This window comes from Miscanthus floridulus, chromosome 2 (assembly GCF_019320115.1).
Source record: "Miscanthus floridulus cultivar M001 chromosome 2, ASM1932011v1, whole genome shotgun sequence".
Classification (NCBI taxonomy): domain Eukaryota; kingdom Viridiplantae; phylum Streptophyta; class Magnoliopsida; order Poales; family Poaceae; genus Miscanthus; species Miscanthus floridulus.
Window position 1 is genome coordinate 132,504,969 of NC_089581.1, and position 72,089 is coordinate 132,577,057.

Sequence of the window (72,089 nt, forward strand, 5' to 3'; positions counted from 1 at the left end):
ATGTTTTTTATTTGAACTGTTTAGTGTTTCAAAAATTCATTTCAAGTTTCTAGATTTTGAAATTTAAAATTTAGAACCGTGAAACAACATTGGATGCTGGCATGATCTATACCGAAATTGTACTTCACAACGTGAACTGCAATTCGTAGTTGACAAGTTTATGGTTCGAAGCTATTCGATCCCAAATACGGCTTTGGAGTTCTCAGATTTTGGAAATTTGAATTTTAGAATTTTCAAAAATTGAATTTTAGAGCTTTCAAATAACCTCGGAAGTTGTTATGGCTAGTACCAAAGTTTCGATCGATGCTATGCACGACTTTGTAGTTGACAAGTTTGTTTATCGAAGTCATTTAGAGTCTTAAGTGCTCAAATGCAATTTAAGTTCTTCGGTTTTTGAGATTTAATTTTTAAACAATCTCTAACGAAGACATGCCCTATATTCGAAGCTATTTTTACTTTGATCCAAAACCAAAGGGAAACAAATATTTCTTGTGCAGAATTAAAGCCCGAGGTTTGAAAAGTCTTGATTTGCGGCATTTTTTTTAGTTTTTATCTTTACCAAACCAATATCTCGAAGAAGACAGCAGTTCGTCCCCACCAGCTCGGACGAAGATCTATTCCTCTGCGGAACACGCCTGTGTTCCATACTTCCATGGATGAGAGCCCGTTTCTATCGTCCTCGCGCCGCTTTCACCATTCACTGCAATTGCGCCGGACTGGGCCGACGCTGCGCCCCCGTTCCATCGGATGCGACGGCATAGGGTGGCGAACTGATGATGGTGGACGGTTACATTTCATGGCCCAATAGCGATCACTAGAAAATTTCTTTATTGCTAAATTAATAATTAAAAAGAGGAAGAAAACGAGATAAAAGAAGGTTGACAGCAATGGATTTGTCTCGGGACGGCGAGCATGTTTCTAGCTTTGGAATACCATGATTTTGACTCTGCCGTCTCTGATCCGGTCCTCTTGTGTGATCCAAATAAGATCGCCCCTCGAGTCGAGTGGGTGGGCGGCTACGACTACGAGAATATAACCCGAGTGAAGTTAAATAAAAGCCGTCAGCGAATGTTATTATTTCTTGTGTATGGGAAAAGATTATGCGAGTAGGATGTCGGATGTAGGCATGTATGTGCTTCAGTAACGACCTGTAGCAGCTAACGACGAGTGGAGTGGAGGCATGTGTTTTCTTATAGGAAAAACCAGCATCTTTCCATGATTCTTGCACATTGCCCGCTCCCCAGCACATGCTAAGCACTACTTTTGAATATAAACAGAGCAACATAGCTTAACTTAAAAATTGATGACGTGAACTGCAAAAAAAAAAAAATATGGACGTCGTTTTGGACGAAAGGAAGAGCAGCAAGCATCCAAACGAAACCAGCCAGACCTACGGGCTTCCCAGGAGCCTCTGTGGGCCCTCCGCGACTTCCTCACCTCGCGGCCCCACCTGTCAATCAGTCCCAAAGCCACGGGAATTGAAAATCATAAATTCTAGTACTACGAAAAAAACAGCAGCTAAAAATAATAAAAAATAGAAACGAACTGCCCCTCCTCGCATTTTCTCTCTCCTCCCCACTCCCTCCCTCCCGCTCCTCCTCCGCCGATTCGCCACCCGACCGCCTGCGATCTTCTCCCGCTCCTCCGGTTGGATTCCTCCGCCGCCGCCGCCCGTCCCCGCACCGCTGCGACACCGGGCTCCTCTCCCGACCGCACCGCGCGGGGCGACGTCTCGTGCCCTGTGGCGCCTCGCCGCCGCCAAATGCCCGGCGCGCGCCCCGCTGCCGCCCCGCCCCGCCCCCGCTGCCTCGCTGCGACACGGGTGCGGGGCACGACGTAGGATTCTGACACCGGGGATCTTTGCGCGGGGGGAGTTCTCTGCCCCTTCCCTCCTCCGTGGCCCGTGCCGGTGCCTGTTTTAGGAGGCGGTCTCGCGCGCGCCTCCCGCTCCATCGATCCTGATCGCGCTCCCGCCGATTCCGATGCAATGCGGGCCGCGGGCCGGGGGGGGGGGGGGGGGGGGGGGGGGGGGGGGGTCCTCTTCTGATCGATCTCAGGGGATTCTGAGGTATTGTCCCTGCCCACATTACTGCGTCTATCTTGCCGATCGCCTACAGTCCTACAGAGTGGCCTGCCGTTTGTACCTTTTTACTGATTTATTTGGCCGCATTAGATTAGATTAGATAGTATATATGGTTGCTGAACTCTGCGAATTTAACAGTGAATCATCAACACTTTATTTCTTTGTTCTTTAGGAGCCAGCCTTATCAATGTTTCCTTTTATGCTTTTGAATTTAGCGAAACTTGCCATGTGGACACTGGACTACATGGGTGCTGAACTCTGCGAATTTAACAGTGAATCATCAACACTTTATTTCTTTGTTCTTTAGGTGTCAGCCTTATCATTGTTTCTTTTTATGCTTTTGAATTTAGCGAAACTTGCCATGTGGACACTGGCAGCGACGAAGCCAGGAATCGACGAAGCCAGGGCTGGCTTCCTCTTCTTCTTCCTCCAGCCCCTCCTTGCCTTCTTCTTCCTCCTCGTGGCGGTAGCCCGGGCTAAGCCCGGGCTCCATGTAAATCATGGCCGTAGGGGGGGCTGGAGCACGAGTAGCCCCCCCGCTGGCTTCGTCGCTGGACACTGGACTACTTATCCAGTTTTGGTCGAGTATATTTCATTATTATGTCAGATGGGCGGATGGGGATAGGGCAGTGTATAAATGCATCACGGTTTTGGGATTGTCGACTTGTAAGTTTATCATACAAGTCATTCTATTGTTTGTTGAGGAAATTCGTGCTGCAGATGGAACACAATCATTCTTTCTGGAGCGAGAATTCAAAGGAAAATTGTATATTTGTACAGCGTGCATTGAATTTTTCTGCTTCTTTTTGTCAGTTAGTTTGTTGTAACGAGTGCCTTCATGTCTTTCTAGATTTCTGTCGCAGCAGATGAGGATGCAAGTATGAGGGTTTCTTTGAGGTGGTACAATTTCAGCCACCAATGGAGGACCCAAATAAAACATTTGCTGACGTAGTTAAGCTTTTGACATCATGGCTGCCGCGACGCTCCAACCCAGAAAATGTCTCCAGGGACTTCTGGATGCCCGATCACAGTTGTCGAGTTTGCTATGACTGTGATACGCAATTCACTATATTCAACCGCAGGCATCATTGCCGTCGCTGTGGGCGAATTTTCTGTGGCAAGTGTACTGCAAACTCCATCCCAGTTTCGAGTGGCCCTGACAGAAATGTCGATGAGGGGGACAGGATACGGGTCTGCAACTTCTGCTTCAAGCAATGGGAGCAAGAAAGAGTCACTTCCCTCAAACAGGTACAGCCGGTGCTCAGCCCTTCCCTGTCCGAGGCGAGTTTGTTCAGCACCAAGTCAGCTATCACCATCAATAGTGTTACCACAACGGCTGGCTCTTACTCTACTGGAAATTATCAGCATTTGGGCTGTGTTACCAGCATTAGTCCTCCAAAGTGTTGCCATGACAAGACCTCCCATAATATGCAAGACGCTCATGCTCCTGAGAAATGTCTGTCCACTGTTTCAAACAAAGATGACTCTTCAGTTCAGTTTGGCTACTACACAAACAGGTATTCTGTTTGAAACCTCATATGGTATAATGTTACCCAGTTAAAGTACAATATATCATGATCTGTTTTTGATCATTGTTTTCCTTCAGTAAACGAATTGCATTGTTATTATACTGAGATGTATTGATTTAACCTTTACTTTTTCGTGCTGACAAATTCAAAATGCTTGGCTAATGCTTACCTCGTCATGTAACATTTTAAATCAGGAGTGATGATGAAGATGAAGAATACCCTGCTTACTGCTCTGATAGGCAGGCACAACATCAACAACAGAATGGACAATATTATGGCCCAGATGAGTTTTATGAGCTTGATGCGCCCACACCCTACAATTCAAAAACGTCGCAGACAGTTGAAGAATCTGTGACCTCTAAAGAACTATCCCCGCATGGTCTTGATCAAGGATTTCCTAGCACACCGACCGTTACAAAATCAGACAATGAACCAGAACCAGATAATAGTTCTGAATGTGGTGCTGCGTCATCCATTTATGCTTTAGAAAGTAATGATACAAACCCAGTTGATTTTGAAAAGGATGAACTTTTCTGGCTTCCTCCTGAACCAGAAGATGAAGAAGATGAGATGCAAACTGACTTGTTTGATGATGACGACGACGACGACGAATCTGTAGCTGATGGTGAACGGTGTCGAATTCGATCGTCAAGTAGTTTTGGCAGTGGAGAGTTCCGAAGTAGAGATCGGCCGGGCGAAGAACATAAGAAAGTAATGAAGAATGTCGTTGATGGACATTTTAGGGCTTTGATTTCTCAGCTACTAGAGGTGGAGAATATTTCGTTACATGAAGGTGATGACATGGGCTGGTTGGAGATTGTTACTTCTGTATCATGGGAAGCTGCCAACTTCCTCAGGCCAGACACAAGCCAGGGTGGTGGCATGGATCCTGGTGGATATGTCAAGGTTAAGTGTTTAGCATGTGGGCACCGCAGTGAAAGGTGAATGTTTTTTTTTTCATACCCTGTACTCAGCTAGCTATAAGCCTACAAATGCAAAGCTCACTGATACATCTTAAATACATTAGTAGACATAGAATCGAGCTTGCCCAGCAGTAATCAGATCGTAACAAATTACATAATAGCTTGAATAAAGAGATGAAGCTCATGAAAATAACGTATTCATCTTGACAAATACCTTATGAAGGTAGATTTTGTCCAGCAAACATTGTGGCATGATGTCCCTATGGCATGCACCTACTCTATCACTTCCAAATATAAAAAGGGCGTACCCAGTGCAGAGAGCTCCCGCTCTGTGCGGGGTCTGGGGAAGGGTGTTAGTGGCAAGCCTTACCCTTGCTTGTGCAATGCGAGGAGACCACAACTCGAACCCGGGACCTTCCGGTCACAGACGGTAAGACTCTACCGCTTGCACCAGGCCTGCCCTTCCACTTCCAAATATAAAGCAAAACATTTATAGCTTGGTAATCATAGTCGGTTTCATTGAGCAGGTATTTTCTAACACGTTAAATGACCAACTGTGTAGTATTGTTTATTACAGAATGTATACTTGGTTGGTTCTGAATGCCTCAGGCTGTCAGGTATGTGTCAAGTTGAGCAAAACCCATGAGACCACTAGTATTCATCTTACTTATTTTCTCAAGTTGCCATGAGAAAACTTGTTGGTCCCAGTGTGGGTAAAGAAGCTATGTGGCCATGAGAGGGATGCTTTGGACTAGTCTGCTGCCTGCTGCAGTGCTTCTCCATAGGATAGATTTGGAATTTCTCAGCTCCTATATCCTGAGGATTATTGGCCCAAAGTAATATATATTCCCCATGAGTCTTTAACTACCTTTATCTGGCGCTTTAACTTCTACCGACAACCTAACCTGTATCTGCCCCTGCATGAAGCCTGTACTGTAAATGCTTTCTCCACTTAAGGGTTTACATGCAACTAACACAAATCCTGTTCAAACATTTTAACCATCAAGTAGCTTAATGTTGTTTGCAGTTTGCTTCCATCTAATTGTTCAACAGCTAAAATGTCTTTCTTGTTTGTTTCATACTGCACTGGGCCTTAAAACTCTTTTATGCATTCTTATCTGATACTATATCTTATTTCCTTCAGCACTGTTGTAAAAGGAGTAGTTTGTAAGAAGAATGTCGCACATAGGCGCATGACAACTAGAATAGAGAAGCCCCGTCTCCTACTACTTGCAGGAGCTCTTGAGTACCATCGAGTCACAAATCAGCTGTCAAGTATTGATACATTGCTCCAGCAGGTCCGTGAACTTTTGTGTTTCTGGTACGTGATCTTAGATTTCCTTGATCTTATGTATATGTTTCCACTTGTATACAGGAAACAGATCACCTTAAAATGGCAGTCGCAAAGATTGTAGCTCAAAAACCCAACTTGCTTTTGGTTGAGAATTCAGTTTCTCGATATGCTCAAGATTTGCTTCTAGAAAAGAACATATCATTGGTTTTAAATATCAAGCAGCCCCTCTTGCAGCGTATTGCTCGTTGCACAGGTGCTCAGATAGTTCCTTCTATTGATCTCCTACCATCTCAGAAGCTTGGTTACTGCGAGTTATTTCATGTAGATAAATACGATGAACAGTCTGTTAGCTCGGGTAATGTGTCAAAGAAAATGGTGAAGACCATGATGTTCTTTGAAGGATGCCCAAAACCATTGGGTTGCACTGTAAGTCATACACTACTTTGCTCTTTTTTTCTTGTGGGATAGATGGACACCAAATAATGCCACATTGGTGAACTTAGTAACATACTTGTCTCCTTGTTTTCATACTCTTTCAAACCAAAAGAAGTGCCAAAGTGAATGAAACTTGCCTGTCAAAAGGGCTAGTGCCCTTTATTTTAGCGAGCTAAAGGACCTTTACAATTCCTGCCATCCTCCAGTCTGTCTGCATCAACCAATGAAATGTATATGCTCTGTACTTCTCCACAACTTTATTTTCTTGGCCTATATTATCTGCAGGTTCTGCTAAAGGGTGGTAGCATGGATGAGCTCAAGAAAATTAAGCATGTGGTCCAGTATGGCATTTTTGCAGCATATCACTTGGCGTTGGAAACATCTTTCCTTGCAGATGAAGGTGCAACCCTACCAGAACTTCCATTGAAGTCTCCATTGACTGTAGCCTTGCCAGACAAACTATCTACTGCAGACAGCTCCATTTCGGCAGTGCCAGGCTTCACAATTAATGTTTCAAATAGCCAGCAAACTGATAGTTTTGACCACCTTGGTACCAACTACATCATGTCAACTCAACCAGGTGAAAATGCTGTGGTTGAAGCACCAGTATCCAGTGAATCCTTTACTTCTCAGAATACCTACTCTCATTCTCTTGGACATTGGTGTGCTAATAACAGCAATTTCAACAACGGGACTGGTGATGGAGATGGATTAGTTAAGGTCACTGCAACTTCAACTTCTGTTTCCATATCTTCTGCGTCTACATCTGGTGCACTCACAAACCATACTCCTAGATATTCTAGTGTAGACAAAAAGAGTATGCATTTTGGTGATTATCACGATGGTTCAATGAGATTACATGGTAAGACGGTGACAATGGATCCAACCAGCATATCAAGTTGTTATCACCAGAGCACAGTCAAAGCTAGCACTAATATCAATAGTTCTAATGTCAAGGAGTCATTAGAAGGTTCATATGCTTTGGCTAATGTGAAAACCATCAACAAGAACAATTCTGTGGTAATTCAACCAGTGCTTACTGCTGCTGTACAAAACCAAGAGACCAGTCAAGGAGATGATAGCACATCAAATAAAGATGAAGTTGTGCCTTCTGATCATCAAAGCATCTTAGTCTCATTGTCCACACGTTGTGTATGGAAAGGTACTATTTGTGAGCGTTCCCAGCTGTTACGCATCAAGTATTATGGTAACTTTGACAAGCCTCTTGGAAGGTTTCTGCGGGACTACTTGTTTGATCAGGTCCATCTCCTCCCCTTTTCATTTTTATTTTAGGGGATCCTCCCCTTTGACTTCGTGTCCATTCCTTTTGAAAGAGTTTTATGCTCTTTCCCTTTCTCAATTTGGATAGAATGCCTTTGCAGGGCTATCAGTGTCGTTCCTGTGATAAGCCACCTGAAGCCCATGTCCATTGCTATACTCATCACCAGGGAAGTCTAACCATATCAGTTAGAAAACTTACCGAATTTGTTTTGTCGGGTGAAAGGGATGGGAAAATTTGGATGTGGCACAGATGTCTGAAATGTCCTTGGAGTAATGGGTTTCCTCCAGCAACTCAAAGGATTGTCATGTCTGATGCTGCCTGGGGTTTGTCACTTGGTAAATTTTTGGAGCTTAGCTTTTCAAACCATGCAGCTGCAAGTAGGGTGGCCAGTTGTGGCCATTCTCTGCACAGGGACTGCCTCCGGTTCTATGGGTGAGCAATATTCAGTTGTTTCATACTTTTACATTTAGACTCAAGAAGGAAAAGGTACACATGAGTGCCCATGAAACCCATATCCTTACCGTTACAACAACAACAACAACAACAACAAAGCCTTGAAGTCCCAAACAAGTTGGGGTAGGCTAGAGTTGAAACCCAACAGAAGCAATCAAGGTTCAGGCACGTGAATAGCTGTCTTCCAAGCACTCCTATCTAAGGCTAAGTCTTTGGGTATATTCCATCCTTTCAAGTCTCCTTTTATTGCCTCTACCCAAGTCAACTTCGGTCTTCCTCTGCCTCTCTTCACGTTACTATCCTGACTTAGGATTCCACTACGCATCGGTGCATCTGGAGGTCTCCGTTGCACATGTCCAAACCATCTCAACCGGTGTTGGACAAGCTTTTCTTCAATTGGCGCTACCCCTAATCTCTCACGTATATCATCGTTCCGAACTCGATCCCTTCTTGTATGACCGTAAATCCAACGCAACATACGCATTTCCGTGACACTTAGCTGTTGAATATGTCGTCTTTTCGTAGGCCAACATTCTGCACCATACAACATAGCAGGTCTAATCGCCGTCCTATAAAACTTGCCTTTTAGCTTCTGTGGTACCCTTTTGTCACATAGGACACCAGACGCTTGCCGCCACTTCATCCACCCTGCTTTGATTCTATGGCTAACATCTTCATCAATATCTCCGTTCCTCTGTAGCATTGATCCTAAATATCGAAAGGTATCCTTCCTAGGCACTACTTGACCTTCCAAACTAACATCTTCCTCCTCCCGAGTAGTAGTGCCGAAGTCACATCTCATATACTCAGTTTTAGTTCTACTAAGTCTAAAACCTTTGGACTCCAAAGTCTCCCGCCATAACTCCAGTTTCTGATTCACTCCTGTTCGGCTTTCATCAACTAGCACTACATCGTCCGCGAAAAGCATACACCAAGGAATGTCCCCTTGTATGTCCCTTGTGACCTCATCCATCACTAAAGCAAACAAATAAGGGCTCAAAGCTGATCCTTGATGTAGTCCTATCCTAATCGGGAAGTCATCCGTGTCTCCATCACTTGTTCGAACTCTAGTCACAACATTGCTGTACATGTCCTTAATGAGCCCGACGTACTTCGTTGGGACTTTATGTTTGTCCAACGCCCACCACATAACATTCCTTGGTATTTTATCATAAGCCTTCTCCAAGTCAATAAAAACCATGTGTAGATCCTTCTTCTTCTCCCTATACCGCTCCATAACTTGTCTTATTAAGAAAATGGCTTCCATGGTTGACCTTCCGGGCATGAAACCAAATTGGTTCATAGAGACCCGCGTTATTGCTCTCAAGCGATGCTCGATAACTCTCTCCCATAGCTTCATAGTATGGCTCATCAACTTAATTCCTCGGTAATTTGTACAACTTTGAATATCCCCTTTATTCTTGTAGATCGGTACCAATATACTTCTCCTCCACTCATCAGGCATCTTGTTCGATTGAAAAATATGGTTGAACAGCTTGGTTAACCATACTACAGCTATGTCCCCGAGGCATCTCCACACCTCGATTGGGATACCATCCGGTCCCATCGCCTTACCTCCTTTCATCCTTTTCAACGCCTCTCTGACCTCAGATTCTTGGATTCTCCGCACAAAGCGCCTATTGGTGTCATCAAAAGAGTCATCTAACTGAAAGGTTGTGTCCATATTCTCACCATTGAACAATTTGTCAAAATACTCTTGCCATCGATGTCGGATCTCATCCTCCTTTACCAAGAGATGCTCCCTTTCATCCTTAATGCACTTAACTTGGTTGAAGTCCCGTGTCTTTCTCTCACGAACCCTAGCCATCCTATAAATGTCATTCTCTCCTTCCTTCGTACTCAAATGTTGGTAAAGATCCTCGTACGCTCTACCCTTTGCCACACTTATAGCTCGCTTTGCAGTCTTCTTTGCCACCTTATACTTCTCTATGTTGTCCACACTCCTGTCATGGTACAAGCGTCTATAGCATTCTTTCTTCTCCTTAATAGCCATTTGGACTTCCTCGTTCCACCACCAAGTATCTTTAGCCTCACGTCCCCTTCCTTTGGTTACTCCACACACCTCTGAGGCTACCTTCCGAATGTTGGTTGCCATCTTGTCCCACATATTGTTTATGTCGTCTTCTTCCTTCCAAGAGCCCCCTTTGATAACCCTTTCCCTAAATACATCTGACGTCTCCCCTTACCGTTGGTTGTATATTTATATGTGATTTTGAATTTTCAAAAAAGACATGGGTTAATAAGTATTCCATGCATATGAATGGTGCTCGTGCACCCATGTTCTTCAGGTTTCATGTCCATGCTTATTTCTAAGTCACTTATAAAGAATGATCACAATTTACCTAAATATAATGCAATGGGTATCTTGGTTTCTGATCTTTTTTGTTCTTTATACACAGGTTTGGCAAAATGGTTGCTTGCTTCCGATATGCTCCTATTAGGGTTCATTCTGTTTACTTACCACCTCATAAACTTGATTTTGGTCACCAGCCCTTGGATTGGATACAAAAGGAAGCAAACGAGGTGTGTAACTTAAGCAGTTAGTAGTTTTGTTTGCATAAATGCACCTGTATTCATTTTTGCCCAAAATTCATAATTCAAAAGTTCAGGTATCCGAAGTCGCTTATCCATGCGGCTAAGAAGTTGACATTTTCTTGTGAATTTGCTAGGTTATTGAGCGAGCAAAACATCTCTTTGATGAAGTATTGCATTCTTTACACTTGATATCTGACAAAAAGGTTCAAGGCAGTTCTCTTAACATGGAATTTAGCAATTACATTGCTGATCTTGAAATCATGCTTCGAAAGGAAAAGTCAGAATTCGAGGTACGGTGCATTTCCATACCGCTTTTTTATCGCATTACATGATTGATAATCATTAGACAGAGAATGTAACTTGTAATATCAAGTCTTGGAAAAGAAACACCACTAGACAGCCAACTTGTTCGCAACTTCATCTGCAAATAGCCACAGTTGCTTGAACTGTACCATGTGCATATACTGTCTTGACAAAATCTGCATCTGTGATGTGCTATCAAGGAAAAGGTATTACTGATAAGTGAACACTTGATCTCATATTGTTGTCTGATTCTTGGTGTTTTGGTGTAGAAGCAAATGTAAATATTTCATATCAGGGTAAGGGCTGTCCCAACCCATGATTTCTGTGAGCAGTTTCTAGAGGAGAGATATAGCAATAAATATTCAATAGAAACTAACCCTCCCAACCCATGGTTTCCATAGTAGTTTCTATTAGAGAAAAATTAATAGACCTCATGCAAAACAGGTTGATCAGGTATGTCAAGCAACAAAATAACATCTTACGTTGCATGCACCACAAAAGATTATCCAGAATTCTCACAAGGAACAAAGTAGTTTAACATTAAAAAAACTCGACCTGCGGGGGGTTATGACGGCCCTCGGGTTTTCCGTTAAAAAGAAGGATCTTCTCACACAGATCGAGAAAACCCCCGAACCCCCGCCCCCATCCTGACACAGGAGGTGCCGTCACCCTATGAGAACCGGGCTGGGGCCTTCCACTGCTCTTTGGCACATGGGGACGGGCGAGGGGATTTTTTTAACCTCAGCCTGAAATCCGCTCCCACGGGGAGTCGAGCCCAGGACCTGAGTGCCGCTGGGTCACCTAACCGTTTGAGCTAGGCGCCCTTTGGCTAGTAGTTTAACATTAGTTGCCTGACAGAAAATGAAATCATAATTTTACAGGTTATACAAAGTGGTTCTATATTGTAATGATCTTTAGGATACAGTTATATATACTAGTATAGCCCAACAGATGATCTTTTGTTGGTCGCCATATGGAAAAGGGCGGCACATTTTATCCTCTACCTCAACCACCACAGAGCCCCCAAATCTGCTCTGTTCAACAATGCAACTGACATATGCATTCCCTAAAGCAGTTCAGGTCACAAATCCATCCGTGCCACGATAACTGTACCCAGATTCCAGACCAATAAAGACCCAGATTCCAGACCAATAAAGACCAGCGGAAGCTATTCAGAGGTCTCAAAAAACACCAGAATTTCACCACACTCTGTATTTCATCCATCGACATCGCAACAGGAAATGAAGCCACGAGAGGGGAAGGTGAGGGCAAATAGACTGTTCATACCAACGGTGGTAGAGATGGTGACCGCGATGCTTGGAGTGCAGCAGGGAGGGGTGTGCTCGGAAGACTGTCGCGTGTATGTGGAAGCAGAGCGGAGGGAGGCGTACACGGGAGCAGAGGGGAGCGGGCCAGGCTGCGCACATGTGGGGGCGGAAGGAGAGACAGCATGGTGCCGAGCGGAGGAAGGTGCTGCGGCGACACAGCGGAAGCAAGCACAGCAGATCCTGTAGGAGGAAATGACGAGTCCTGTCCCAACGCCAAATCGCCGGTTTCCTTGTGCATAGGTTTGGGAGCCGACTCAGTTTCTCAACTTCTCTCCTCTTTAAGTCTCCTACATCAGCAAAACATCAGCTAAAGGATAACGTAGCACTCTATTTAATTCTATGGAAACCATCCTATTTTTAGGGTTGGGATTGCCCTAATGGGATTGGGGTATTTGGAGCTATTAATCTGATCTGTTAAGTTTAATGTTAATCATAAAAGAAATTCCCAAAATACTTTTCAATTTATTGTCATACAGTCAATAGATGCACCCTAATTCACTGTACCTACAGCATATGCAGAAACCTTACAATCCATTCCCCTATACTCCTGGATGCGTGCATTGTCAATGTTACATGATTTATTTCCTTTTGTACTATTAGGGATGCCTGAATAAAGTCTTGAGAAGGGATATGCAGAAAGGCCAACCAGACATCCTTGAGATCAATAGGCTGCGAAGGCAGTTACTCTTCCATTCATACTTGTGGGATAAAAGACTGGTATTTGCTGCAAGATCAGATAGATGTCGTCACGAGAAGATCCATTCTATAGATAGTGTTGCTGAGCAAAATGTACTACTAAAGCCTCAAAGTGAATGCAGCGGGAATAGGTCTGCCAACAAAGATGCTAAATATGTTGAGTGCCTTCAGGAAGGCATTTATGGAGGGAATCACACTGGAGTTGATGCGGGTACTGTCAATTCAAATCATGTCCAGCAAATGGCTACAGGCGAATTGGATTCACTTCAAAGAGACATCAAAACTCCTCTATACAGCAGTGTCAGTGTAAGTGGTGATTCAATTCCCTTGGAACCAGATCTTGTTGCTCGACGCACCCTTTCAGAAGGTCAGTTTCCTAGTGTATTGGATGTGACTAATGCACTTGAAGTGAAATGGACTGGCAAAGATGATCCTGTTTCTAGCAAGGTAACCATGCCAGAATCTACAGCATCCTCAGAGGATTCAGAAGAACATATGGGTGATACTACACCTTCATATGCCTCTATATTGCTGAGCAAGCCAGGGGACAGTGCAGCAGACCATTCTAATTGGATAGGAATGCCTTTCTTACTATTTTACCGTTCTCTCAATAAGCAATGGAATCGTTCAAACCGATTTGATGCGCTCAACGAATATGCTCCCGAATATATTTTTTTCTTAAGGGAAGTGGAGCGTCAGATTGGACCTAAATTTCTCTTTCCTGTAGGAATCAGTGATACTGTCGTTGGAGTTTTTGATGACGAACCTACTAGCATTATCGCTTATGCGCTGGCCTCCCATGAATATCATCTTCAGATGTCAGATGAACTGGAACAAGAAACGACAGACACTTCACTCCCACAATGTGACTCAAGAAGTGCCTCGTTAACTGAAATGGATGAATGTACTTCTGAACTTCTAAGAAGTGTTGTCTCTACAGAGGACATTATCTTCTCCATGTCTGGAAGCAAGAACCCACTTGTTTCAGATTCACTTGTACCTCGAAAAGTAAGTCACATAAAAGTGAATTTTGGGGATGAAGGTCCTCTAGGACAGGTGAAGTACACTGTGATTTGTTACTATGCCAAACAATTTGATGCTCTGAGGAGATTATGCTGTCCATCAGAGCGTGATTTGTCAGGTCGCTTAGTCGTTGCAAGAAATGGGGTGCTCAAGGAGGCAAGAGCAATGTATTCTTTGCAAAATCAATGGATGATCGGTTCATAATTAAGCAGTTACCAAAACTGAATTAGAGTCTTTCATGAAGTTTGCTCCAAGACTCTTCAAGATATGTATCTGAGTCGATTTGCAACTGGAAGTCCTACTTGCAAATCGCAAAAATTCTTGGTATTTATCAGGTAAGTGTCCTTTTTTTTTAATTTGCCACCAGTAGTAATTTGTTTTGATGTGATTTATTTTTGGCTAGAACCCAGTGGGTAGCCACTCCCTTCTCAGGGAACTGTACGTGAGAAGTAGTAGGAATGGCTCATAGTTATCTCATAACTTGAAAAAAAAGGAATTTGTCTTGTTTTCCTGTTTAACAGTGCCAAATCAAATAAAAATACCCAAAGAAACCTAGATAGCGTCAAAGAGACATCTTAGAGTCCTTGCAAATAAAAATAATGGCATACATTCTTTTAAAAGATGGAGCGACTAGATATCCATAGTTTGCTTTCTTTTGGTTTATTCAGTTATGATGCCATCAGATTGGAAAAGGAATCAAATTGCAGCAGGAAAAAGTAACTGTTGACTGTAGAAGCAAAATATCATCATGAGCTCCCCCTTAAGAAAGACTCTTATTTCAGTGGAATTCGTTTATGTTAGCCATATCTTCAATATTGTATGTACTTTTATTAAATCTTATTTTACAGTATTAGCTAGGCATTAATTTATCCAAGCTGTCCATTGAGTGAGAGTGATCCAACAGCCTGGAAATGAACTAACTCATGGTTGGATCCAAACTGTTCCAAAAGTAACCCAATAGTCAGCCTTCCAATATTCATAAAGATTGGAAGATCATGTCAATTTTGCATCCAGATATCCTGGCAGCAATGCCATCTTGATTCTGGTCTTTGTGAAGGCAGATTTTATTTTCAACTTCAGAATCAGTTTTTGTTAGATTGCTAATGCAAAATATTATTTTGAAAAGGTTAAGAGCCTCAAAGGAGGTAAGGAGATGAGGATGGATGTTCTAGTGATGGAAAATCTTTTGTTTGAGCGTAATGTGACAACATTGTATGATTTGAAGGGTTCTGCAAGATCAAGATATAACCCAGACTCAAATGGTAGTGATAAAGTACTTCTTGATCAGAACTTAATTGAAGCGATGCCTACATCACCTATTTTTGTCGGAAACAAGGCAAAGAGGTTGCTGGAGAGAGCTGTTTGGAATGACACATCCTTTCTTGCTGTAAGTATAAACCATATGCTTACATATCTGTCTTGTTTTATTCCATTAGATCTTATGGTCAATCCATATGTCTGTTGCTAGTGATCAAAATTTGCTAGCACCATGAGATGCGAGTTCATCTTTATAGTACAGTTGGAAAGGATTATTTTCTCTAAAAAGAGAACTGTGTACCTGGGACGTGAGTGGCAGTGTGACATTAAATATGCTCTTATGTACAAATGTCAAAAACCCTAGAACTTCTAGGTATTACCCATAGCCAAGCAAACTTATATAAATTATATAATCAATGGCATCCTAGTATTCTTGCCTACCAGTTCTTTGTTATAACCCTCCGAGCATATGCATGTAGTGTTGTCTTCTTGTATCCTTAATGCATTCCTTATAAAGGGTGCGTAATGTGTGGTGTGAAACATGAGGTTGGCTCTATTACAGTCTTACTAATAACATGCATGATTGGCGATGTCATGTTGGTGAAAAGAAGAATAAGAGAACCAAACATTTTTGGGAATCACTTTATGTCTGATATGTACTTATGTGTCATGACTTAACTGATATAGGAACAGACATACTAGGCCAGTTAGTGGAAGTGTTGAACTGTTGGTGCTATCTAGCTCAGGAGATGCATCAATTTATGTATGTTTATATTTATATAAAATGTGGCATGTATCATTATTGGTGTTCTTCTCGACTGTGCCAGTTAACATACTCGACCTTCATGTTGGTAACTGTAACTTGATATTGTCTAGACTCTAGACCCAAAATATGTATGTTGTAAATCTATAATCATGATATAAAAATATGGATCATAAATGATGTAACTATATGCTGCAGTGGTGCTTCATTTAGAAACTTACTAATATCATGTCTTACACATGCTCTGATAGAATTCCTGTCAGTAAACCAGTGGAACCTATACTGACATAAATATTCGCAACTTTGGTGCAGTCCATCGATGTAATGGATTACTCTTTACTTGTTGGTGTTGATGAGAAAAGGCATGAACTTGTAATGGGAATTATAGATTTCATGAGACAATACACGTGGGACAAACACCTAGAGACATGGGTGAAAGCTTCAGGGATATTAGGTGGACCAAAGAATGTGTCGCCAACAGTAATTTCACCAAAGCAGTACAAGAAGCGGTTTAGGAAAGCCATGTCGGCCTACTTTCTTGTCGTTCCAGACCAGTGGTCGCCTCTAGTGATCATCCCCAGCAAGCAAGCTGAGAGTGGTCAGGACAGGGACAGCGACCAGGTTCTCTTGACAGAATTGTGAGATATGCATGCATAACTTTTAGGAATTATTCAGGGAATAACTCCTTTTTTGCGACATCTATAGATTTTGATTTTATTGAAATTTTGTTCATTCTTTTTGGGGTAGCTGTATTTATCTGGGTATCCGTACCTTTTTCTTTTTTTGGGGAGGATCTATATGTAAAAAGTTTTAGCCCCCGTCTTTGAAAGTTGTAGATAGAAATCAACATGCATATAGGGTTGTACAAGCTGTCATTCGTTTCCATGAGCCCTTGTTCATTGAAATTTTATAGCATGTAGAAATATTAGAACTAGTTTCATACTTATGCACCTAATATATATCTTTGTTTCCTCGTTTCCATACATTCTATATGAAGGTAGACTCTCAAATTCTTTTCTGGGAGAGTCCACCAAGAAAAATCATGTATGTGGTGCTTTAGCCAAGTGTATGTAAATACTGTGAAATTGTAAAAAGAAAGTGTTTTTCCATTTCATAACTTCGAATTTTGCTGTTATTTTTTTCACTGTAATTTAGTTGCAAAGAACATTTTTGCTACTGTGTTCTATTTCCTATGAACCTCCCGTGTTGCTGAGGAAAGAAGATGCCCTCAGTTTGTTGGTAACATTCGCATGTTTGCCTTCGCGAAAATGAAGAAAAATAGAACTAAAAAAGATCATGTCTGGTATCTTGAGACTTCGAGAGTTCTCTGTATATTACACTAAGTTGAAGGAAATAGTTGGGTGTGGAAACAGCCCAAGAGGGTTGTGTTGTATTTTATGTTTAGAATATGAAGTACACATGGATTAAGTTATACAAATCACTGTTCATTGTGATCTTCAATCAATGAATTAATCACTAATATCTACCATATCCTTATATATTGATAGATATGCTATAGTTGCCGTGTTTAACATCCCCCCTCAATGCACTAGGTCGAGGTTGTCATGCAACTTCTTTATCATCACCAACATAGTAGTTGGCTTAGAGTTCGTTTGGATGCACTCGTATCTACCTCAATATACATGTGTTGGAATGAATTAGGATGAAAATTAAGCTAATTTTTACCTTAATCCACTCCAACACACAGCCTGAAGTAGGGAGTTGGGTAGCCTGTCTAGGTATGGGTAGCTAAACTGATAAGATGACTTGACTCAAGAAGCGGATTTCCCCCCTCTGATCAAGAAAGTTATAACCTCCTCATGTCTCTCTGCATGTGTCTACTCGGCCTCGAAGCTGTCAGCCTGCATGCTCCCACTGCATCTGGATGTGCTCGGTCTGCATACCTGCCATCTGATGTTGTAGCTCAACAAATGACTCTTTAGTAGCAGTGGGCTGGCTAATGGAAACTGCCTCTCTGGCAATCCCTTAGCCACCCAGCCTCGTCGTCGTCGCGAAACTAGGTGAGCGTGACGGAGGAAGTGTGTAATCCTCGTCATGAAGCAACAGGCTCACTCATTTCGTCGAACGGCACAGCAACGGACTCTGACACCAGTATTGGACGGGGAACAATTCATGTCGTGGGGATGGACATGAAGCAGTAGTTGGCCCAGTGTTATAACACCCTAATTTTTGAATTTTTCAAGTCCTCTAAAATTTGTTAGAATTAAATTAGCTTTATTGCCAAAGTTAAAGGAGAAAAATAGTTTATAAATTAAATCAACCATGACATATATAGGTTACAAAAGTTTTGTTATCTTCATGCTGCTTGCATATTTTGTTTGTGTGGAAAATGACTTTAAACTTGAGTAGATCGAAAAAAGTTTTCATTTTGATTTTGGAAACGTATTTACAAAAATTGAAAAGGTTTAAAACCTGCTTGGTCTGTTCTGAGTTTTTTTTTTGTTGTTTTTTGATTGAGGGGAGGGTCTGTTCTGAGCTGAAACTAACCTTGTCGTCCCCAGACCACAAACCTTTTTCCTCTTTCTCAATTCAGCCTGAAACTTATGATGGCCTGATTTCGAGCCGGGCATGCATGTTCTTTCTCGGAAAAAGTCCACATTGCCTCCCTTAACTTTCACGAAAGTCTGTTTTTCCTTCCTGAACTCCAAAACCGGGTAAAACACCTCCTTCAACTTTTGAAACCGTTCATCTTACCTCCCTGGCCATGTTATAAGCAGTTTTGAAGACGGTTTTATTTTTTGGCTGAATTTTAGAAAAATTATAGTAAATCACAGAAAAAATCATAAAATAGAAAATCCAATTTTGTTGGACTCCACATGAGTAGATCTACACAGTGAACATATAATATAGTATGCTTTAGTACAAAAGTTTTACTGTGGCTTTAGATATATGCTTTTTTATAATTAAATAGAATAATTCATAGCTATAGTTTCTATGGTAATTGTGATGAAATTTTTATGGTGGGCTAATTATTGTATTATTGAATTGTAGTAAAAATTTCATACTCATTGGATTATGTATAACTTAGTTATAGATTTATTTATATTTAACAAGCATAAACCTAAATAAAATCTATAACTAAGTTATACATGATCCAATGAGTATAAAATTTTTACTATAGTTTAAGCGTATAATAATTAGCTCACCATAAAAATTTCACCACAATTGGACCATAGAAACTGCAGCGATGAATTATTTCATTTAATTATAGAAAAGCATAGATCTAAAGCTACAACAAAAACTTTGTACTAAAGCATACCATATTATATGTTCACTGTGTAGATCTACTCATGTGGAGTCCAAAAAAATTATATTTTCCATTTTATGATTTTTCTATGATTTACTATGATTTTTTAAAGATTCAGCCGAAATAAATAAAAAAGAAAAGACAAACTCGTCTTCAAAACCGCTTATAACTAGGCTAGGGAGTTAAGATGAACGATTTTAAAAGTTGAGGAAGGTGTTTTGTTCGGTTTTGGAATTCAGGGAAGAAAAACGGACTTTCGTAAAAGTTGAAGAGGTAATATGGACTTTTTCCTTCCTACTCTCAACACGCCCTATCTCTTTCTTCTTGGGCTCAATCTGTTTATGCACGGCAAGCCAGCCCGCCAACTCAATCACACATCATGAATTCATGATCGTCTTCCACCTCCAGCTGGCCCTCCTCAATTTCCCTGTTTCCACCATGGCAGAGCCGGCCTAGCTCAATTGCTCCATGGCTGTTCCTTTTCGCGTCCTTAATTCCTGCCATCAAGCCCATGAGTAACCTCGCCTTCATTCCCCTCCATCAGTCGGTTGTTTCTCAATTCCACCTAATTTAACTCAAGCCACCATTGATAGATGGCTTGAAACCTAGGTCCACATTAATTGTTCCTCTCCCTCTCTACCCTATATAGGTAGGCCTGAGGCGCCACATGCACGCACCACCATCATCAGACTACTCCATTACTGCTTGTCACACGCGATTTTAAGAACAAAACAAAATGCAAATTACACGCATGAAGAATCAATTTATTCATACAAGTGATGATTTCATTAATTAATAGTACATAGCAATGCTATAGCATAAATAATAAAGGTACAAATTAAAAGGACACATAGGTCTAAAAGAAATGCATAGACTTTTTTTTTCTTTAGTGGAACGAGACTCCATCTCAGGCAGGGAGTGGTACACGTACTGGTCACTAGTCAAGCTATTTTAACTTTGATCAAATTTAATTTATAGGAAAAAAGTCAATATATTTATGATACTAATTTTGTCATCGTAAATATTGTTACTATTTGTTATAAATTAAGTTGGTCAAACTTAAGATAGTTTGACTTATGATGATTATAGTTTTTATAGGAATTGATTTATTGTTTTGGGACAGAGAGGGAGCAGTAATCATATGCTTTGGGTTGTCATTAGCGATGCCTGTCCTACCTTGCATTTAAGATGGTATGCAACAGTTCGCTACTGCTCTGGTTGTATGGCTTTATGATAACCGTTATTGCAGAACCTTGTTGCATGCTTTTGTTGGTACACTCAGAGGGTGTTTGGTTCCTCCTCCTAAACTTTAGTCGCTATCTCATTAGATGTTTGACATACGTATGGAGTATTAAATATAGATTAATTACGAAACTAATTGCACAGTTTGCGACTAATTTACGAGACGAATCTTTTAAGCCTAATTAATCTATGATTTGATAATGTGGTGCTACAGTAACCATTTGCTAATGATGGATTAAATATGTTTAATAAGCTCTTCTTATGGAGTACTCACAGATTCTATAATTTATTTTTTTATTAGTATACGAACATCATATACGACACCTCCACGTGACACCTTCTAAGTTTAAGTCAGTGGATCCAAACACCCTTCGGATGTCAGTGGATCCAAACACCCCTCGGATGTCGACCCCTCGGATGTCGTAGCGAAGATAGCTAGGGCAAGGCATCCTTTTTAGCAGCCTCCAAGGCGAACGAAAGCATGCTCGATAACCGGCTGGTAACTGCGATGCATGATGCTCGCACGACGAGCTCTGTGCTGCTTACCGGCCTGTACAAGTCACACCCGGATTCCGTAGAAGATAGTAGGCTAGCTAGTAGCTGGCTGTCTAACAACCTTTTTGACCCTTGCAGCAGTAGGAGCGCTTTGCTTGCAAACGCAGCGTGAATAGATATAGATATAGATAATGGGTAGTATATGGAGTATGCATGGAAGGAGCTAGCTTGGCCGGCAGGACGACACGGGCGCTGTGGCGGGGAGTACGGCGTGATGGGCGGCGGCTGGGCCTGGGCCTGCTGGTGCCTGCTGCCTGCTGCCTGCTGCCTGGTGCTGTGCTGGGGGGCTCTTCTCTCGCGCTCGCTGGATGCGCTCCGCCACATCTACAGGTGGTTCTATACTAAAAAAATATTTTTAAATGGTATTACATCCACGTGTGGCATCAATCATGTAAGACAATAGTTTCACAAGTGATCCTCAACTTTAAGTGATCATCAAATAAAGAATACATCCATCACCTACAAGAGCTCAAGTGTATCAAATGGATGACCCATGCTATCACATTATCACATAGGGGGAGGTGTCACACAAATTGATATCAAGATAAAAGATTTTATGTGTGGTATCTCAAGAAGCCCTACACAAGATACAAGTAGCACAAGATACAAGTGGTATCTACAAGTGGTGTCATTCCAACAATTAAGTGATGTTCATTAAAAATGTAAGATTCAAGTATCAACCATCTACCCCAAATATATACCTTTGCATCAATGAGAAGCACATCTTTTATGAAAATTGATGACAAAGGGAGAAAGATTGTACAAAGATATGGAAGCCTTGAGATTGAGATGGTACAAGGGGAGAGAGATAAGATATGAAAGCTTTGGGAGAGAATTGAGACAAAGAAGTAGAGGTTGGACATGGACATGAACAAAAAGGGAGCAACGTTGAAGAAAATAGATGGATCAAAATTCTTGGATAAGAGAAGAACACAAGTAGGGGGAGCTTGCTTACATTTGATATGTGCATATTCATGTGCTTGCTTGCATTGCATAAGTTCTTGAATTCAATATACATGCTTGTGTGATGTATGCTAGTTGTAGAATTTGATTGATGAAATAAAAACTAGCAAGCATAGAATGATAGCTAGACACTTGGCATGCTTTTCAAGTAATGCTAGTACCTTGCTTTTAATGTTGATCTCACGAGGTATCTAATGCTTTTTATTTTCAAGTGTTATCTAGCTAACCATGGTGCTAAGGATGAACTTAAAGGTGCAACTTCGATTGGTATCACACTTCAAAGGTTTACTCTATACACCTTAGCATCATTTAGTAGTAATTACTCTCCTACAATTCTAATCTATGCATATGTGCGAGCTTCAAACCAAACACTCTAGCATATATGTAGGGGGAGCTAATACTACCGTTTCAGGTTTGTGTTACTTGTCCAAAATCATTTTCACATGGTAAAATTGCTTGGGCAAGCAACATGAATCCAAAAGAGCTTAATTTCCATATCTTTGTAGAGTTGTCATCAATTACCAAAAAGGGAAGATTAAAAGGTCCTTGTGTGGTTTTGGTAATTGAGTGACAACTTAGGTGGACTAATTGTGTTTATATAAGATACACAGGTGATTAGTCTATAGATACATGTGTGTGAGCAACATATGTCATGAAGGTGAAAATAGCTTGGAGATGTTGCAAAGCTCACATATGTGATGATGAAGGATCTCATTGCAAATGAGACATGACATTGAGTCATGTGATCAAGGTGGAGAAGATCAAGACATGACTTGGCTTGATGGACCGGTTGCAAGCATGAAGGGCAAGTTAGAGGCTTTGGAGTGATGGACTGTGTAGCGGTGAAGCTTAAGCAAGACTTGGCGCCGATAGACGAAGGCAACAGTGAAAAGCAAGTGAAGTCAAGATCGATGAACCAATATGATCACGTGATGATATAAAGTGGATCATATCATTGTTGATCATATTGGTGTATGTGTTGCATCGATATTGGAGGAGATGGATTGGAATGCGCAAGGCAAAGGTATAACCTAGGACATTTCATTTCACCGGTCATAGGTGTGTAGAGAAGTTTATGACCAGGTTTAGGATAGATAGCCGTACTATTAAGAGGGGCAAACTTGTTTGCATATCGGTCATCTAGTGCCACTCGAGTGATCTAACTTTGCATCATCGCTAGGATTGAGTGGCGTGGCAAGTTGAGTGGCTAATCCTTTAGAAAATAATTGTGAAAATGTTAACACACATACACATGGTGGTGTACACTTGATGATGTTGGCACATTTACAAAGGAGATGAAGTTGGAGTTGATGTGGATCAACTCAGCGATGAAACGGAGGCGAGAAGGATTAGAAACTTCACCGACGGAGTGTCCGCCCGTAGAGTGCGGACAGTCCGACGGTGCTACCAGCGCCCTGTATAGAAAAGACAGGGTTTTACATAACTGATCGGACATTGGCCTTGGTAGGACCAGCGCGTCCGATCAGTGGCAGCAGTGAACGCGCGGTCTCGGTCTTGTGACCGGACGCTCAGGGTCTGCGTCTGGTCAGTGCTGACATATGGTGACATAGATGGCGCTAGAGCTAGGCGCGTGGGCATAGAACTGATCGGACACTGGTCTGCATCCGGTCATGGTGGACCGGATGCGTCCGGTTGCAAAATAGAGGCTCGGGGAGCTATCTGGAAATGACCGGACTCAAGCGCAGCAGCGTCCAGTAATTCACTGTGTAGCGTCCGGTCGTAACTTAACCACTGAGATTGGGCGGCTCCGGTTGAACGCAGAGCAACACGTGGACGGCGTAGAGCAATCGAACGCTGGCAGGGTGCGTCCGATCGATCTGACCGGAGCGTCCGGTCATCCAGAAATTTGCCCATTGAAGGGGTAACGGTTAGTTTAGCCCATGGGGCTATAAATAGAATGTGGTCTCGGCCATGGCTTGGGTCGAGCACCTCAGGGGACTTTGTGTCCATGCTTGTGAGTGCTTGGGAGCCCTCCATCTCACATATAGTTGATAGTGATCATTCGATTGTGTGAGAGAGCGATTCTAGTGTGATTGCATCGTGAGATTGCATTGAGTGGCACTAGGTGATCGAGTTGCAAGCCGGTGGTACTTGTTACTCTTGGAGGTTGCCACCTCCTTGATGGCTTGGTGGTGGTCTCCGTAGAAGCCCGCAAGAAGTTTGTGCGGTGCTCCAGAGAAGAGCTTTGTGAGGGGCATTGTGCTCGCCCCATGGGAGCCGCGAAGAGCAACTCTAGTTGAACGTGTCATTGAGCTACCCTCACTTTTGGGGTAGGTTCTTGTGGTGCCCGACGTGCAGGCTTGGCGGGTGATGCCAATTAGCCGCCGAACCACCAAGTGAGTGGTCGACACAACGGGGACGTAGCATGTTGGCAAGCACGTGAACCTCGGGAGAAATTCACCATGTCAACCTTGTTCTTCTCGTTGGTTTGCAATCCCCTTGCACAAGCTTATGATTACTTTTATATATATTGTGCTTGTGTAGTTGCTCTTGTAATTAGTTAGCTTATGTAGCTCACTAGTTACCTTCTTGCTTGTGTAGCATAGAAGTAGCTCCCTTGCGTGGCTAATTTGGTTAGTGTAATATTGTTAGTCACATTGCTTAGTTTGTGTAGCTAAGTATTTGTGCTCTCTAATTTGGCATTGGTTGCCTTGTTATTGAGCATTGCTAGTGAGTTTAGTTCGCTTTGTGCTTTTGCTTACTAGCATGTGTAGGAGCTCCCTCATTGCTTGAAGTACTAGTAGCATAGGTTTATGTGACCTTGCTCCTAGAATTAGTTAGGTGAGCTCTAGCTAGCCCGGCACCTCATTGCTTAATTAGGATCTTTGCAAGGTGTTAGATAACAAAGATTGAGGGGTGTAGTCTTGGCTAGACCGATAGTATTAATTCCGCACTTGTTTCGGTTAGCTGACGCGATTAATTTTAGAAAGAACTATTCATCCTCCTCTAGTCCGCCATCTCAACCTCACACCTTAGGTTTGTGCTCCGCCTCGCCTGACCCCAAGACAGCGGGCTCTGCCTCGCCAGACCCCTTGGGTGCGGGCTCTGTCCCACCTGACGGGGATCCATACCGCCGCCAACCACTCTAGGTCCAAGCGTATGGGCCTGGATCAAAACTCTAACACTAAGGAAGAGACCGGCTCACCTCGATGTAACCCACGGCCATGACGGGCCATACCTGAGGATTCACATCAAGAACAACATCGGACATACCGGTGTTATTCTGCCTAACCCTCGTAGGAACACTGATAGACGCGTCAGTTCACCACGACGTCCGCCAAGACGGAGTGGAGCGCCATGACCGGTGGATGACGCCTGCACATGGCGCTCATGACGGACAGGACCATGATGTGGAGCCATCCATGTTGACATCTATAGGGTTGGCGGGACCCGCATGAAGGAGAAGAAGGACTCGACGATCCTGGAGGCCTTCCTCTCTCTCGTTCTTCTCCTTTTCCTCCGCTATAACCCGCGCTTTCTCTTGGCCTATAAAAGGGAAAGCATGACGCCCCATGAAGGGGATCCCTGAACCGATTGACCCATCAAGATCCGATACAGATCCGCACAAGAGCACAACACGAACGCACAACCGAGCAGCAATCGAGCTCTCAGCACCCACTCACTCCTTTCCCCAGAGACTTAGAATCATTTCCCTCTCTCGCTTGTTTATAACCCCTACTACAAACTTTCAGTGCTAGTAACATGAGCAGCAGCGATGAATTGGACGTAGAGATTTTATACCCGAACCAGTATAAACCTCGTGTGCTCTAAGCACATCATCCGAGCTAGACGCACAATATTAGAAATTTACTCGTCGGTGGTAACTCAAAACACCAACAATATCATTGCAAGATGCATGGCACGCAAACAATGAAGCAGCAAGATGCCCTGCGCCGCTGCAAGATACACGTATATACTATTGTACTACTAGTACTAACAGTATGTGCATGTACTGTATATGGTACACGGTACTCATACTCATTATTGGCTCACTGCTGGTGCTATGTAGTATGCTCCGTATGTCAGTATGTGTATAGACAACAACTGTGGTCTGTACGTATGTATATTCTCATACAATCTCCATTGATGGATCCACGACTTAGGGCACCCAAAACAGTAAGAGTAAGATACTAGCTCTCTAAGTCAACTTCATTCTCCAATAGTGTTAGCTTTTAGCAATAGCTCATAGTATGATTAGGTTCACATGACACTCTCACATGTTATTGGAATATGTGTATGAGTCTAACTCTTGATCAAGAGCTAGCTTTTCTCTCTCTTGTATTAAAATATGAAGAAAAAATTCTTAGAGCTAGCTCATGAGACACCCATTGCGTCCAACGTGGTGCATCACTACGGGATACACTTGGCACTCGGCAAAGCCCCAAAAACACTCGGCAAAGCGTTTGCCGAGTGTTACACTCGGCAAACCACACTCGGCAAAGGTTTTATCGGCAAAGAGCTGTTTGCCGAGTGTCAAACGTTGGACACTCGGCGAAGACTATGCCGAGCCCGAAAAAACACTCGGCAAACATTTTTTGGGAAAAAAACAAGTCCCGCTGCCGCCGCCACCACCACCACCATGCCACCACCACCACCACCACGCCCCACAGCGTTGTTGGATCCACGCCGGCCGCCGCAACCCCATCGTCATCGGCCGGCCGCCGTTGGGTCGAGCGGCTCCAAAGCACGCAACAGGGTAGGGTGGCCAGAGCTCGCTGCCGTAGGGGAAGCGTCCGTGCCAGGGCAAGGCGCCGCTCGCCTCCGTGTGAAGGGCCGCGTCGGGGACGCCACCGGATCCCACACCACACAGCTCTTCTTATTCCTCTTGAATCACCGGCTGTCAAGGATGGGGCAGAGGCTCTGCGCGCCGCTGAGGATGGCCTGCACACCCGCGGGGGAAGGAGCTCCGCCGGCGACGTTGACTTGCGCGCTCACTAGAGAGGAGCTCGCACCGGCGACTGGCCATGGAGTAGGGGATGAAGCGTCGCCGAAGGAAGCCACCGGAGAGGAGCTCGCGTCGGCGACCGGCCATGGAGCCAGAGGAAGCCACCGGAGAGGAGCTCGCGCCGGATCCATGCCTTGGACCCACGCTCGACGCAAGGGCGGGGCCACGCTGGAGAGGGAGGGGAGGGGCGCGTCGGAGGAGGGGAGGGAGGGGAGCGGCGCGGGCGGGCGGATCTGGGAGGAGGGAGGGGAGCTGAGGGGAGGAAGGGGGCGGATCTAGGAGGAGGGAGAGGAGCGGCGCGGGCGGGCGGATCTAGGAGTGGGAGGGGAGCGGCGCGGGTGGGCGGATCTGGGAGGAGGGAGGGGAGGGGCAACGGCGGTTAATTAAGTGGTTTTTTTTCTTTGCCGAGTGTCTTAGATCTGGGCACTCGACAAAGTTTTTTTTTCTTCTCCTTCTTTCCTAGAATTTTTTTTCTTTTGCCGAGTGTCCTAGATCTGGGCACTCGGCAAAGTTTTTTATCATTTTTTTTCTTCTCCTTTCCCAGGAAAAAGATTTTTTTCCCTTTGCCGTGTGTCCTAGATCTGGGCACTCGGCAAAGTTTTTTTTTATTTTTTTCTTCTCCTTTTTTCTAAAAAAAAGATTTTATTTCTTTGCCGAGTGTAAAAAAAACACTCGGTAAACAGGGAGTTTGCCGAGTGTTTTTTATACTCGGCAAACCTCCTCTTTACCGAGTTTTTTTTTTCTGAGTGTTTTTAGCGCAGCACTCGACAAAAAAAACTTGTTTGCCGAGTGCCCGAAAGAATAATACTTGACAAATTTGACGTTTCCGGTTGTGCATGATCAACGAACTACTCGTACTGGTGTTAGTTTAATAATTAATGCCAGCCTCAACGCGCAAGATTGTAGCCTGCTTGTACTCTCTCCATTTGGAAAAGAAGAAAACAATGTAATTTCAGAATTCTGGTAAAAAAAATTAAAATGGTTTTTTAAGGAGTCGAACAATCTTAAATTTAATTATGTTCATAATTATATTCATTTAGATTTTTATTTAGGTTTATTAAAAAATATATTTCATGATCAATTTAGTGATAGCAGTACTCCATACCTTTGACAAACGCGGGTGAATCCAGATATACCGGTGATGTTGCGTTGCAGGGTTGGATCGGGATGCCACAGTCCACGGAGGCACTGCACCCAGCATCTTTCTCGGTTTTCTGGAAGCTTATTTGGCACGATGCATCTGTCCGCATCCTTCCCTCTCCTTACCGGTGCCTACCAGCCTGGCAGCCTACCCGCCACCACCGTCGAAGCAGTGGGATTTACTACTTTTTTTTTTCACAAGAAGTCAAAACTTGCATTAATAAATACATTCAAATCAACTTTAAGAGGATATCGATATATATTTAGCGACTGGTAATATACTTTAAGAGAAATTAAGGTTCAAATTATATTTTGAATGATTTATCATTCTCAAGTCAAAATCCGCCTTACATTCCTTGAAAGGAGAGAGTACATTATGGCAGAACCGCCTAATCTAATGCCTCCTAAAAGTATTTGTCTTTTATTAGACACTAAGTACTCAAGGGAGGACACTAAATTACACAGTTCCGTTGGACATACCCTAAGGGAGAATAAAAAAATCCACATTTTTTCATCTGGATCACAAATGAGAGAATAATTCTTACACAATTCTTAAGTCATTTCTTACATCCATTTCCATGCAACATCAGAGTATAATATTTATTGTTTATAACAACAGAATATAACCATGCTATCAGAGTTTCAGCGGAAATAAAATCATTTAACGACAAGGTAAACATTAACATGATGATATGTTATATACATCATAACAGGTTATAAGTTTTCTATTGTAAAACATTTTGGGTGAAAGTTTCAAATAAACGCTATGTCCGCAACGTTAAGGAAATTCTCGCAGAGCCCACTAGGAGGTTTCCACACATAAGTGTCAGCTCCACATGTTCTTGTCACCTGCAACAGGGTAGAACAAATCCTGAGTACTCCATTGTACTCCGCAAGACTTATTCGTCAGGAGGAAAGAAAAGACTCCAAGGGTATATAAGGCTATCTGGCTTATGGGTTTATTGCATCTGCATGAGCATTACTACGCGTACGTCCTTATATTTAATTTTATTAGTAGTCATCATTAGTTCATTAAATAACCATTCTATGTAAGCACATGTGCTACTTTCAAGCAGGTGGTAAGCAATCAGGACTATTTTATCATCTTTCATCTTCTAGTTCTTACTACGGTGCTAGATTATAGACAATTCGTACCGGATTACCCAGCGATTCGTGAATCAATGTGCCTAATTAGGTACCCCAAAACACACGCCCCACTTATACCCTAGGCACAAGCAGGATCAACCCACCACTCTCCTGTCAAGGGGTCCAGGTCCCCATCCAAACTTGGACTCCAAGCCCCCACACCTGAGTCTCAGACTCAGTGTGGTGCTTAGACCTCCATCATCCCAGCCTTCAATCAGTCGGTCCGATGAAAGGTCCTTGTGTGGTTTTGGTAATTGAGTGACAACCTAGGTGGACTAATTGTGTTTATGTGAGATACACAGGTGATTAATCCACAGGTACATGTGGTTGAGCAACATATGCCATGAAGGTGAAAATGGCTTGGAGATGTTGCAAAGCTCACACATGTGATGATGAAGGATCTCATTGCACATGAGACATGACATTGAGTCATGTGATCAAGGTGGAGAAGATCAAGACAAGACTTGGTTTGATGGACCGGTTGCAAGTGTGAAGGGCAAGTCGGAGGCTTTGGAGCGATGGACCACGTGGCGGTGAAGCTTGAGCAAGACTTGGCACCGATGGACGAAGGCAACGGTGAAAAGCAGGTGAAGTTAAGATCGATGAACCAATATGATCATGTGATTATATGAAATGGATCATATAATTGTTGATCATGTTGGTGCATGTGTTGCATCGACATTGGAGGAGATGGAATGAAATACGTAAGGCAAAGGTATAACCTAGGGCATTTCATTTCACCGATCATAGGTGTGTAGAGAAGTTGATGACTGGGTTTAGTATAGATGGCCGTACTATCAAGAGGGGCAAACTTGTTTGCATATCGGTCATCTAAGTGCCACTCGAGTGATCTAACTTTGCATCGTTGCTAGGATTGAGTGGCGTGGCAAGTTGAGTGGCTAATCCATTAGAAAAGGTTTGTGAAAATGCTAACACACATACACATGGTGGTGTACACTTGGTGGTGTTGGCACATTTACAAAGGAGATGAAGTTGGAGTTGATGTGGATCAACTCGGCGAAGGAACAGAGGCAAGGGTTCGAACTCCACTGGCGGAGTGTCTGCCCATAGAGTGCGGACAGTCCGACGGTGCCATTAGCGCCCTATACAGAAAAGACAGGGTCTCACAGAGTGGACCGGACACTGGTCACGTGGTGACTGGACGCTGGGGTCCTGTGTCCGGTCAGTGGCAGCAGTGAGCGTGTAGGCGTCAGTCTTTGACCGGACGCTGGCACTGGAAGTGACCGGACACTGATAGGGTGCATCTGGTCAGGCTGACATACGGTGACGTAGGTGACACAAAAAAGTTGGAGAAGGACCAGATGCTGACGCTGTGTCCGATCATGACTGACCGGACGTGTCCAATCACGACTGGTACCTTACTAGAATTGACCGGATGCTGGGGTTGCTACGTCCGGTCAGTTTGTGCAGCTGTGTCCGGTCATCACTTGGCCATTGAGATCAAGTGACTGAGGTTGAATGGAGGCGACACATGGTGAGCATCCATTGACCGGACGTTGAGGTCCTGCGTCTGGTCAATACGACCGGAGCGTCCGATCGATACGACCGGAGCGTCCGGTCGTCTCGAGTTTTGCCCAGTGAAGGGGTAACGACTAGTTTAGCCAGTGGGGCTATAAATAGAAGGTGGCCTCAGCCATGGCTAGAGCTGAGCACCTTGGGGGACTTTGTGTCCATGCTTGTGAGTGCTTGGGAGCCCTCCATCTCACATATACTTGATAGTGGTCATTCGATTGTGTGAGAGAGCGATTCTAGTGCGATTGCATCATGAGGTTGTATTGAGTGGCACTATATGATCAAGTTGCAAGCTAGTGGTGCTTGTTACTCTTGGAGGTTGCCATGTCCTAGATGGCTTAGTGGTGGTCTCCGTCGAAGCCCGCAAGAAGCTTGTGCAGTGCTCCAGAGAAGAGCTTTGTGAGGGGCATTGTGCTCGCCCCGCAGGAGCTACGAAGAGCAACTCTAGTTGAGCGTGTTATTGAGCTACCCTCACGTTCGGGGTAGGTTCTTGTGGTGCCTGACGTGCAGGCTTGGCGGGTGATGCCAATTAGCCACCGAACCACCAAGTGAGCGGTCGACACAACAGGGACTAGCGTGTTGGCAAACACGTGAACCTCGGGAGAAAAATCACCGTGTCAACCTTGTTCTTCCTGTTGGTTTGCATCCTCATTGCACAAGCTTGTAATTACTTTTATATACATTGTGCTTGTGTAGTTGCTCTTATAATTAGTTAGCTTGTGTAGCTTACTAGTTACCTTCTTGCTTGTGTAGCATAGAAGTAGCTCCCTTGCGTGGCTAATTTGATTTGTGTAACCTTGTTAGTCACATTGCTTAGTTTGTGTAGCTAAGTAATTATGCTCCCTAATTTGGCATTGGTTGCCTTGTTATTGAGCATTACTAGTAAGCTTAGATAACTTTGTGCTTTTGCTTACTAGTTTGTATAGGAGCTCCCTTGTTGCTTGAAGTACTAGTGGCATAGGTTTGTGTGAACTTGCTTCTAGAATTGGTTAGGTGAGCTCTAGCTAGCCTGGCACTTTTGTTGCTTAATTAGTATCTTTGGAAGGTGCTAGAGAACATAAATAAAGGGGTGTAGTCTTGGCTAGACCAATAGTTTTAATTCCACACTTGTTTCAGTTAGTTGACGCGATTAATTTTAGATAGGACTATTCACCCCCCCCCTCTAGTCCGCCATCTCGACCCTATAAGTGGTATCAGAGCTAGGTCTCTCATTTGTGGTCTTCACCGACCCAAGAGGATGGCGTTTAGTGGGCTAGATGTTTGTGAGACACATAATTTTTATGGCACAAACTTTGCACTTTGGAAAAATCATATGCTTGATTATTTTCATGCAAAGGGACCTAAGTTTTGGTGGATTGTCACTAGTGGTCTCACTCATGTCTTGGACCATAGAAATCTCACCAAAGCTCAAAGAGTTCTCTATAAACTTGATGCACATGCTTGTTGTTTTCTAATGGATGCATTGAGTTTTGATTTGATGAAACAAGTAAACTATACGGGAACCGCTCGTGAGATATGGGAGTCCATCAAGGACACCTTCGGTGATTCCTCCACATGGGATGATGGCAAATTCAAGAAGGAGGATGAGCCTAAAAAGGAGGTGCATGAGTGTGTCGAGCATGATCACAATTTGGTGATTGAGAAAGATTGCTCCACCTCATGGTCAAGTGATGATGATGATGATTGATTCACTACAAGTTCACTTGACAAGGTTGATGATGATGCCACAAGTCTTGCAAATGATGATGCTACCCCATGCACACTTGATGGTGATGTTGGTTCATGCTCAAGCCATGATGATGATGCTACTACAATCTCTCCAACTACACCACATTGTCTCATGTCACAAGGTGACACCAAGGTATCAAATGATAATGTGGTTGATCATGTTGATTCATATGATGAACTTGTTAATAGACTTGCTAGCATGACCATGTCTTTAGAAAATGAGAAAGCTAAAACGTTGAAATTGGAAAACAAAAACTCATTTCTAAAGAACTCTTGTGAAGAACATAAGAAATTACTTGATGCTTTGAAATTGTCACATGATGAGCTAAAATTGAATCATGAGACACTACTTGCATCTCATGATGAATTATTAGAACAACATGCTTCTCTCATTAAAGTATTAACAAAGAAACTTAAAAATAGTGAGAGCTCATCACATGGATCAATTGATCAATCGCAAATTGTTGCTAACCCTTGTGATATAGGCAAGAAGCATGTATCCACCTCTTGTGATGATTTATTAGAAATGCCATGTTCTTCGCATATAGATGCTTGTTCTACTTCTATGTCTTGTGAGACTAACCTTTTGAAGGAGAACAATGAGTTCAATGAACAAGTGAAGAAATTGAGCAACAAGTTAGAGAGGTGCTATAACTCTCAAGTCACCTTTGAGCATATGTTGAAGACTCAAAGAAACTTTGGTAACAAGAGTGGAGTCGGCTTCAAGACTAGTAAAGTCAATCATCAAGAAAGCCGAAATGACATAGTGGCATTGGCTTCAACAAGAGCAAGATCAAGGGCAAAAGATGGGGCAAGAGAAGATATGAAAGAGAGATGAAGAAGCAAGAACAAGAGAAGCTCTTTCATTTCATGTGTTTCAAGTGCCATGAAGTGGGACATCTTGCAAATAGTTGCCCCAATGAAGAAAAGCTCAAGTTGAAGAAAGAAGAAGAGAGGCTAAGGCATGTGAAGTGCCTCAAGTGCCACACTTGGGGTTATCTTACCTCAATGTGCCCAACCAAGCAATTGGTGAAGCAACAAGTGAAGCCCTAACCAAAGCCACAAGTTGAGCAAGAGAAGACACCCTTAGAGCAAATCAAGATCAACCATAAAGATGGTGGTGATTTGATGATAAAGAAGAAGAAAACAAGAAGGGGTGGAAAGGCAAGGCATCCAATGCAAACTCAAGATGCCAAGATGATGAGCAAGAATGAAGATGAGAAGAAAGATTGTGCTCACATCAAGTGCTTCAAGTGTGGAAGTACGGGACACTTTGCCTCTAAGTATCCTATCAAGCTTGAGAAGAAGGCTCAAGCAATCCATAAGAGGTAAGGCAATGAGAAGCACCATATGAGCAAGGAAGAGAAGGCTCAATCAAAGAGAAAGTGCTACTCATACCGGGAAAGGGGACACATGGCACATTCATGTCCTCTAGGTAACACTACTAAACCTATTTCAATTGATGATGATTCTATGCTTAGGAAGGATGAAATGGTAAAATGGTACCTCTATGGTTGCTATTGCAAAACATCCTGCTATTCATACTAAGGCTATGCCTAAGTATGTTGCTCCTAACTTGAGAGGACCCAAACTAGTTTGGGTACCATCAAAAAGTGGATGATTGTTTGTAGGTAACATCGGCATTGGAGGCTTGGTTCAAATAATATTCATCTTGTTGATCATGTAGTTGAGCCAAGTATTGCTAAGTGATGATCATTATCCAAATGCCATGACAAATTGAGTGAAGTCCAAATGTGCTACAACATACAAGTGTCAAATTCAAGTTGTTGGTGATTCATTGGATATATTTGATGGTTTGCAAATAATTGAGTTGAAGCTTGCAAGTTGGATGATCATGAGCCAACCAAGGTATATCTCTTGTTGATCATTTCATTTGGGTACATATGAGTTGATTGAAATGGACAAATATGCAAAGTTGCTTGCTATAAGTTGATTGAATGGATAATTGATTAGTAATCAAGGTTGGATTGATTTGTGTTGGATAAATTTATGAGATGACTTTTAGTAAGTGGTTTGAATGGATATATGTCTTATGGAAGTATTCAAACAAGTTAGTTTTAGGTTTGATTCATATTTGATGAAGTATAGCTCAAGTGATTGAAATCAGTCTTATATTACAAAATCTGAGCTAGCTGTGATTTTAGCCATGTTTGAGTGATCAAAACTTATTGGATTGGCATAAAAATTGGTGTACATGCTCTAGACTTATGGTATAAGATGCTGTAAAATTTTAATGAGAATTAGATAAGAAATGCTTCAGTTTTGAAGTGGATCTTATCAGCTATAGTGCAGTAGTTTTTAGCATGTAATAGTGGTGGAATAATTGAAATCTGGTAGCAATATAGAAGTCAAAAGAAGCTCAAATTTTTACAGGTACTAGATAACTAAGTGAAGCACATCTTCACCAAATTTCGTGGGATTTAGATTTATACTTTGGGAGATATGCTTATTTCTTTGAAGGATACAGAATCTGCCAGAAAAGTGACAAATGTTGGATTGATCTAGAGTCACTTTGATTGAAAGGTCCTCAAATTAAAAACATGTTTATAAATAGTTGAGGCACCTAAGTTTGGTTCTGAGATGATCTAAAAGTATGACAAGCAAAGAGTATAAGGTCATTTGATTGTGGAGTGTACTTTGCACGCATTTGATACTCAAGATGAAGATCAAGATCAAACTCAAGTTAAAGATAAAGTTTAAGTTCTAGATATGATTGGAGATCATTTGGTAGAAAGAAAAGGACTTAAACAAATAGAAAGAAAAGGACTTAAAGAAGGAATCAAGGTTACTCATCAAATTAAGTCCATCACTTGGATCAATCAATCAAGCTATTTCAAGTGAGTATCAAGAATGGTTCTTTGGAGAGATGCCACTTCTCTCTAATGTAGGGGCTTGCCGCCTATGTGTAGGTGAACCAAGTGTGGTACTTGGAAGGCTAACATGAAAGTGGTGATCCGAGGAACATTTGAGATGCTTAGTTGAAGCAATCAAAAGGGGTTGATCAAGAAAAGCAAGCAACACCCAAAAGAGAGCTAGTCATGATATTTCAAGTGGTATTCTGAAATTAATGCTCTCATGCAAGTAAAGATCAAAAGATGAAGCAAGCCAACCACAATAAGAAAGTGCACTTGATCATAAGTGGTATTCATTTCATATGGGTGAAGAGTGGAATTCAAAATGGTATCTATTGGTCTTCACCAAGCTTATAATTGGACTTCACATTGCTATTGGAGTAATGAATTGGAATCTATATGACTATCCTCTACTCCAACATAGCAAAGGTATCATTGTAATGTGCATGATCATTTCATCCCTTACTAGTATGCGGTTAGTGCATATAGTACATGCTTTATAGGATCATGCATAACAAATGAAATGTTTAAATTCATAGCCAACCACTATTGCTTGAATGATTACTTGATCTAGTGGTTAGTATATGAATTTGTTCATGAGCTAGTGAACCCAATTACTTGACTTAATTTGGATTGCTAACAAGTGACAAGTACAACATTGGCAAGATAACCCTTGCAAGAGGTGTGAAGAAGCTTATCATTGGTTCAAACCAGACTTGAAAGCTTAGACAAATCAATTTAATTCAAGTCAACCATAGAAGCTCATGATAGTGATAAGAGTACAAGCACAAGACAACAATATAAATGGATATCTAGTTTATTTGTTTCAAATAGTATCTAGACCCAAGTATTTCATCAAGAATTCACAAATGATGTCTAGATCAACTCACAAGTGATATCATATAAGTGGTACTCATAAAGATAGCAAAGGTTCAAGAAATGTTTTTTATTGATGAATCCAACAAGTGGTTACATACTAGAAAATTCTTTCAAGTGATATCATATCTACACATGGTATCAATCATGCAAGACGATGGTTCCACAAGTGATCCTCAACTTTAAGTGATCATCAAATGAAGAATGCATCCTTCACCTACAAGAGCTCAAGTGTATCAAATGGATGACCCATGCTATCACATAGGGGGAGATGTCCCACAAATTGATCTCAAGATCAAAAATCTTATGTGTGGTATCTCAAGAAGCCCTACACAAGATACAAGTGGTACAAGTTACAAGTGGTATCTACAAGTGGTGTCATTCCAACAATCAAGTGATGTCCATAAAAAATGCAAGATTCAAGCCTCAACCATCTACCCCAAATATATACCTTTGCATCAATGAGAAGCTCACCTTTTATGGAAATTGATGACAAAGGGTGAGAGATTGTACAAAGATATGAAAGTTTTGAGATTGAGATTGTACAAGGAGAAGAGATAAGATATAAAAGCTCAAAGAAGTAGAGGTTGGACATGGACATGAACAAAGAGGGAGCAACATTGAAAAAAGAGATGGATCAAAGTTCTTGGACAAAAGAAGCACACAAGTAGGGGGAGCAAGCTCATGAACTTTGATTGATTGCATTTGATATGTGCATATTCATGTGCTTGCTTCCATTGCATAAGCTTTCAAATTCAATATGCATGCTTGTGTGGTGTATGCTAGTTGTAGAACTTGAATGATGATTTGATAACTAGCATGCATAGGATGATAGCTAGACACTTGGTATGCTTTTCAAGTAATGCTAGTACCTTGATTTTAATGTTGATCTCACAAGGTATCTAGTACTTTTATTTCCAAGTGATATCTAGCTAACCATGGTGCTAAAGATGAACTTAAAGGTGCAACTCCGATTGGTACACGCTTCAAAGGTTTATTCTATACACCTTAGCATTATTTAGTAGTAATTAGTCTCCCACAATTTTAAATCTATGCATATGTGCGAGCTTCAAATCAAACACTCTAGCACATATGTAGGGGGAGCTAATACTACTATCTCGGGGTTGTGGTACTTGTCTAAAAATCATTTTCACATGGTAAAATTGCTTGGGCAAGCAACATGAATCCAAAAGAGCTTAATTTCTATATCTTTGTAGAGTTGTCATCAATTACCAAAAAGGGGGAGATTGAAAGGTCCTTGTGTGGTTTTGGTAATTGAGTGACAACCTAGGTGGACTAATTATGTTTATGTGAGATACACAGGTGATTAGTCCACAGGTACATGTAGTTGAGCAACATATGCCATGAAGGTGAAAATGGCTTGGAGATGTTGCAAAGCTCACACATGTGATGATGAAGGAGCTCATTGCAATGAGACATGACATTGAGTCATGTGATCAAGGTGGAGAAGATCAAGACAAGACTTGGCTTGATGGACCGGTTGCAAGCATGAAGGGCAAGTCGGAGGCTTTGGAGCGATGGACCGTGTGGCGGTGAAGCTTGAGCAAGAATTGGCACCGATGGATAAAGGCAAAGGTGAAAAGCAAGTGAAGTTAAGATCGATGAACCAATATGATCACGTGATGATATGAAATGGATCATATCATTGTTGATCATGTTGGTGCATGTGTTGCATCGACATTGGAGGAGATGGAATGAAATGTGCAAGGCAAAGGTATAACCTAGGGCATTTCATTTCACTGGTCATAGGTGTGTAGAGAAGTTGATGACCAGGTTTAGGATAGATGGACATACTATCAAGAGGGGCAAACTTGTTTGTATATCGGTCATCTAAGTGCCACTCGAGTGATCTAACTTTGCATCGTTGCTAGGATTGAGTGGCATGGCAAGTTGAGTGGCTAATCCTTTAGAAAAGGTTTGTGAAAATGCTAACACACATACACATGGTGGTGTACACTTGGTGGTGTTGGCACATTTACAAAAGAGATGAAGTTGGAGTAGATGTGGATCAACTCGGCGAAGGAACGAAGGCAAGGGTTCGAACTCCACCGGCGGAGTGTCCGCCCGTAGAGTGCAGACAGTCCGACGGTGCCATAGATGCCCTATACAGAAAAGACAGGGTCTCATAGAGTGGACTGGACATTGGTCACGTGGTGACCGGACGCTGGAGTCATGTGTCCGGTTAGTGGCAGCAGTGAACGTGCAGGCATCGGTCTTCGACCGAACGTTGGCACAGGAAGTGACCGGACGCTGAAAGGGTGCATCTAGTTTGGCTAACGTACGGTGATGTAGGTGACACAGAAAAGTTGGAGAAGGACCGAACGCTGAAGCTATGTCCATTCATGACCGACCAGACGCGTCTGGTCGTGACTGGTACCTTACTAGAAATGACGAGACGCTGGGGTTGCTGCATTCGGTCAGTTTGTGTAGCTACGTCCGGTCATCACTTGACCGTTGAGATTAAGTGACTGAGGTTGAATGGAGGTGACACATGGCGAGCATCCGTTGACCGGACACTGAGGTCCTACGTCCGGTCGATACGACCGGAGCGTCAGGTCGTCCTGAGTTTTGCCCAGTGAAGGGGTAATGGCTAGTTTAGCCCGTGGGGCTATAAATAGAAGGTGGCCTTAGCCATGGCTAGAGCTGAGCACCTCGGGGGACTTTGTGTCCATGCTTGTGAGTGCTTGGGAGCCCTCCATCTTACATATACTTGATAGTGATCATTCGATTATGTGAGAGAGCGATTCTAGTGTGATTGCTTCATGAGGTTGCATTGAGTGGCACTACGTGATCGAGTTGCAAGCCGGTGGTGCTTGTTACTCTTGGAGGTTGCCACCTCCTAGATGGCTTGGTGGTGGTCTCCGTCGATGCCCGCAAGAAGCTTGTGCGGTGCTCTGGAGAAGAGCTTTGTGAGGGGCATTGTGCTCGCCCCGCGGGAGCCACGAAGAGCAACTCTAGTTGAGCGTGTCATTGAGCTACCCTCACTTTCAGGGTAGGTTCTTGCAGTGCCCAACGTGTGGGCTTGGTGGGTGATGCCAATTAGCCACCAAACCACCAAGTGAGCGGTCGACACAACGGGGACTAGCGTGTTGGCAAATACGTGAACCTCAGGAGAAAAATCACCGTGTCAATCTTGTTCTTCCCATTGGTTTGCATCCTCATTACACAAGCTTGTAATTATTTTTATATACATTGTGCTTGTGTAGTTGCTCTTGTAATTAGTTAGCTTATGTAGCTTACTAGTTACCTTCTTGCTTGTGTAGCATGGAAGTAGCTCCCTTGCGTGGCTAATTTGGTTTTTGTAACCTTGTTAGTCACATTGCTTAGTTTGTGTAGCTAAGTAATTGCGCTCTCTAATTTGGCATTGGTTGCCTTGTTATTGAGCATTGCTAGTAAGCTTAGATAGCTTTGTGCTTTTGCTTACTAGTTTATATAGGAGCTCCCTTATTGCTTGAAGTACTAGTGGCATAGGTTTGTGTGACCTTGCTTCTAGAATTGGTTAGGTGAGCTCTAGCTAGCCTAGCACCTTTGTTGCTTAATTAGTATCTTTGGAAGGTGCTAGAGAACATAAATAAAGGGGTGTAGTCTTGGCTAGACCGATAGTTTTAATTCCGCACTTGTTTCGGTTAGCTGGCGCAATTAATTTTAGATAGGACTATTCACCCCCCTCTAGTCCGCCATCTCGACCCTACATCTAGAAAGAGCCGGAACTCATGACAAGAGAGCAACGAGCCGCCCCTGCTCCCATAAATGAGTATGTGTTTAGGATAATAAGTCTGTGACCTGATTAGAACCCAATGCAACATTCGGTCCTTAACCGACATAGGCGGAACAAGTGCAATTCGAGCCTCGCCCGAATGCCAAACCAAGCCCAGATCCAAAGTACTATTCCACCTGGTCTCCAATTATCATTCATATATATTCCATGTGATAGTAATATAATAACAACAATAATATCTTTCATATCTCTCACGCGTGATAAGTAATCACTCGACTTCTACCGGAGTCCTGTAGCATAGCAATCTACACGATCCTGTCGTACTAGTAAGACTCATAGAATAAGGATATATATATGCCAGTCTATTTCATTCAACTCCTTAAACTTAATGCACAAGCTTAAAATAAAGTGCAGAATAATAGGGGTTATGCACCGGGGCTTGCCTAGGTAAGATATAATTAAATATTAGCATTCCATCATGGCGACACGATCAATAAGGCACCATCTTTTCTGCTACTCTGGTCGACTCTAGATCCATCGTTGTTCCTATTATGACATTCGTGGATACACGCGGAAAACATAATTAATCAATGGCAACCGCAACTCTTAAAATACGTTTATGCCTCTCATGCTAACGAACTAGCTCTAGTGACTAACGTACTAGGCCACGTATCCATGTTGTCGAACAAGATGTTATTTCCCAATGAGTGTTTTAGTTATACAAACCCAAGTTGTTTATTTATTCCATTATATCGATTTAATATTTATTCAAAACAGGCATCATTATCTATCTAGCAAAATAATTATTCTAGTGCTATAAAAATTATAGTGAGTAGCTAATAATATTATGAATTTACTGTAAAATTTTTAGAGTCAACACTATCACCATTTTCTCACAAAAATTCCCACAAATTCACATTTTAACAATATTAAACATTTTAAAATAATTAGAGCAACCTTGGAACATTTTAAAACTAGATGAACCAATTATGCAAATAGATAGATCATGATTTTAGGAGCCTAACAAAATTGGTTTCATAATTTTTGGACTCCCGTATAATTTTATATTGAATTTACAAGTTTGCTATATAAACTAAATTAGAAAAACACTAGAAAAAGACGAAGGGCTGGCGGCGACCGATTCGGCCCAACAGCCCCACTATGGCCCGCACAGGGCGACTGTGCGCGCGGTGCAATGGCCCAACGACGGCCCAAGGCCGAGAGGCCCGCGTGCGATGCGATCTTGCCGAAAGATCCCCAAACTCTTGGATAATAACACGACCCCTACGCACACTATTTCCACTATCACAACTTTACACTTCAGCCCCACAACTAACCCCTCTTTACAACAGGGCGGTCCCCGATGCCACCGTGCTCGCCAGAGTGGCACTAACCGACACCGCGCGGCCACACCGGCCACCCAAGGGCTTACTCGATGCGCTAAATGGGCCAATGGGTATCTACGAACCAACGCACGATGGTATGAAGCAAAAAGGAACTCAACGATGCGATGTCGTAACCAATCCTCGACGTCGGGCCAAACCACACAGCGACACGACTGTTCTAGCAAGCCTAGGCGGTGAGAGAGTGGTTGAGATGGTGTGAGAGCATCCACGACTTACCTAGGTGCTAGTCGTGTCAACTGTTGAGGCAGAGAGAGGTGCAAGAGGGCTAGCCACAAGTGTGCAGCGAGGTTAGCGGCGCTCCATGGTGGACACAGCTATGCCACCTCCTGAACGGCCACAGTAGAGGTTCAAGCTAGGTGAGCACGAACTATAGCCTAGATTGGGGACTCTAGTAGGGGTATTGAATTAGACTCTACCACTTGGAAACTCAACCCCACCCCTATTGCTATGCCCGTGGTGGCGACAGCGACCAGCGGCGAGGGAAACGCCAAATTGGCAGTCGATAGTGCCCCGCCAGGGCTCGAGGTGGGTGGCGCAGTTAAGCCACTTTATGAAGGAGCTACGGGTGCGACGAATCGAGCTCTAGTGGACTGAGGTATGCGAGCTGTGAGTTCGGGCGCGTGACGAGTCCAAATGATGCGACGGCAGCAGCGGCACAGCGGTCGCGCGGGAAGTGCAGTGGCACCACGATCAGAGCATTAACTCGATGTGCCAACGGGGTCAGGCAGCGGCTTGGTGATTAGGTGGTTCGAGCGGCGGAAGAAGTGCCACGTCGACTAGGCGGTGGCCGCCGCGACGCTGGCCCGACCTTACGCACGGCACAACGGTTCAGCGTGGCAAGGCAAGGCAAGAGACACGCCGTGGCTTCGACCGGCATGCAACAACAGCATGTGAGCTGGCCCATAGGGAGAGGCCACGGCCGGCCATGGCCGGCCATGGGCCAAGCCCGGCACTAGCGAAGCACGTGCGCACGGTGACCGCGAACACAATATGAAAGACGGAAAACGGTGTCATGCACGCTATTTAAAGCATACAAAAAACCGCTTAAAAGCTCGACTAAGGCTCAACCAACTACACAAACCTAAAGTCCACACCACCAGCTATCCAGCGAAGCAATCGTCGAGACTAAAGAGTGACTAGAGAGGGAGAGAGGAGGATGCCAAGGTGATCATGTCGCTTGAGCACTGGTTCACGAGCAGAGCACCGGTGACAAGGTTCTAGTGCGTTTTGATCGAAGTTTGGGCAATTTTTAAGAGTTCAAGTTGACATCCAACTCAACTATGACCTACACCTTGCCCCAAGTGCTAAGTTAGAAGCAACCAATGGTGCAAGAACATGGATGTAGTGCTTAACCATTTTTGTTGGAAATCAAATGTCAAAATGGCATTGTCTATCATCGTTACAGACTTAGAAAGGATGAGAGTCCCGCTTGAACTAAACAACCATTAACACCTTTGATTGAATTTTTAAAAGGTCGGAACTTCGTAAATTTCAACTAGACAACATGTCATGACCTAGTCCATACTTCGTACTAACTCATGGGAACAAAATATTAAAGCATTATTTAAGTATTTTGCACATTATAATTCTTCAAAAATGGCACTTTCTAATTATAAGCTATGTCACATTTTCATTTACAGAAATCGTTTTTCATGCCGAACATCTAAAACCACTTATCCTATTTTTCTTATTAGAATTTCATAAGCACGTTTACACATTAATTGAACTAACTCGCAATATCATGTTCGCTTCTCTTCTTATAAAAATGAGACCTATAATTTAATTATCCTTTCTTGGGAGTTTTAAAAATTTTAACACCCAAAAACTTGTTTTGTTAATTTCTTTTAGGGGTTAATCTAAGTACTAAGCAAGATCGTAACACCAAAGGTGTTACATACGTTCGAGCAGATAATTGATGAGGATAATCAACGCCCTATTCATTTGGGCTTGTTTGGCTTATAAGCCGTACTTTTTCAGCCAACGAATAGTATTTTTCTCTCACACCAAATAAGTCAACCGTACTTTCAGCCAGCCATAGTGTTACATACGTTCGAGCACATAATAGACTGTTTAAATGTTACATGCTTGTACACTGTTTCTTTTTAATCGATCGTCTGACCTCTCTCTGTTTAATCGACAAGTTAGCCGGAATAATGGTTATTAACTTGTAGGTGACTGCCTGTTTAGCTTTTAGCGTTTAATACATATTATAGAATTTTTAGAAAAAAACACTAATATTTTTTATATTACATAAGTATCATTAGATTTATCGTGATATATATTTTTGAAGTACGCATATTAAAATTATAACCATTGGTATTGTTTTTATATAAGCTCAGTCAATCATAAAGTAATTAATTTTTAATCAGATCAAATTATATTCTTTTTTAGATGAAGCGAGTATTCCCTTCGTCCCAAATAGACTGTTGTTTTAGAAACGAATCTGGACAAACTTAATGGTTTTTTTTTGGATGGATGGAGTAGTGTTTTTGAACGTGAAAATAAATACCTAGTACAGAGTGAGTGCAATGATACGGAGTACTATGAATACTACTCCCTCCGTACCAAATTATAAGTCATCATAACTTTCTTAGAGAGTCAAAGTATCTCAAATTTGACCAAATTTATATAATAAAATAATAATATTTAGGATACCAAATAAATATCATTAGATTTTTCATTCATTAATTATACTTCATAATATACCTATTTAATGTCATAAATCTTTGTAATTCTTTCTAAAATTTTGATCAAACCTAAGATGTTTTGACTTAAAAAAAAGCTGAAATGACTTTAATCTGGGACGGAGGGAGTACCCGCTGGTGGCACGTAGGGTATGTCATATGAACGCACTAGCACTAGCACTGGCACTGGCACTAGCACTACGCCACTACCGTAAATCCGTACTAATGGGCGTAGTCGGTCCGTTGTATACTTGTGCTCTATACGTAGCTCGTTCTGACCTCTGAGTAGTACAATTGGCACTGCACCGCTGGATGGACATGATGCAAGCGTTGAAAACTTTCTCTGACCATACGCGGGCAGCAGAAGCGCAGACAAATGCTAGTGGTTGCTCTGGCCCTCTGCATCATGTTCACTGGAGGAGTCGCAGCGAGACAGGGTGGGGCCCACCCGACAGGTAGCTCTGACATTTCGCTGGATGGAAGTGAGCGTGTCCTTGCTGCGTTGCTCTGACTAGTGACTACCTACCTCGAGATCTCTGCCCGTAGTGCCATGCAATGGGCGTCTTTTTTCTTTCTTTCTTCTTTTCTTGAGCATTATAATACTAGCATTTTGTTTTGCACGAATGATCGATCTACGCCCTTGATGCATACGTCGAATTCGTACTCGAATATTACTACGAACGGTCTACGCCTTTAGTAGTAATATTTGAAGAAATAAATAAAACGAGAACGAACTGAGATTGGTGGTTAAGTTCGTGTTGTGGAATATGTTCGTCTAGATTAAGGGGGTGTTTAGATCCAGCTACTAAAATTTAGGAGGTGCGTCGAAAAGATGTTGCATGGGGTGTTCGGATACTAATAAAAAAACAAATTACATAATCCGTCGGTACTCCACGAGACGAATTTTTAAGCCTAATTAATCCGTCATTAGCGCATGTTTACTGCAGCAAAACATTGTCAAATCATAGACTAATTATACTCAAAAGATTCGTCTCGCAAATTAGTCGCAAACTATGTAATTAGTTTCGTAATTAGTCTATATTTTAATACTCCATGCATGTGTTCAAACATCCAATGGGACAGCGACTAAAATTTAAGAGGGGCAACCAAACACCCTCAAAGTATTCGACTTACGCGTGTGATCACATTTCCTATGTTAATTAAACTATTGTAGCATTTTCCTAAGATATGGCTGTCTATGGCTTAGTGAGGGCGTATCTGAACAAACAGAATAATGTGACATAGCCTTCGAATGTCATCTCCACTAAAGTTCACCGGCGGCCCTTGAACTTGTTCGGTTACAAATCAACTGTTCAAGTCCATAATCTTGCCCATCTATATCATCCCGGTCCCTGAACTCTCAGATAGCTTATTTAGTTCCTCAAACTTGTTCGGCTATATCATCTAGGTCCCTATACTTCTAAATAACCCGTTTAGATCCTCAAACTTGCTCGATTGTGTCATCCCGGTCTCTAAATACTGTAAACTTGTAAATTCAATAAATATTTATTGAATTGTCAAAAAAATTATAAATCTAATTTTGTTAGACTCATGGTAACATGTTCTTTAAATTAGAATAAAAGAAATCACCATGTACTATCTATTTTGACTCTATAGTTCAATAACTACATAGGCACATATATTTTTAGGATTTATAAAAATATACGTGCCTATTTAGTCATTTAACTATAATAGTTAAAAATAGAAAGTATATGGTGATTTTCTTTTATTCTAATTTAAAGTACATGTTACTAGGAGTCTAGCAAAATTAGATTTACATTTTTTTGGATAGTTCTATAAATATATATTGAATTTACAAGTTTACAATATTTATAGCGTTTAGAGAACGGGATGACACAACTGAATAAGTTTGATGACCTAAACGGGTGATTTGCAAGTTCAGGGACCTAGATGATATATCGAACAAGTTTAGGGACCTAGACGAGCGATTTGCAAGTTTAAGGACTAGGATGACACGTATGAACAAGTTTGAGGACCTAAACGGTCGATTTACGAGTTTAGGGACCGGGATAACACAGCCGAACAAGTTCGAGGACCGCTAGTGGACTTTGCATACTTAGGCCCTGTTTAGATGCGGAATTTTTTGGCTTTTAGCTACTGTAGCACTTTCGTTTGTATTTGGCAAAAATTGTCCAATTATGAACTATTTAGGCTTAAAAGATTCGTCTCGCCAATTACGGGCAAACTGTGCAATTAGTTATTCTTTTTACCTATATTTAATGCTCCATGCATATACCATAAGATTTGATGTGACGGAAAATCTTGAAAATTTTTGAATTTTGAGTGGCATCTAAACGGAGCCTTAGAGGAAAATGTATGTGGCCGCTGGCGAGAGCAGGGCGGGGCGGGAGCAGGGCGGGGCGGGGCGTTGAACGAAGCCAAGAAACTAGGTCCTCGCTGTTTTGGGCGCCAACAAAGGAACCAGGGAATGATGTGTCTCCGGGTCGCTGCTCCTTTGATATCCATTTTTGCACTGATTCTTGTGAGAGGTAGATGTGATTTGCACATCCAAACAGGCTTATATACGGAATATATGTAGTATAAATTGCATCAAACTACCAACGGCGGCGACACAACACTAGCTGCGCCGGCTCTCTTATCCTGATATTTAGGACCTGTTTGGCACAGCGCATAATAGCTTCATGAGCTGTTGTGGGCTATTTTATTTACCAAACACTCATTTCTAAAACTTCTCTCACAAAGACATGAGTTGGGATGAAGCTGAAAAAAGTAGCTTATCCTAGCTCTCTCTCTCATTTCTCTCTCTCATCCATGCATAAAACTGTTGATGAAACTGATTTGCCAAATAATTTTTCCAAAATAGCTCAACTTCACTTAGAAAGTTGCTCATAAAATTATTTTACAAAAAATAGCTTCACTAATGAAACTGAGCTGTACCCGCTCTTATTTTATGTTTTAAATAAACAAAGGCTATCGACAACTGTGGTCGTTCTAACAGCTCCTCCTACCGACCCTTTCCGTAGCGTCGCACACGGTCATCATTAGGGCACGTTCAACCCACAGACAGGGGTCGTCTCCATGAACCTCGAATTCAACATAAAGACAGCTAAAAAGACAGGTAGTACAATGGGCTGTCTGTTTTACTCTACGCACTATTTAATGGTACGCATGTGGCCTAAATGAATTGTGAACACAATTTTGTACACCATTGTGTTGCTAATTGATAAAAATGAATTAAGCTTAAATAAGATGAACATGATTATAATTTTTTTAAAATCATCAATATATCATATTATATATAATTGAAACATCCTTGTCTAATTTTTTTCTTTCCATAGCGCAGGCAACTGCTACAGATTTGACTTCAATAAAAATTTCACTAGAAATATGTACACAGCATCCTCGTAGCCCCGGGTCAGCCAAAAACAGCTAGCATTTCACATTATGAAAACAGTCGTGAAGCCAGTCCAAAGCCATAGATGGATGAAGCCATGGCATCCTTGTCCTTCTGTTTCAACTGCTACGGCGACCTTTCCCTCCGGCTCCGCTTGCATCTGCGCATGCCCAGGAAAGCCACGTCCTCCAGATCCATCCACGCAGGAGGTCGCCGTCACCGAGCGCTTGCCATCAGTAGTGGCGATGGATGCTGCTGCTGCGTCCAGGCGGCGACGGCGAGCGGACACCGGCGATAGATGCTGCTGCTGTGCCCAGGCGGCGACGACAAGCGGACCGGCGCGACCGAAGGCGAAGGTTCCCGCGCGCCCTCTGGTCGTCGACGACGACCGTACAACGGTGCTGGAGCTGTCGACTCGACCTAGGTCCACGAGCTCTACCCGTCGCCTCATGAGACGACGGAGGCCGCGTCTCCTGGCATCGACGGGGTTTTTTTTATAAAACTGGCATCATACAGACGGGGTCACCGTTGTACATGCCCTTAGGATCGGAGAGCGGGGTCATGCGTGGTTTGACATAATGCAGCTGATTAATTAGCTCGTCCTTTGATTCTCCTTGTATTGTATGCATGCGCTGCGCATGTCAACCGTGCGCACTTGACGACTCTTTAAAGTTCCTTTTTACTGACTCACGATGTCACATGGACATTGTTCATGTAGATGTAGGAGGACTGGAGGAGTACACCACCATGGCAAGTTTGACATTTTTACCGATGAATGGAGATGGATAGGCTAAACCATGCATGATTTTTTTCTCTGTTCATTTGACTCATAAGCCAGACTAAAAATTACTAATGGCTAATTTATTTTGAGAGAGAAACACCGTTCTTCGGTAAAAAAAAGCAGCGCTCACAAGACAAGCCTTTATCTGTTCTTCCTAGTAGTAGAACTGTGCGGATCTTGTCGCCCAGTGTCACGGTACGGTCCGGGTACATGGGTCCTGTACTACTTTTACTGTACTCCTACTAGAGGACGACGGGGTGAGGTAAAACTGGAGGGTGGGACCCACCTTATTCTCTGTTGTCGCGTGCTGCTCCCCGCTCTGCTCTCGGCAGTGGGCACACCCCGCCAGCGGGTGGCGGTGGCAGTGCGGGTGCGTGGTGTGGCCCCCATTTGACTTGCGTAAAGCAAAAGGCAAAAGCGTGGACGCGACAGCTCCTCCCGATCCATCCATCTCCGGCAAGAGAGAGAAATTACAGTGCCCGTGTAAATGGTTCTCTAATCTGCGAGGTCTACAGCGGGGAGAGGGAAAGGGACGTGGCGTGTTGGCGCGTGTGTGTCTGCTTGCCCCCTTTGCTTTTTTTGCGGTGCACCGTGCACGCCCCACGCTCCTGCCCCCGCCGCCCGCCTGCCCTATCGCTTCCACCTTCTGCTTTACAAAGGTCAGCCATGGATATGGACAACCACAACCTTGTTTTGTTACTACGACTCCAATCTCTCTCTCGCTCGCCTTTGGCATGCATGCGCCCGCCTGCACTACAAATATTGGCACGTACTCTTCACCGCTGTGCGTGCACATCACAGCCACGCAGATGGAGTCGCTCGACGAAGGCATCCTGGCTCGAGGGAGGGAGCTAGTCGCTCGACAGAGGCTTCCCATGCATGGAGTCGCTCGACTAAGGCTACAAGATTGGACTAGACGTTCGAAGGGTGGGTGTTGTACCGTACCGTACCTTTCACCATGGCTACACCGTGACTAGTAGCTGGTAGTATACTCCTACAGTGCAGTGGTACGGTTGGCAGATCTACGGCGTGTAAAAACGGTACGGTGACGTGCACGGGCAGACAGGAATATGGACCAGCACATGCAGCAGCCCGGACCCTAATAGTCCATCGTCGGAGGGCGACAACACATAACCCTAATAGTCCATCGTCGACGAGGGATCAGTAGATGACGATGAGACATGAGAGAGTGGTATAGATGATAGATCAGTAGTAGATCGAGGTGCATGTCGATCGATATATCATCAGGCTCAGCACCGCATGTGCATGCTCCTCCTCTCCCTAGCTAGCTTCCTGCTTCGTCCTCGAGCTCGAGCTAAAGCTTTCTCACCAGCTGGCTCGATCTGCTCCTACATGCAAGCCTTGTGATGCGACCTTGGAATTCGTGCAGATTCCTGTCCTCTCTGGAGGTCAAACCCTCGCACGCCTGCGCCGCCCGGCTGGTAGCGTTTGTATCCGGCACACCTCCATGCCACGGCTAAAAAGTTTAACACAGCGAGTAGCTAGGCCTAAGCTAGCGAGCGTTTCTGCCTTGTTTACTTATCCAATGCAATGATAATACTTGTCATATATATATATATATATATATATATATTTCGCAGTAGCAATACGATATAGAGTTATAGCTATAGACAGTTTAAACTGGAAATTACAGCATGTTCACCGGAATGCAGCTAGGGCCCGGGGCCGGGGCCTTGTGTTGTGCAAGCTATGAGCTGGGTGGGAAAAGCAAAGCATATAGGTCCAGGCGGGTGCACGCTCGTGACACAAGAAAGAATTGTTACATTACAATAGTTTAGTGATTACTCTGACGCATGCCCTGTCGGCTCGGCACTACTAGTAGTACTAATCACCGATTTTGTTAATCCAAAAGCGCGCGCGTCTACAGCAGGTTATTTTATCTAAAGTGCACTGCACGAAGAGCTACTAAAGCAGACTGCTAATACAGTGTCAACTCCTACTCAAATTGTGCTGGATTGTACGTGAACAATGCGAAGGCCGGGTATAGAGCTAGCAGTACCTAGATCTGCTACGAGCCAAACGCTCCCCTGCTGGCTGGACGGCTGGTTGTGCCTGTGCCTGTGCGTGCGGCGCGGCGGAGCACATTTTCACGCGACCACACACGTCTCAATGCAATGTCTCTCTAGTGCATGAATATTCGTTCTCAGTTCTCGGCTTACGTGACAGGTTAGTAGAGTAGAGCCTCCTTTCTATACGTTTGGCCCTGTTCGTTGCGCCCAAAAGCAACAGTTCGCAGATTTGTTATTGGGTAGATTGGAACAGCTAGTTTGTAGCTAAAGACACGGGTCGTGGCTTTAATAAAATACTCCCTCCGTAGCAAAAAAAAAAAAAAAAAGAGAGGCGTTATAGGATTTGTAGGACAAATTAAAAATAAAGGAAAATGACTTGGATATCCACAATTGTAGGACAAATTAAAAATAAAGGAAAATGACTTGGATATCCACAAATTTCTAATGTGCATTTTTAAGTAGTGTTGACCGATGTGTTATATAGTGCTATGGTGTGTTTCTTTGCGGGATAATTTTTGGATGCTATAAGTTTTTTTTGTCTGTGTAATGAAGAGAGAGTAAGCACTGAAGTGGGTTCAAAAAGGAGCACGGCCGGGCAGGAAGCAGGAAATAATTGTACTGGCTCCGTCCTGGAAAAAGATAGCTACAGATCTCAGGATCCCGAGGAGTTAATTTTTTTTCAATTATATATCTCGTGTTTGAGAATTTCATTTATTCTTTAAATCTGGCTACATATATTGTATCAGTGTTTATATCTTTACATAAATTTATTATTTAATATGTAACATGCATAGCTAGTTTTTTTAGTAAAAAAAAGTATAGCTTGTGGAGAAGGTGCGGTTGTTTTGGGACAGGGGAGTACGGAGGGCACCGGTATAAATAGGGAGGCAGGAGGTGGTGGCTTTACAGTTACACTTGCACACACAGCAGTCCACCACTCCACTCGCGAATAATCTCCTCCGCTCTCCAGTCTCCACCACCACCGGGTCTCATCTCAGAGCGGAGTGGCGCCTGGCGAGCTTTACATGTCAACGCAGACAAAAAGAGCAGCGCCGCCGCCTCCTCGCCGGTCGCCGAGTCTCCGCTTCCTCCCCATCGCCTTCGCCGGCGCTCCCATATAAACACACACAAGGTTTCTCCGGGTCCCTGCTCGCAGGAGCGAGCGCAGCACGAACAGCACGCAGCCGACTCCGATCCCCGAGGTATTCACTCGCTTCTTCTTCTTGCTGATGCTCTCCGCCTCCACTCGCTCCCAATTGGATGGAATTCCTTCCGAAGTCCACATCTCCAGCGTCACCAAGCGACTCACTCGTCTTGCGTTCCTGTCCTGCCTTTTGCAGAGATCTCGCAGCCAGCCAGCCAGCGTACGTCGCTACATGGAGCCGCCGCGGGCCAACAACAACGGCAGCAGGAAGCGCAAGCCCACGCCGCCTCCCGCCGGCGGCCTGGGGAACCTCCACGACGACATGCTCGAGCGCGTCCTCGCGCGCCTCCCGCCGGCAGCCTACTTCAGCCTCCGCGCCGTCTGCCGCCGCTGGCGCGCCGCGGCGGCGTCCCCGACCTTCCTCGACGCCTGCGCCCGCGTCCCCTCCCGGGACCCGTGGTTCCTCATGCTCTCCGACTCCGGCTCCGGCTCCGGCTCCGTCGCCTTCGACGCCGCCGGCCGCAGCTGGAACCGCTGCCACCGCGCCGCGCCGGGGGCCGCGGCTGCCGAGCCCGTGGCCACGTCGGGCGGCCTCGTCCTCTACCGCGCGCCGGCCACGGGCGCGCTCACCGTCGTCAACCCGCTCACGGGCGCGTCCCGCGCGCTCCCTTCGCCGCCGCTGCAGAGCGCGCACCAGCTGCAGGCCATTGCCATGTACGGCGGCGGCCCCTACCGCGTGGCCCTCTTCGTGGGCGACCTCCCGGACCTCTCCATGGCGGTCTTCGACTCGTCCAGCGACTCGTGGGAGGGGCCCCTGCCGCTCGCCCGCAAGGCCGAGGGCTCCTCCTCCTACCCCGACGCGCCGGCGCAGGGCGGCGGCGACGACGACACGGTCTACTTCCTCAGCAAGTCCGGGGACGTGGTGTCCACCAACATGCAGCGCAGCGCGTCCAAGCAGTACTCCTCGGTGGTCGTGCCCTCGCCCGCTCGCAGCGACGGCGACGGCGTGGGCATCGCCCACGCCGTTGCCTACTTCCTCAGCCACTCGGGCACCGTCGTCGCCTGCGACACGGCGCGCCGCACGTTCGCGGAGTTGCCCCGCATCCTCCACGTCTACTTCGAGTACTCCATCGACGTCGTCGCGTGCGGCGCCGCGGCCTACGCCGTCGTGCTCTCCGAGTACCTGGACACGGCCAGCCTGCGGGTCTGGGAGTTCGCCGAGGGCGCGTGGCGGCAGGTGGCCGCCATGCCGCCCGCCATGTCGCACGGCTTCCACGGCGCGCGGGCTGACATCAACTGCGTCGGCCACGGCGACCGCCTCATGGTCTGCGTCACCTCCGCCGAGGCCAACGCTTGCTTCATGTGCGACGTGGCCAGCAACCAGTGGGAGGAGCTGCCCAAGTACGTCAGTGGTGACGGCGAGGCCAACGAGTTCTTGGCCGCCTTCTCCTTCGAGCCCAGAGTGGAGATCACCGTCTAAGCGTTTATGATCGCAGTGTGTCACAATTGCTTTGTTGATTAAGGAGCCTTAGTTTTGGTTTTGCTCCTACTCCGTGTGATTGGTTTCTTCGTGTGTGCATGTACTTACGGTACCAAATTGCAATGTCACTTTTCGTTGACACTGTTTTTCTCAGATCGAATTTCAGATTTCGTGTGCAGTCTGGAGTACATTGGCAATATCATGCAATTTGAGAAAAAAAATCTCTGGCATTGAGAAAGCAAGGCTACATTTGCATCTATACTGACATTAATAGTTAACTAGTTAACTGGTAAATAGTTTATAGCTAATATTAGCTAACCAGTAACTATTAGCTACGTAGTGTTTGGATACTAAGCTAAAAAGTGGATGCATTGATGGTTTTATATAATGTCAATTAACTTTTACTGAGTATGGGTAAAACATATGGAATGGAAGGACAAAAGTGTATTTTTCAGTCTGTTAGCTGCTACTCCTACTAGCTAGGTTGGGGCAGCTAGTGAAATCTTCCTCCATCCCAAAAGGAATGCAATGCTAGATTTAAGACAAGTCAAAATATTCTAAATTGGAAAAGTTTATAGGAAAATATATGAACATTATATCTTCAATTAGGTTTTCTATGAGAATATATTTTACAACCAATGTAATGGTACTTATTAGGTATCACACAAGTTAGTAATTTTTTTTCTATAAATTTGATCAGTATTAAAATAGTTTGGCTACTTGAGAATTACAATTTTTTTTTTGTACGGAGGGAGCGGTTGTAGTTGGGTGCTCACAATTAGCTAGCATAGTTGAGCGTCTTTGGACCCATCCCAGCTATTTTTTACCGGCTAACTATTAGCCAGGTGAATCCAAACACCCCTAAATACAGTGAAGTTAGAACCTTCTCCACAAAATTAAGAGCACAAGTAAAACAAAATAAGTTTTCCTGTAATCGAAAGTAGGAAGGAAAAATTGCACGAAGAAGGCCATGAAAAAAGCAAGAAGAAAGAAGAATTGAAAAAGAAAAGAGTCTCCGGGTCTTGTTTTGTGAAGTACTATCTTTTGTGATCTCGTGACATTTCCATTCACTATCTATTGGAGGATTTAGTAAAGATTGATTGGTGGAGAAGAGTATATGATTCTATACAGAGTACTTGTCACAACGTGGCGTTATTAGCTACTTCCAGCGCTCCTTTGTTACACATGAATAAAGATAACATAGAATATCTAAGAACCAAATAAAGGGTTGCCAATCACAAAAAAAAAAAACATAAATTAATGGTGGCTTTGATGCTCATTCACATTCGATTACTTGAAATCAATTATTTGAAAGGGTTTAGCATGAAGCTTTCAGGTTCTAATTCTCCAGAAATTCTTATATTTTTTCTTTGTTCCATAAAGTAGAAATTAGGGTTTAGCATGCAGAGCTGTCTCAATAATAATAATTTCAAACGCCCTTGGATAATCAAGCTAGACACCAAGCTGCAACAATATAATTTTTAATCCGATAATTAGAATATATAGTACTGATAATAAGAGTTTAACTTGTAGCATATGTTTAGTTTGTAAAAGATAACTATAGTACAACAAAAAAACTAAAAGAACAGTAAAATAACAATAACTTTCGAGCCAAATATCAAGATCAATGTTGTCCAAAACATCTTTGGTTACGTTGTATATAGCTAGGCCATTCAATTTTTCTTGTAGCAGAGTTGACGGGAACACGGAGTGATAAAAAAATTGGAACGAGGCTAGCCTGATCAGAACAGAACTTGCGAAAGTGTCGGTCAGATGAATAGTCATTTGGTCACAGACGATGGCTTTCCTTGCAGCTGGTTCCTACTCCAGAGTCCAAACATAGCCTAATTCACTTCACCCAATCATTCTTATCTTTTCTTATCGGGTCAGGCAGACTTCCTCCTTGCTGATGGAGAATGGAGCGCGTTGAGCTCTATTCATAGCATTGGTACTATCGATCTGAAGCTTTCTTCCGGAAAGCTCGTTCAACTGAAGAATGTGTAGCATTTCCCCTCTATAAGGAAGAATTTCATTAGTCGCTCTCTACTTACGTAGAGATGGTTCTAAACGTGTATTTTGAGTCGATGGAACTTGTGTTCATAAAGTCTATGAGAGCGGAGGCGTGTTTCATCTGTCTTTAATTGTTTTAATTTTGTGAACATTTGAGCAATGATATTTACTCTGAACGTTTGACATACATCCATGCATTTTAAAACTATGTGCAGTACAAGGAAATTAAGTAGGTTGACAACCAAATTAAACTAACTAATTAGTGATAAGCATGTCAAGAGTGTTTGAGACTGCTCCACTCTATGTTTTTGCCCGGCTCCTGATTTTTAGCCAAACAGTTCAGCTCCACGCACTCTGCTCAAGGAAAAATATGGAATTGTGAGAGCACATAAAGGGGTGCTCTACAAACTCCATGTTTTTTATGGAGTTACTCCACGTTAGAGTTTGTGGAGCAGTCCCAAACACACTTTGTCTTCTACCAGATTTCTTATTTGATCTTAAAATTGTTTGGATAACTCGTATTTTAGGGCCAAGGGGCTAGTTTTTAGCCGCTACTCCAAATACACCCCTAAGAGCATCTCAAGAGTACCCTATTTTCCTTCCCAATCTTCAGTTTTTAGTAAGATGAGAAAACCCCCCTCTAACAACTCTAAATCCATGCTCCTAAAATTTAGGCACTTGAAAAATCTTCCCCTGTCCCGCGTAACTTTGCGCGTAGTTGCGATCGGCGTAGATACTGCTTTCCCATGCATATCGGTCAGTCAGTATAAAGGTGGAAGGGTGTGGAAAAGAATTAGGAGTAGGAAAGGGTTCCTGATGCAAATGTACGAGAGATAAAGAATATGTAAAAGTGATTATGATAATGTAGAAATAGTATAGGATTTCTGATATAAAATTATCTTCTATATTTTAGAAGTGGATTATTGAAAACTCTTGAGATAGCCTTCTTTTTTTTCTCTCAATACCTTTTTAAGGGTTGCAAAAGGAAAAATAGGCTACTCCTGGAGATACTCTAAATAGTTGTGGTTTCCCACCCAGAAAAAAGGGAAAAGACAAAAAATAAAAAATAAAATAAAACTGTACCATATCTTTTCTATTTTTGTTGCTACATATCGGTATTGAGATTTGGTTTCCACATGCCAAAGTCACCCATCTGGAATCCGGATACCCCAAAAGAACAGAATCGTCAGGAGGGGAAAAGAAAGGAAAAGGGAATAAAGCAAGAAAAAAAAAACAAACACCACACCAATGTGGCAAGTAAAATAGCTTTCCGGGCGTCCTCTTTCTCCCGACGCCCGGATGCGTGCTCGCCCCCCGCCCCCATGCCATGCATGCGACGGCAAAAGTCTGTCGGCGCCTTTGCTTTGGAAGGAAGAAGGCAGCAGGCGCCGGGCGGCAAGGTGGCTTCCACTACCGCACTAGTCTACTCCTACGCATCAAAAAGCACGTATACTGCGTATCTCACATTTCACAGCTGAGAGTGATAGAGGGTGGTTCTGCTTTACTTGGAGACTGCAGATAGACTGATGCAGCACACGTACTGCACACTGGCAGGGCAAAATGCATGGCTCGCCATTGCTAGCAGTTGGGTACCATGGGGTGCAGTGCGAGTTGTTCTTCTGGTAGTCGTAACCGTGTATGTTTGCGTGCGTTACGCTTGCATGCGCCGTGGTTTCGATTTGCAATGCAGGTGCGTGTGCTTTCAGTGTGTACGGCTGTGCTTTGGCGTTCTCCTTTTGTTTTGCTTTGGCCTGAGAAAGAAAGGAGGAGTTGATGCCGCTTTAGCGCCTGCAAAACAAGCTACGGTTGGGGTTGCCTCCCAAAGCGTGCGTGCTTACCGCTTTAGATCGAGGAGCTGCTAGCTGCTTATTGCTTGGTCACAGCCTGCCTCCTCAGCCTCACAGAGGTTAGTTAGTTACATTACATAAACACTGTTTTTTTTTTGGGCCTAATTCTCCCTTTGTTTTGTTTTCCGTACCCGTAGGCCGTAGCACGCATGCATGCAGGTGCAGCAGTGGCCGGTGCTGAACCTTCAAATTGCAGTGGGGCTCCAGTCCACTGTGGACAAAGTTAAGAGTGCAACAGGCATAGTACATGGAGTCGAGTTGCCAGCACCCGGCAGCAAGAGGGGGTGGCCGTGGGGGGCCATGCTCATTGCTGAATGGCGTGCGTGCCTGCAGTTGCCTGTTGGATCGGAGGAACGAACAAAAAAGATTAAAGACGGGTGGCTGGCACAGACGACAGGCAGCGGCGGCATGATGGCGTTCAGTTCGTTCGTGGGGTGATGCGGCCGGCCCGGCCGGGAAGAAGAATGATGGCGCGGTTGACAACCCTCCTAGCTGAGCTGAATTCTCCCCGATCATTACCTGCCGTCCTCTGTCGGTCGGCCTCTCTCTGCGTTAAACGGAAAAGCTAGCGTTTCCTCCAACTTTTCCCCCGACGATAGCTCTCATAGCTAGGTGTCAGAGTTCCTAGCTGCAGCCTGCAGGCATGCATGCCTCTGAAAATTCCTAATGCTTCCTGCTGCCTGTCTGCCTCCCTCGCAAAGTCACTCATTAAATTCCTAATGCTTCCTGCTGCCTGTCTGCCTCCCTCGCAAAGTCACTCATGTAGGAGCACGAGTTTTTCTGATGAGGACGGCGGAAAGTGACTCGTATCAGTGAAGAAACCATACAGGAATCTGCTGCCGTTGCAGCGTGTCCGGTTCCACGGCTTGAAATGTAATCACAAGAGATTACTCCGAGAGTGATCAGTGATGCAAAAGCAGAAGCAGCAGGGGCGGATTAATGTCAGGGTAGCAGGCTCCGTTCGCTTGTTCTATTCAGTCGGTTTTAATCCGTAAAAAATCAGCCATGAAACAATATTTTTCTCTCACAACAAATCAGCTGTACAAGTTTTAATACCTGCCGAACATAGCCAGGAAATAAAACAGCCTGGCAGAGCTGGGCCGTGCGGCAGGCTGGGCTTGCACGGTTTTGGGCCCATCACCCGCCTCATCTGGTCCCATGGTACCCTCTGGTCGCCACCCACGGTAAGTTTTGTGCTTTTTGCTTACCAGTAGATATGGACGTGCGACACATGTCTATCAAAATAATTTTTATATCAAACAATAATAATGACAATGAAACTTTAAAGAAGTGGTTACACCAAAATTTGGTAAACTTATCCTGAAAAGGAAAAGATCGACCGATAATGTCAAAAACAAGAAAATCTCTTAATTAGTGGATATTTGGGAGCCGACGAGGAAATATTATTCAATTTTGGAGAAGCCCGACGTCCAAGATCTCCTCATGTGAAATAAGGAAAAAGTCAAATGGATCGAGGAAAGTACACGTGTCATGACTTGAGAGAATTATTAGAGATATTCTCACGCACGGCTGATTATTATATTCAGCCAAGTTTAAAAGATTTGCTAATATATGGAATATTTGAGAAAATCGGTGATGACATACAGCATCTTGAAGTCGGCCTGATAGAGATATCACGTAAAGCAACAAAAGAAATATCATTGGCAGCTCTAGATGCATCACGTATGTGCAACAAAGAAAATGGAATATTATTCTATTCAGGATATGGCGTCCAGATGCCCATCGACAATGCAAGAAGCAAGGACTTGTATCATATACGTGTATATACATGGCCAATTAGATGTTGTGTCCATATACGGTTCGACAAGGTGGCATGTCTACATACTGAATCTGTGCCGGTTGAGCCGAATGGGATAAGGACACGAATAGAAGCTTCATCAGCGGGGACTTTGCATAAGGGAAATTAGAGTCTATGTATTTTAATATTTCCTTTCATTTAGATATTATTGTTAGGTAAGATATGTACATAGCTCATCAGGATCATTACTGCAGGGTATAAATATGTACCCCTGTTCCTTGTGAAGGACACACAATCAATCCAATACAAGTTACTTACTTTTTTCGACTTCGGCCACCTCTTAGGAGTAGGAGTAGAGTAGTGTCGATGTTTTACCACCGATAGCCTGCCACGGGGGTACCCGGGGCAGTATGTTCGGGCTTCGGCGTATGCCGAACTCGATGGTTAACGCAAGACACAGTCGATTTATCCTGGTTCAGGCCCTCGATCGTAGATCGAGTAATAACCTTACGTCCAGTCGGCGTTAGCCTTTGCGTTGGATTGATTGTCAAGTGTTGTGTTGTACAATGGTCATGTCCCTTATCCCAGGAGTCCTGCCCTCCTTTATATAGTCAGGAGGCCAGAGTCCTAGTCCGTTTACAATGAGATTTCCTAGTAGGATTACTTAATAGCTATACTACTAAGATTACATGGGGAGAATCCTAGTTGGACTAGATATTCTCTCTCCCTTGCGGGGTATCCTGTGGGTCCCGCATCGACAAGCCCCCGAGCACTTCATGGTTGAGCTCCGAAAGTCTCGCTTTGCTTCTTCAAGTCTTGTTGAGTAGGAACAAAATGTCATCCGAGTACTTTCTGGAGTGAAACCTTGTAGCGCTTCTTGGGATCTTCGAGTGGTGAGTGCTTTTTGAAGAAAAAGTACATCCACCTGGTTGTAGCCCCCGAGCCTCTCGCTATTTGGAACAAGGAGCTGGAGGATCTTGTCTTGAAGTTGCTCTGATTGTTCGTTGAAGTTTTATGAAAAAGAACTCGAATATGGCTCGTTCCGGGTTCTTTTGTCGTAGTGTCTTGAAGTGATCTGCGTTGAGGAAGTCTTTTGGTGACGTGCGCTTTTTCGAAGAAAAAGTGTACTCACTGAGTGTAGCCCCCGAGCCTCTTGCTATTTGGAACAAAAAGTTGGAGGGTCTTGATTCTTGTCTTCAAAAAATTCTGTGGCTATGTATCCTGCTTTCTCTGAGTTCTTCTCTTTTAGAAAAGAAGTCGGATGAAGAGTCTTGATGTGTTGTCGTCGTTGTAGTCTTGAGCTTCTTGTATTCTTGGTCCTTTGTCTTTGGTTCCGAGCCTCCGGGGGGTAGTTGAAATGAAAGGCCAAGCTCCCTAGCTTAGTGTTGATTAAGCTATGATGTTGGCCGAGGCCCCGAGCGTATATCCGTGTTGTTTTGTTCGGGAAGAACTCGGATGCGAGGTCTTGGCGTATTCTTTGATAGTCTGCTGTTGTCAGATGTAGTTGTATGGTGGTGGTTGAGTGTAAATGCATTTTGTTCACGGGTTGTACTGTGCTGGTATATTCTTTCGAATATGCCCGTCTTCGAGTACTGCCTCTTCTCGCCTGAGTCGTCCATTATTGTGTCCTGTCTTTTCACTGTGTCCTTTGTTAGGCTTATTTCGTTGGTACTCCTAGTCCATGTGCGCCGATCCTTTGGTCTATAAATACTGTCCCGGAGTGCTTGTTTTCATTCATTGGATACTCTGTTGAAGCCTTGGTGGTCATGAACATGGTAGTTTGTGAAGTAGAGCAGCCCCCGGGCATGTTTTGTAGTTTCTGTGTGTCTTGTCGTAGCTAGAGGAAGTCTTGTGATAGGGATTAGAGGTAGGCTAATCCTGCAGACAGCATTGTGCCAGGATGTACGTGGTGGTAGTTGGAGGAAGTCTTGTGATGTGGGCTTCGTTCCTTCATCCGGCAGTTCTGGGTTGATTCCTCGTCGCCTGTCTTGAGACCGTCCGGTGCAGATCAACACTATATCCAGCATCACATCGGTCTTGGGTAGACAGATGCCCGCCGGCCTTCTCTGCTCCATGTTGCCCTGCCGTGCTGCCGATTTCCGCCTTGGATGCACTGCGTTCGTCCTTTGAAGAAAACAGTGTAGCTGATGGCGGTCTGTCCTTCTGAGTAGCAATTTGGGACACGTAGTCGTTCCAGAGCCTAGTCGTGTCCTGTGTTCCTCTTTGCTACTTTGCTTTTCGTGGTGCCGAGTTCGTTGGGTCTTGTATGATTTGTAATCTTCTATTTTTGAAGTCACTTGTAATGTAACGAATCTTGTCTTCTGAGTTGTCTTTGACTTTTCTGTTGTGATCCCTGTCGTTCATGAGACTACCGAGTTCTTTCTTACATAACCGGGTTCTTTTGTTCCTCGTGAGGTAGCCCTTTTTTTCTTCTTGGTTCAACGAGTTGTTCTTGTGGCTATCTGATAACCCTGTTGTGGTGCTGCGCGGATAAGTCTGAAATCTGCCCGTTGGTTTGTACCGTTGTGTGGATTCGTGCCCTCCGTCGTTTTAGCTGCGTCGGTAAATGGACCGTTGTGTTCCCACGCTGTGCTTTAACGGGCCTTATGGGCCGTTTGTATCACTGAGAAATCTATTTAAAGACCTTTATCTTCCTTTCCCTTATCGCCCAGCTCTTGCCTTTAAACCCTAGTTCTCAGAAACCCGCCGCCGTCATTGTCGTCATCGCCCGAGCACCATCATTCTAGCTTCATCCTCCTTAGCGCCTTTGTTGCTTCCGCCAGTTCATGGGAAAGAAGAAGACCGCAAGCAAATCTCAGGCGACCTTCGTGGACGAGGAGTCATCCCTGTCTTTGATTGAAAACCTAGGAGTTCGTGGCCATGAGGGCAGCTCAGAAGGTTTGGCCGGCTCCAACAACCAGCGAAGACCAGCTGCGCGAGCTCGTTAGTGATGGCTTGATCCAAAGCAAAGTCATCGCTGAATGGAGAGTTCCGGGCGAGCATCGGGTTCGGCCCCGGGTCCTGGTGAGATTGTCCTTTTTGTTTCTTTTGTCCGCGCTGGACTTTGTCTTCCTGCTTCCGTCTTCCTTCATCAGTTTCTTGGGTATTTCGGGGTTAGTCTGAACCATCTAACCCCCAATGCCGTTCTCCATCTTTCTGTTTTTGTTCACCTTTGCGAAGCCTTCCTTGGGATCCCTCCTTCTCTATCTCTTTTTCGCTTTTTCTTTCGCCTGAAACCTCAACCCCGCCGCGAGGAAACCAGTGCCCTCGGCGGTTGCGGGATTCAGTTTCGCCAGGGTCTCAAAATCAAGTTTTTTGATTATGACCTGGTCGATTCTGTCAAGGATTGGCGTGCCGAGTGGTTTTACGCTGCCAATTTGATCCCTTCTCTTGTTGTTCACTCCGGATCCGGTCCTGTGGCGAATGACCGGTGGGACAAGAAGCTTGAGTCTCCTGCTGAGATTCAAGCGATCCAGCCACTCCTTGATAGGATTAGCATGTTGAAACAGCAGGGATTGACCGGCTTTGGTATTGTCTCAAGTTTTCTTCGTCGCCGGGTTCAGCCCTTGAAAGAGCGGGAACATCTCGGCTTTGAGTATTCTGGGGCCGAGGATCCTTCACGCATGGTCCCAGCTCTTGAGCTGACCGGTGAGGAGGTACTCGAGCGTCTCCAGAAGATGCTGAAAGGAGTGAGCGTCATTCCTCCTGCCGTCTCTGAGTACTCGGCCAACAACCCGCCCCCAGCTGTGAGTTGTCTATCTTTTTTTTATTTGAGTTCTTTATGTACTCTTGCTGCGTCCGTTCTTGCTTAGCTTTTCCTTGTCTTGGTGTTTTGTCTTTTTTCGCAGGAGCTTGGGCGGAACTTTGTTGATCCGATCCCCCTTGATGTTCTCCCTGCTGTGGCGGAGACTGGGGATCGTCTAGCCTGGTACTTCTGCAATTAGTAAGTCTCAAACTTTTACAGCCCTTCCTAGGGTTTCTTTCAGATTTGTTGATGTATATGAAGAGTATGTTCCTCGTCTAGTCCCTCGCGGTCCTCGCAGTGTCCCGAAGAGGGGGCGAATGGACGGGTCTTCATCTGGCTTGCCTGTCTCCAAGAAGCCTCGCAAACCAAGTACTCCCTCAGGTACTCCAGTTGTTGCTAGCATGCTCTTAGGTGAGCACATTTAGTACTCTTTGTTCTTTTATTTTCATGTTTCTCTCTTGAACCGAGTACTTTTCATCTCTTTTTCAGCAGGTGCTCTGGTTTCGCTGGCTGAGGAAGAAGAGGATGATGAAGTTCCCCTCATCATGCGGCGGTGAGTTGTTTTTCATATTCTTGTCGCATTGAATTTTTCCTCTTTGTTTTTAATTTTAGTCTTGAACTTTTTTGAAGTAATCGGAGGTTGGGTGTGAGTTCTTCCTGAGGCTCTCGCGCCGACTTCTTCCGAAGCTCCGGGGTCGAGTTCTTTGGTTGCCTCTGCCCCGAGCTGTACTGCTCCTCCGGTGCGGAGTTCTTCCACGGCTCCAGCTCCGGCTTCTTCCGCGGCTCCATTGTCGGCTGTCCCGCTCCCGTCGCTGGGTGGCGGGGACGTCTTCGCCGTCGTGGTTCCCCCTGCGAGGCCTTCTCTTGGCTTCGCAAAGAAAAAAGTAGTCGGGTGAGTAGATTCTTGCTTTATCTTTTTGGCTTTTATCTTCCTTCCTCTGGTTCTTATTGGTGCTTCCTTTTATCACTTTTCAGTGTTTCGTCTTCTCTAATTTCTTCATCGACTTCTTCTCTGCCTCCCGCCGTGCCAACGAGTTCTGAGCCTCGAGACTCACAACATTCTGTTGATGAAGTCGCGGCGGGGGCTTCAGAGCTACCTGGCGGAGTCGCGGACTTGGTCGCTCCGGAGGTAACTGTGGCCGTCGCGCCGGGTTCCTTCTGGGGGTTTGGCTCCGGCTTCCCTAGGAGGTTGCTCTGGTCGCTCCTCCTTCGCCCCAGCCGGCTTCTCTTTCCCCTTCTTTTGCCTCCGGCGGCCCCTCCCTGTCCGATGACGTGGTGCAACAGTTCGATGCCACTCATCGGTTATCGGAGCTGACCGCAGCCTGGGGGAGCTTGTCGACCCTCGCGACTTCTTTTGGTGAAAAGCTCCAGGTAAGTTTTACTGCCACTTCTCTTTTGCATGCTTGTTTTTCTTCTATCCTTACGCCTTGTTTCTCTTTGCCTCTTTCTGCTCAGTCTTTTTCTCGTGATCATTCTGGCTTCTTTTTCTCATCTGAAAATGAGAGGAAGTTGTCTTCGGAGGTGGACGCTCTGAAAGCCGATCTTGACCTTCTCCGGGTTGAGTTGGAGATGGAGCGTCAATTGCACCAAAAGGAGGAGAAAGCCCTTCGCGCCCGGGTAGTGGAGACGGAGAAACAGAGAGATGCTGCGGTGGAGTCTGCGAAGAATGAATGCAAAGGTGCCGCGGGTTCTGCCTGTTTCTTCTTGTATTTTGACTTCTTTTTCCGCTGACTTGTTCTTTGGTGTTCTGTCTAGCTCTCCGAGTTGAGAAGCAAAAGCTCTCGGAGAGTATTGATGAAATGAAGGCCCTTGTCCGTTCTAGTCATAATAGAGCTGAGGAGGTAAATACTCATGCTGAGGAAGAACTCGCCCTTGCTAGGCTGATTAGGCGTGGAGCTGACAGAGATCTTGTGCAGGCCCAAAAAACCATTGAAGGCTTGTCCGGGAAGCTGGCGACGGCTACCGAGAATTGGAATGCCTTGTGGAAATCTTTTCGTTCGGTGGCCGATGTCCTTCGGACTCCAGCGGATGACGGGCAATCTTGGGCGCAGTTCATTCCCCGGATTCCGACTCGTTTCCAAGAGTTCGCGAAGAGGTGTGCCCAAGTATGTACCAAGAATGTGCTGGCCCAGGTCCGGGTCCTTGCTCCAGAAGCGCCTCTCTCCAAGATAGCAGAAGAAGCTGAAAGCCAAGAATATCTTGACGCCGTTGAAAGGATGGAGCCCGAGGTTGAAGATCTAGCCAGTAGGGTTGTAGATAGTCTAAATATTGATATTTCCCTTTCTGATGACAACGCCTGACTCGACTGAGCGTCCTCTTGTAATATTACACTTCCTTTTAAATGAAGATTCTTTATCTTTGTCGATGTATTCTTTGCCTGGGTGCGGTTGAAGTTACTTGACTTGCTGAGTACCTTGTCTTGTTCCCGTCTCTGCTCCGTAAGACAACTCTGTGCGTTATTCTGACGAGGCCCCTCGATTTGTCGAGTACTTTTCTTTTCTTCTTTCCATTTGTGATCCGTCGAGTGCTTTGTCCGTGCTATGACTCGGCATCCGAGTGCTTTCTTGAGTGGCGCTTGTGCTTTCCTGAGGAAAAAGTGGTCCTATCTGGTTGTAGCCCCCGAGCCTCTTGCTTTTCGGAACGAAGTGCTGGAGGGTCTTTTGAAGTTGAAATTTCGATCGACTCAGCCAATTTGCTTTTTGTTAGCTTTTAGCTACCCTCATTGGCGAGTTCAAGCGTTTTTTCAGCTATTTTGCTCTTGGCCGGGATGCTCAGGCATGTTTTCAGCCATTTTGCTTTTTGTTTCGGGTGTTAGCTTTTAGCTACCCTCATCGGCGGGCTCAAGCGTTTTTTCAGCTATTTTGCTCTCGGCCGGAATGCTCAGGCATGTTTTCAGCCATTTTGCTTTTTGTTTCGGGTGTTAGCTTTTAGCTACCCTCATCGGCGGGCTCAAGCATCTTTTTCAGCTATTTTGCTCTCGGCCGGAATGCTCAGGCATGTTTTCAGCCATTTTGCTTTTTGTTTCGGGTGTTAGCTTTTAGCTACCCTCATCGGCGGGCTCAAGCATCTTTTCAGCTATTTTGCTCTCGGCCGGGAATGCTCAGGCATGTTTTCAGCCATTTTGCTTTTTGTTTCGGGTGTTAGCTTTTAGCTACCCTCATCGGCGGGCTCAAGCATCTTTTTCAGCTATTTTGCTCTCGGCCGGAATGCTCAGGCATGTTTTCAGCCATTTTGCTTTTTGTTTCGGGTGTTAGCTTTTAGCTACCCTCATCGGCGGGCTCAAGCATCTTTTCAGCTATTTTGCTCTCGGCCGGAATGCTCAGGCATGTTTTCAGCCATTTTGCTTTTTGTTTCGGGTGTTAGCTTTTAGCTACCCTCATCGGCGGGCTCAAGCATCTTTTCAGCTATTTTGCTCTCGGCCGGAATGCTCAGGCATGTTTTCAGCCATTTTGCTTTTTCGTGAAAACAACTCGTTGGAGTTCATGACAAGACATGCTGTGGATGAATATCATCTTTATTGATCATGAGTATAAACTAATACATATGTTGTTGAAGAGTATTGTCTTTCGTTGATTGTAGGTCCCTTGTGGCTTGCATATCTGTTTTTTCTTGAGTTGTTTTTACGCGTAGAATCTTCTTAGCTGGCTGATGTGCCATGTATTGCTGACTTCTTTTTCATCTTCGGTCATCAACTTGTATGTGCCTGGTCCGGTGACTTTTGTGACAATGAACGGGCCTTCCCATGGACTGAGTAGCTTATGTCGTCCATCAGTCTTTTGTATCCTTCTTAGTACTAAGTCTCCAACTTGTAGTGATCGCGGTTGGGTACTCTTGTTGTAGTGCCGTCTTAAGCCTTGTAGGTATCTGGCTGATTGGAGGGTAGCGTTTATTCTGACTTCTTCTGAGCTGTCGAGTTCTAATCTTCTTGTGTGTTCTGCTTCTCCTTCATCATATTGTTCTATTTTTGGGGAAGTCCTAGATCAAGTCGGCGGGTAGTACGGCCTCTGACCCGTAAACTAGGAAGAAGGGTGAGTGGCCTGTTGCTCTGCTTATTTGAGTTCGTAGCCCCCATACTACTTTCGGTAATTCTTCAATCCATTTGGACCCATAGTCCACTAGTTCTTCGTATAACCTTGGTTTTAATCCGGCTAGTATGAGTCCGTTAGCCCTTTCTACTTGTCCGTTGGCTTCTGGATGTGCAACGGACGCATAGTCTATACTGAAACCACAGTCTTGTGCCCAGCTCTTGAATTCCGTAGCTGTGAAGGGGGAGCCTAGATCTGTGATGATTCGATTGGGCATGCCGAAGCGGTGCATAATGTCTTGGATGAACTCGACTGCTTTGGTTGCGCTGTACTTCGCGAGTGGTTTGTATTCAATCCACTTGGTGAATTTGTCGATTGCTACGAAGATGTACTCGAAGCCGCCTTTTGCTTTTTTCAGGGGTCCTACTTGATCTAGCCCCCAGCAGGAAAAAGGCCAAGCGGGTGGGATGCAGATAAGATTGTGAGCTGGTATATGGGCTTGTCTTGCAAACATTTGGCAACCTTTGCATTTTCTGACAAGCTCTTCGGCGTCTTTCAAAGCGGTTGGCCAGTAGAATCCGGTGCGAAATGCTTTGCCAACCAGTGTCCTTGAGGCGGCATGATTTCCACAGCAACCTGAGTGTATTTCATTTAGGATTTCTTTGCCTTCTTCAAATGAGACACATTTTAGTAATACTCCTGATGATGCTGCTCTTCTGTAGAGTTTATTCCCTACTAAAACGTAGTTTTTGCTTCTGCGAACAACTTGTGTGGCCTCTGCTTTATCTGCTGGCAGTTTATTTTCTTTGATATAGTCAATGAAATCTTGGGTCCATGAAGTGTTGATTATCAAGATCTGAACGCCTTTAGCCTGAATTTCATGTGTTGTTTCACCGGGTTGTTTGATAGAGGGAACTGATAGCTCTTCTATGAATACGCCGGGTGGAACCTTTGCTCTGTCTGATCCGAGCTTGGCAAGGACATCTGCTGCAATGTTAGAATCGCGTAGGACGTGTAAAATTTCTAATCCTTGGAAGTGTTTTTCAAGTTTCCGTATTTCAGCACAATAAGCACCCATGTTTTCTTTGGTGCAGTCCCAATCTTTGTTGACTTGGTTGATGACCACTGCTGAATCGCCGTATACGAGTAATCTTTTTATTCCGAGGGTAATCGCGACTCGTAGCCCGTGGATGAGGGCTTCGTATTCTGCTTCGTTATTTGTAGCTTGCCATAATATCTGAAGGACGTACTTGAGTTGTTTTCCTTCTGGAGAAATGAGGAGAACGCCTGCACCGGCCCCGCCTAGTTTGAGTGATCCGTCAAAGTACATTTTCCAGTGGTCGAGGATTGTATCTGATAAGGGCTGTTGAATCTCTGTCCATTCGGCCACGAAATCGGCGAGGGCTTGAGATTTGATTGCTTTCCGTGGGGTGAAATTGATATCAAGAGCTCCAATTTCAACTGCCCATTTGGATATGCGCCCTGTGGCGTCTTTATTGTGTAGGATGTCTCCGAGTGGAAAATCTGTCACTACGGTAATCTTGTGGCTTTCGAAATAGTGGCGAAGCTTCCGTGAGGTAATGAGTAGAGCGTAGAGTAGTTTTTGTACGTGTGGGTACCGGATTTTGGATTCTGACAGTACTTCGCTGATGTAGTATACTGGACGTTGCACTTTATACACGCGCCCTTGTTCTTCTCTTTCTATGACTATTGCTGTACTGATTACGGTGGGAGTTGCCGCGATATATAGCATCATATCTTCATCTTTCTTTGGAGGTGTCAGGATAGGCGATGAAGTGAGGTATTCTTTAAGTTTTTTGAAAGCTTCGTCGGCTTCTATTGTCCACTCGAACTTGTCTGTCTTCTTTAGTAGTTTAAAGAAAGGTAACCCCTTTTCGCCGAGTCTTGATATGAAACGGTTGAGGGCCGCCATGCATCCTGTTAGTTTCTGCACATCTTTGACACTTCTAGGTGGGCCCATTTCTGTTATAGCTCGAATTTGCTTGGTGCTGGCTTCGATCCCGCGCTGACTAACCAAAAATCCGAGTAGTTGTCCTGAGGGAACTCCAAATACACATTTATTTGGGTTCAATTTCCATCTCCATTTCTTCAAGTTTTCGAAGGTTTGCTTTAAATCTTCAATTAGAGTGTCTGGGTTCTTTGTTTTCACCACCACATCGTCCACGTATGCTTCCACATTTTCACCTATTTGATTCCCAAGGCAAGTCTGGATAGCTCTTTGGTACGTGGCGCCGGCGTTCTTTAGTCCAAACGACATGGTCTTGTAGCAGTAGGCACCAAACGGGGTGATGAAAGATGTCTTGCTCTGGTCTTCTTCTTTTAGTGCGATCTGGTGATACCCTGAATAGCAATCGAGAAAAGATAATAACGCAGATCCTGCTGTCGAGTCAACTATCTGGTCAATGCGTGGTAGCCCGAACGGATCTTTTGGGCAATGTTTGTTGAGATCTGTGTAATCGACGCACATACGCCACTCGTCCGTGTTTTTCTTCTGTACAAGGACCGGGTTGGCTAGCCAATCTGGATGAAGGATTTCCTTGATGAATCCGGCTGCCATCAGTTTTGTTATTTCCTTTTTAATTGCTGCCTTCTTGTCAGGTGAGAATCGTCGTAACCGTTGTTTTACAGGTTTGGAGCTTTCGTTAACATCAATTCTGTGCTCAGCCAACTCCCTTGGGACTCCTGGCATGTCGGCTGGCTTCCAAGCGAAGATATCTTTGTTGTCCCGAAGAAAGTTGGTGAGCGCGAGTTCCTATTTTGCCGAGAGGTGAGCACTGATAGTTGCTGTCTTGGAGGTGTCGCCTGTGCCTAAGTCGATTTGCTTGACGTCGGCTTCTTTTGGTGGTGCGATGATACTGGGTTTTTTAGCCGGTATTTCTAATTCTTCTTGGCTTGTTTCTGCAGCGATTGCGGCTATTTCTTTTCTTCCATTGTCAGCTTGTGCTTTAGCTGCAATTTGGATCGCCTGAACGTCGCAGTCAAAAGCGCGCTTTAAATCGCTTCGAAGAGAAAGGATACCGTGGGGTCCTGGCATCTTAAGCAGTAAGTACGGATAATGTGGTATTGCCATGAATTTGGCCAGTGCTGGACGTCCTAGGATTGCATGATATGATGAATCGAAGTCGGCGACTTCGAATTTGATAAACTCTGTTCGGTAGTTTGAAGGAGTTCCAAAGGTAACAGGTAAAGTAATTTGTCCGAGTGGCATGGCTGCTTTGCCGGGTACTATTCCGTAAAAAGGTGTGCTTGTTGGTGTAATCATCCCGGCGAGTTGTAGTCCCATTTTCCTTAGAGTTTCTGAGAAGATGATGTTAAGCCCAGCTCCTCCATCGATTAGTACTTTGGTGACGGTCATACCAGCTATAGTCGGATCCAGAACCAATGGATAATGGCCTGCGTTTCCCACGCTAGTCCATTGGTCTTCTCTGGTGAATTGGATAGGATACTGTGACCAATTGAGGTATCTTGGTGTAGCCGGTTCTGCTGTCATAATGGTCCGCAGTGCTAGTTTTTCTTGATGTTTGCTTCTGCAATCCGGAGCCCCTGAGAAAATCACTGCTACCGTTCCCCTAGGTTTTTGGAATCCTTTGTCCTCGTGGTTGTCTTCTTCTCTTTTCTGATTGTCCTCTTTGGTGTCTTCCTTACTATCTTTTCTTGTGTATCGATCTTTGAAAGTATAGCAATTTCCGATGGTGTGCCTCCCACTAGGGTGCAATGGGCAACGTATGTTTTCAATGTCATCATATCTTCTGGGTTTGGTAAACTTCTTTGATTTGTCGGCCATTGCCACAGTATTGTCTGGCCTACGTTTTCTTTCTTGATGTCTGCTATTTCGATGATTTTGCTTGTCCGAGTTGTCCTGGTTGTTTCTGTCCGGGAACCTTTCTCGTGTTTTTTCTTCTGCAGTAATCATCTTTTCTACTGTTCATCTAAATTCTTCATTGTTTCTTCGGATTTTCTTTGCAGAAGTCTTGAAATTGCCACCTAGCCATGATTCCGTGAGAGAAAGCTTCAATTACTTCTCGTTCGGTTATGTCATGCACTTGAGCTCGTAGTTCGCCGAATCGTCGATAGTAATTTCTGAGACTTTCACCTCCCTTTTGCTTGAGTCCTTTTAATTCTGCATGGGTGATTGGATGTGTAATGATTCCTGCAAAATTCTCACAAAAAGCTCTTTGCAAATCCTCCCAATTTCTGATAGATCCTGGGTTCAGTTTGTCGAACCATTGGAGAGGCATGGCTTCCAGTGCCATGGGAAAGAACAGGGTTTTGATATCGTCGTCTCCTCCGGCTAGTTCAATTGATTGTGAATATATTCTGAGCCATTGCCTTGGTTCAGTTTTGCCATCATACTTGGAGTGGTTAGACGGTTTGAATTTGTGAGGTAATCGTACCAATGCAAGCCTGTTCGCGAAACAGGGGAATCTGTCGTGCGTCTTGGTTTCTTTGAATTCGGATTCGGCACCTTCTTCTGGCCAACTGTCGTTCTGACGGGAATAATCTTGCGAGATTGTCTGGGTAGGTACCCTACTCCTAGTCTTCCTTGGTTGTTCAAATCGGTGGCCTTGATTATGTTCCTTCCTACTTCCTTCGTCATGGCTTCCACCCGGCCCAAGTCTTTCGAAAGCGGATTTCCTTTGATTTTGATCTTCTTGCCTGTGGGTTGTTGATCTGGCGGGTAGTCTTGATCGAGCTCTCTCTTCATGCGTTTTTGGGATCGTCGGTCGGAGCAAGTCCTGGAGCTGTTCATACTTCTCACTGGGATGTGAAGTTTTTCCGAGTTCTTCTAATGCTTCTCGAATCTTATCGTAAGGTGTATTCGCCGTGCGTCTCCCCTCGACTTCTCGTTGTGATTTTCTTTTGTCGTACTCAGCCAATTCTGACTCGTATCTGATCCAAGCTTCCCTGCGCTGCCTAGCATGGTTTTGACGCCCTTGCTTCAACTTGTTTTTTCTTTCTCTAGCTTGTTTCTGACTATCTGTTTCTCCGTCGTAGCCTTGGGCAAAAGGTGATATATTGGATTCTGATTCATCTGATGATCTGACATCGGGTGCTTCTGGGGGATTTAATGGTGACCGCGGTCGTCAAACCATGAGCACTTCTCGTGCATGAGTCGTTTTGTTATTGGCGTTAGTTTTCATGCTGTCGGAGTTGCTAATAACTTTAGTGGATGCCTCGGTGTCGTAGATCGAGTCTCCTTCTTGGTAGGGTAGAATTGCTGTCGTCGTCGTGCCGACTAGTTGGGTACCGCTGTCCTCAGGAACAGAACCTAGCCAGTGGATGATGCAGTCTTGGGATGTTATTGTTAGCACGAGACCCTCCTGAGCTCCTGTCTGTGGTATCCCGCATCTTGGATTGAAAGATCTTTCGAACTATCCCTGATAGGATTTTGCCATGTTGTCGAGCCCAAATGGAAAAGAACTCGACTTCTTGGAAGAACTCTGAGGGTAATCCGAGTTGTTTTGGGTTGTGCTCTGGAATCTTGCCAAAAAAGAACTCGGTTTTTTGAAAGCACTCGGATAAAACTTCGCCTTGATGTTTGAATTCGAATCGGATACGAGTGGCCGTGAAATCTGATTTGAATCGGATACTGTGAGCTGTGCGAATCTTCTGGTGAGCTGATCCGTTGTTGTTGGTGAAATATGAAATTCTTTATGATGATCTGGATCTTTGAGGAGATGGCCCTGAAGCTTGCCGTTGTTGTCTGCCTCGCAGATCCATGAGCCGAAGATGAAAGTTGATCCCGTCGGGAAGATTATGTTGTCGAGGTCCATCGAGTTCTCGGATGCAAAGTCGCCGAAATCCCCTACCTGGCGCGCCAGCTGTC

General features: G+C 44.2%; 1 protein-coding gene and 1 pseudogene across 1 annotated transcript; both read left to right on the forward strand.

The window, feature by feature from the left end:
* The first annotated feature begins 2,029 nt into the window (after positions 1–2,029).
* LOC136530341 (1-phosphatidylinositol-3-phosphate 5-kinase FAB1B-like) lies at positions 2,030–17,095 on the forward strand (annotated as a pseudogene).
* Positions 17,096–51,153: 34,058 nt separating this feature from the next.
* Positions 51,154–53,001, forward strand: LOC136539718 (F-box only protein 13-like). Its single transcript, XM_066531695.1, has 2 exons — positions 51,154–51,433; positions 51,572–53,001. Exon 2 carries the CDS (start codon positions 51,608–51,610, stop codon positions 52,853–52,855), a length of 1,248 nt encoding a protein of 415 aa, XP_066387792.1. The 5' UTR covers positions 51,154–51,433; positions 51,572–51,607; the 3' UTR covers positions 52,856–53,001.
* Positions 53,002–72,089: the final 19,088 nt, after the last annotated feature.

Excerpts from the sequence above, each read along its gene's own strand:
- LOC136539718 (XM_066531695.1), top strand. The coding sequence starts at position 51,608 with ATGGAGCCGCCGCGGGCCAACAACAACGGCAGCAGGAAGCGCAAGCCC.